Raw genomic sequence first — 59,911 nt, forward strand, 5'->3', positions numbered from 1 at the left:
GTTTCTTCCTTCAGGGAGCTGCCGGCTCCTCCTCCTCCAATCTGGTACCTGGGAGGGTGATGAACAAGAAGCCAGCTGGCCGAGGCCAGGCAACCCCTGGCCATGAGATGGTCCTGGTGACTCAGGCATGGTTCTCTCCCTGTGTGATGGGCTCCTCTGCCGAGCAGGGGGCAGCACAGGCAGGGGGAGCAGCGGGGACGCACAGTGGGGTGGTCGGGCTCTGCCGGGGTGTCTCGCTCCAGCAGGAACCCACTCGAAGCAAAGGATAAGCCGGGGTTGATGTCGAGGATGATGTTTTCCCACCAGCCAGCAGAGCAGCCCGCCTGGGAGTGCTGTCCCCCCGCGGCACGGCCCGGTCCGGCGAGCGGCTCTAGTAGGGTGCGAAGACGATGGGGCCCGGAGTGGTGCGGACGTGGGCTGGAGGCGTCCGGAAAAGAGCTGGTCCGAGGATGGGGGCTTGGAAGAGGGTGGTGGCAGCTGCTGGCCGCAGGGCGAGGGGACCGGGCATGGCGCAGACAGCGGCGGTGAGCGGGCTGGGCAGGAAGCGGGTCGCCAGGGTTTTGGTGAGGTGCTTCTGCAAAGCCAGCTTGGACTGCGGGAAAGGAAGGACGAGGGGACATGGTGAGGGGCATCTGGCTGCAGGGGAGCTCCAGTCCCTCTCCCGCAGCAGCCCACATCCCCCTCAGTAGATCCCTGACCCACAGCCCTGCTCTCTTGGCATGGCTGAACAAAGGGTTGTCCCAGCTGCAAACCTCCCGGGGGGTCCAGCCCCACCATACCACCCCTGGGCTCTACCCTGGCCTTCGCCCACTGGGATGTGCCCTGCTGTGGCTCTTTGCTCTGCTGCCCTGGGACATGTTTGCTGCCCAACATTGCTCAGCCATGTGTCTACAAACAAGTGCTCTGTTTTCCTGATCCCCACCAGCCCAGCCCAGCTCTCCTGTTCAGGAATCACACAACGGGTGGAAGATTCCCAAGTGCTGCAGCTGACAGTGCTGCAGCCAGAGGATGCACAGTTATTCCCCTGCTTCCCTTCCCACCAATAAAGACTCAGAACTCCTCTCACTGCTACAACCCACCCTCCCCAAGGAGAGCAGCTTGGATGGGATGGTAGGATTCAAAGGAATGAGGCTTTAAGAAAGGCAGCTCCCATGTCTCATTGCAGGAGATGGTCAATGTGGCAGGGGATGTTACAGAGAGCAAACCAGGTGGGTCTTTTGCAGGCAGACAGATACCTTGAGAATACTCACTGCAAGGGCAGCGTTCTTCTGCAGCTTGTTGTAGGGGCTGTACTTGGGCTTGGGTGGCTTCCCTGCCAGCCTGTCTTTGTGCCTCCGGCTGCTCATGTGCTGCGAGAGGAAAACAGCCAGATTACCAAGAGCCAGGACAGCCAGGACAGACCCACAGCACCATGTGGCTTGGGTCCACAGGGCATGCCCAGCAGCTTCTCACAGGGGACCATCAGGTGCCCACCCCCAGGCCCCCAGTGCCCGTGCAGAGGAGTCTGCACAGCTCCACCCCATGGAGCATCCCCAGGGAAAGGAAAACAGCACCGTCCCCATCCCAGGGATCATCACCTGTTTGAGCTGGGTCTCCGAGTTCACGTAGATCTCGCACACCTGGCAGTGGAACGCTTTGTTCTGGATGTTGATGCTGCCCTTGTTACCGATCCGCTTGGACTTGTGGCCTGCCCGGGAGAGGAGCTTCCCTCGGCCTCGCCGCAGCTGGGTGCCGTGACCTTCCAGCATCGACTTGTGCTTGGCACCTGGGTGGCAGAGGGGACACTCAGCAAACACCAGCTGCCCCCCTGTGCATCCTCCTGTGCATCCCCCATCCCATGGGATCCTCGTCCCCCACCTCCCTGTGCTCAGCAGCAGAAAGTGAGTCCCAGCTCTGGCTGGGGATGCTGCAGGCTGCTCCCAAACCCTGCCAAGCTCTCGTGGCCAGCTGCACTTCACAGGCAGACCAGAAATGCTCGGCTTCTCGAAGACAAACCCCCCCCCTGCTCCCTCCATGTGCCAGACCTTCGGAGAAACTGCTATTTTAAGTGTGTGCTGGAGCCTGTCTCCTGTCCCTGGGCGCTGGCACAGTCTGCGGAGCCGGGCGCGTGCTGCCCGCTGTGCTGCAGCATCTGAGCTGCACCCAAGGTCAGACAGGATCCGGCTGCAGAGCCAGGAATAGCTTAGATGGGTGACAGGGGGCTGGAAGGAGGGACACGGATCCCTGGCACACCTGGGGACAGAGTGCCCTGTCCTGCCCCTGTCAGCGCCACGGTGGCAGCTTGGGGGGGGAGGCGAGTAATTTAAGCCCCTGCTAATTCATTCTATTTTTTAAGGCGTTAAGCAAGGAGCCCCAGTCCATGTGACAGGCACGGAGGAGCACAAGCTGCAAACATTTGTTTGTTTGTTTGTTTGTTCTTTCTCCCCAAATCAGCTCCTGAATTTGTAACTGGAGCTGACAAAAGCAAAAGGACACGTCTGCAGCTAAGCAGCAGCCATGTCCTGAGCCGACCCCTGTGCACGGCTGCTGCTGCTGCCCCAGTGGGCAGCTGAGGCTGGGGGAACTGGATCCCAGTTGTTCCTGAACTGAGGGGAGGGGTCCTTCCCTTTAAACCTGGGGTGTCCATCCTTCTGTAGCACCTCCCAGAGGAAGGGGTGCTGCAGCACCCACAGACCCACTGAGGATCCCCTGCACAAGGGCTGCCCTCTGCCACTATCTAGGGGGGTCCAGCCACCCCCTTTTGCCCCTCAGTCACTGCTGGACTCCAGAGCTCTTTACATTCCCAAGGGGCTCCCCAAAAGCCACCAAGACCCCAAAACACCGAGCTGCTTTTGGAAGGATTACTCCAGGTCTGAGAGAGGCACTGGTGCTGCTGTCAGCTTAACACCAAACTGCTGTGGAATATAAAGTAGCCTCCAGCCATTTGATTAAATGTATCTGAAAACGTCTTTAATTAAGAGAGATGAACAATAAGTGCATTTGACCTTGCTAAAATTCACTCCATGCACTGTGGCACAGGTAAAACACCACCACTTATCTTTGCAAGCCACCTTAACTAGTTTTAATTAAAGCAACATTCATTAATGCTCTCCATTTCCCTGCAAGGCTGTTTGGTGATGGGGCACAGGGGGGGCTTTGTGGGGAGCCTGGAGGGAGCTGCAAGGGGCCTGTACCCCCATCTCCCCTGCTGTCCTTACCGGTGTTGTGAGCCTCCAGCTGTGACAGGGAGTTGACAGTGACTTTGCAGGTGGGACAGTACAGGTGCTGTTTGCTCTTCTTCCCCTCCTTCTCGCTGTCAGGGGTGGAGCTGACGCTGCTGCCTGACTCAGCTGCCTGTGCCTCGGCTGCCGGTGTGGCCGAGGAGGTGACGCTGGTGGCATCCGAGGTGCCCTCGGAAAGCTCAGAAGCCGGTGGGGAGCCCAGGGGGGCGATGCTGCCCGGCAGCTCCACGGGTGACTCCTCAGTGCCAGGCGTCAGCCCCTGACTGCTGCCCTCACCCTCTGGCTCCTGCAGGCCATTGGCTTGAGCTGGCGGGAGGGAAAGGAGAAGGGGGAAAAGAGAAAGAAATGGGCAGAAAAGGAAAGCCCTCTATGCCTGAACAAGTTTCTTGGATTGCAGAGAGCACCCCCATCCTCCTAGAGACCACCTCAGGCACCATCTGCTCAGGCTCATCCCTGCTGAAGAGAGCTCTTCCCAAGCTCTCTCCTATTCCCACTCTCATCTGCAGCTCGTGGCAGCACAAAAGCCCAGGTGAGCTCCAGAGCTGCTGCATTTAGAGGGAACTGGGTCCCACCCACCCTGTCCCAGCACAGGGGATGTGTGAGCCCTCCTTGGGGCAGGGGACGCAGCCCCTCCTGCAGCCCCTCTCTCCCAGAGACATCAAATCCTGGGGTGAGCACCTGCTGCTTCTCCCAGGCAGCTGCAGGGACGTATGGAGCCAGGCTCTCCCCAGGATCCCAGGCTGGATTCCCACCTTCCCATTTTGCTGGGACCCCAGCAGAGCACAAAATCTCATTATTAGTGCTCTGCTGGGGTGTTTATGCGGCAGTAACCGCAGCCCTCCTGTGGTCGGCCAGGAGGGATGCTCAGACACAAGGCTGCTGCAGGTCAGGATTTCATTGGGCTCTTCAGGATGCCCCATCCTGGCCATGCTGTGAGCACAACACCACAGCACCCCAGGAACCAGCTGCATCGCTCACACCAGTACCACAGCTTCCAGCACCAGACCCCCCACACCCCTTGTCCCCGTACCTGTGCTGCTGGGCTCCCCGCTGCCCTCGGGGCTGGGGGTGAACTCAGCTGCACCATCCTGGCTGGTGGCCCCCACTGCTTTCTGCTTGTTCTTCATGGCCTCGATGGCTTTGAGCCTCCGTGCGTGCTTGTGGCCCTTGTAGTGAGCTTCTGCCTGGTTCTGGGGAGGGAGAGAAGGGGACAGCCACGTCGGTGCTGCTGCCGGACAGACGGACACCGGGAGGATGGGTGAAGGGGTCAGCCCTGGGGCTGCAGTTGTTCCAAAACGTTTCCAGTGCTGCCACCACCCCTGGTGACATTCACCCACCCACTGGGGCCACCTGGGGGGTGGCAGCTTCAGCGGGGTGCAGCACAAAGCTGCTTTTCTCCTCCTGCCTGGCTGCTCTGCACGCAAACCTCAGCCGAGGTATCACTCTGCTAAGACAGCACCACATGGCACAGCCAAGATAAGGACCCTGCTCTGATTAAATGCATCAAGTCACTTTTAAAAGAAGCTTTCAGGCAAAATCTGTGACTTCAGAACCACAGAGTGAATTTCTAGCTAGAAAAATGAAATAAAAAAGTACATTGGTGGGGAGGGCATGATGCCCATTGTAACCTCATGGGTGTCTAACATGCAATTTACATTCCTGGGCTCCTTTTCCCCCAATGAACACTGAATAATGAAGCAGGCGTTGATGGGTTCATGCCTGTGCTAAACTGATAAAAACATACACAAAAGAAAATCACCCAAACATTTGTGTCCTGCACAGTTGGGGACAATGCTGCATTGTCCCCAAAATGAACCGCAGTTCAGCAATTTACAGCGAGTAAATCCAATATGAATTAAGACACTGAACCACTGAGCAGCGTGCATTAATTCGCATGGCTGGTGCTTCCCGTGCTCCAGTAGGAGAAGCCCTTCCTTCCCCCGTGCCCCTCCCTATGGCATTCCCAGGGCTAGGAGCGGTGTCCAGGGGGTGCAGTGATGCTGGGTCTGTGGGAAAACAAAAGGTCCCTCCGAGTGCGGGGCCTCATTAGCAAACACAATAAACTCCCCCTGGATAGCAGGGATGGGCTGCAGCTTAAGTGGGTCACGGCTCTGCACAGAACACGCCTGGCGTGCGAGGGGCAGCTGGGCCAGCACGCAGACAGGACCATGGGGGACATGGGCAGGGAGAGTGGCACTGAGTGTCCTGGGGACGGAGGGACTGACTGTCCCAGCTCAGGGTTGCAGAGCTCTGAAGCCCAAGAGCTCTGATCATGGTGGCAGAGCAGCACCCAGCCATGAGCTCTGACCAGACAGCTTGGAGCCAGCCTGGCCAGGGCACAATGCCCAGGTGGGTACAGAGAGCAGCACCCAGGAGCCCCGTTTCATTTACGTAGAATAAAAAGCTGGGGGAAAAACCCAGGTGCCACCAGCATGATGGGCATCAGCCAGGGCCCCGTCCTGGGATGCTCCGGCTCAGCCGTGGCACTGTCCCTGTCCCCGCTTACCGCAGAGTTGAAGCGGAGGTGGCAGATGTTGCAGGAGATGAACTGCTTCTTCTTGAGCGGGGTGGGCATGCCAAAGGTGTGGCTGATCACTGCCTTCTGCACCGGGTCCATCTGGAAAGGAAAGGAAGGCAGAGGGCGGGTGGGTGCCAGGCTGGGAGGGCTGCCCTGAGCCCCTGCAGCTGAGGAGCCACGGAAAACGCTGGCAGAGCTTGTGCCTGGTGTGTGGGGCAGCAGAGCATCCCCAGCTGCCAAGGAGGGACCCGCACACTGTGCACCAGCACTGCCCACACTCATTGGTTTAAAACATCCCTGAAAGAAACAAACCTGAAGGGTTTGGCCTGGTTGGGGGACAAGGTCTGCAGACCTCATCCTCCCCATCCGTTTCCTGCTCCCCTGCCTGTGCCCCCATCCCCTCTCTCCCCACCACAGACACCAGCATCACAGATGGCAAATCATCTATCATCTGTCTGAGCTCCCGGCTGCTGCCCCCAGTGCCAGGGCAGCCTGAGCAGGAGCCAAAGAAGGGTGCAGAGGTGAACAAAACAAACAACCAGCCATTAATCCACCACGTGCTCATCATCAGGGAGCTGAAACATCCCTGTGCAAAGCCAATGGAGTGAGCAGAACCACGGGTGCCCAATGCATGCCCACCAGACACGGCTCAGGCCAGGCAGGGGGGGCTGTGTCTCCCTCCCCAAGGAGCTGTCGGGACAGGCAGATGCCTGGAGGTTGATGACAGCTCCTGGCGCTTTGGGCTCGGTGTCATTCCTCAGCCCTGGCAGCAAACTTGTTCGAAAAGCCATAATTGTTTTAAACAAAATGCATTTATTAAGGGAGGAAAACAATAATAACCTCTTTGTTTGAGCGTGGCTATAAACTAGAATGCAAGTATTGTTCCCCTACCCTGTGGCACAGGGAGATTATCTTATCTGAGTCCTGCTGTCAGTAGGGCCCTGGGCTTGCAGGCGATCGTATTTCTCTGCAAAGCTATTTCATTGCTGAGACAGGTGCATCAGTCTTCAAGGCACATGCCTGGACAACAGAGCCATTATCAAGACCCCAAATTCCTTTCCAGAAGTGAGCAGAATGGTAAAAGCAGGTGATTAATGAACTGCCTGTTCACTACGAAATTTTACTTACTTATCTGGCATATAAATGAAGAGGCATTTGGGGTTCAGAGGAGACCCGGAGGAAGCTACAGTTGGTGAAGATGCTGCTCCACCCTTGATGACAAACACTGCAACGTGCTACAGGCAGCATCCCTGACCTGCCAGCCTGAGGGCAAAAGAATGGCTGGCACATATTTTCAAGAAAAACATCTACTTTTTCCATACAAAGGCAAGAAAAACCTTCAAAGCAACTGCCAGCTCCCAGCCACCCCTGAGCCCCGTGCCTGGAGCAGGGGAGGGATGCAGAGGAATGGGAGATGCCTGCATAAGGATGCCAAAGGAGCCAAGGAGCATCCTGGCACCAACCTGAACCTGCCAGCAAAGCCAGTGATGCTGGGGCTGCAGCTGAACACCGACTCCAGGGTGGTGGCACTGTTGGCCCCAGCAAAGGGTCCCTTCTGCTTCCTGGGGCATGAGGTGATGGCATCAACTTGAGCCTTTACCAAGCTCCTTGCCCCACCCCACAAATCCCAGCCAAAGCCAGTGCCTGTCACTGTTCCCACTATCCCAAAACAAACATGAACACCGTGTCCTGATGAGCCATGAGGCACCCACCCAGCCCCGTGGGACCCCACCAGGCAAGCTTGGGGTGCCCAGCCCTAGCCAGTGCACAGAGCTTGGCTCCCACCCAGGAGTCCTCCTGCTTCTCTCCACACAACCACACCTCCAGCCTCTCCCTGCCACTGCAGACATGAAAAAGAACCCCCAGACCCCTCAAAGCATAGCAGAGGCTGTGCTGCAGCAGGACCTACCAGTGCCACAGCCAGGGGGGCTGAGGCTCTTCCAGGGGGGCTCCAGAAGCACCAACCTGACAGCAGAGGTAGGCTTTGTGCACCGTGTGCTTGGAGAATAAAGATCTTGGCTTTGTAGTCAATTCTTATTGACTCACATTACTTTATTTATCCCTGGATGTTCCTCCTGATATAAATAGCAATGCTGCTGAGGTCAGGAACGGGAACTCGCAGGGATGCAGCATCAGTTCTGATTGTGTCTCCTGCTGTGGTTTTGTGAGATGCTGCTGGGCCCTGGGGATTTGCAGCATCCCCAGAGCTGGAAAGGGCCTTTCGAGCATGAAACGCGCCTTCTGTGTTGCGTGAGGATTTTTTTTTCCCCCTGTTGTTGTTGCTGCTTTAACTGGCAGGAGAGCTCAGCTTGGAAAGGTTTCACTTGCTCCTGAGTAAAACATCTGTGGGGTTCATGAGAGCCCTGAGACCTGCTCAGAGCACAGAATGCTCTGCCCAGCAGTTGCAAACAGCTCCTGCTCCACTGGGCAGGGCCTGTTCTGCATCCCCAGGAAGCACAGGCAAACCCCCAGATCCTTTTTACAGTAGCCCAGAGCAAGACAACACCCTGAGAGATGCCCTCCCACCCTCCCAATGCCTCCCAAGTCTCAGCTGCTACCTGGAGGCTCTGACCTGGCTCTTCCCTGGGCAGAGAAAGCAGCCCCAGTCCAAGGGACAGAGGAGCGAGCACCCAGCCAAGACACAGCACGATGGGGTTCAGCAGCTCCAGCAAGTGCAAGAGATTAATTTTCCATGTTTTTTGGGGTGTTGTTTTTGGGGTTTTTTGTTTTTTTTAAAGCAACACAACTCTGGAGAGCATGTGCCAAGGCAGAACAAACAACAGGGTCTGGTTCCCGTTCACTACTGACTCACGAGTGACTAAAAAAAGGAGCCCAGACAGAGAGAAGCAACCTTAATGACATACAAAATATTCTCCTCTCCTGTGTTCCTGCTTGTTAGCACAGGGGAGAGACAGGCTAGAGCTGGGATTTCAAAAGAGCCTACAGGAGTTAGACAGCTGAATCCCAGTCAACAACAACCAGGATCCTGTGCTTAATTTCTGCAGCCAACTTTGAAGATCTCAGTGATAATTTGCACCTTCCCAGCACATTTAATCTCAAAACCACTTACAAAAGGTTGGCAAGCAGGTGGGGAGGGAGCTCAGGAAAATCTCATTTCCAGGTTCATAAGGGACACAAAACTAGGCATTTACCAAACCCCAAAGTGCCCTCCCTGCCTCTGCTGCTCTTTGCCCAGGCCAGTGTAGAGGTAGCACAGAACATCTCTAGAGGGCCATGTTTAATTGCACAACACAAGCTTTTGGTCCAGTGGTCCAAGATTGGGGACCTTGAGCCCAACTGAGCAGTGGGAGAAGTCTGGCATTGGCCAGGGCTCACCCAACCCCCAGGCCAGGCAACACCAGCACCTTCGTTGGCTCTTTATACACCTTCTCCTCTCCCTCTCCTTTTCTGTATTTACTTTTAAACTAATTAACTGCTCTCAAGAGTTACTTTATTACTATTGATTCCAGGAGCAAAATTAAATTGATCTTGATTAAAATGAACCAACTTTTTTATTCTGGTATAAAAGGGTGACAGCTGGGCAGAAACTGCTCCAAGCTAAGGGCAGGGTGGGTGCCGTGCACTTGAGGCCAGCAGCCAAAGACCCCAATCTTTAACCCAGAAATTACCTGGTAAGGGGTTGGGACAGTGCTGTGTAAGGACTGCTGCAGGGAAGAAGGGACCTGGCAGCTGATGCCCACCCACCCCCCAGGCACTCACCGTGTTGAAGTTGGGGAAGAGGTTGAGCGGTGAGGTCCCGTTGAGCCGGAAGGTCAGAAAGTGCTTGATGTCCAAGGGGGGGGGAAGGGGACGGCCAGGGATGGGCAACGATGCTAAGAGGGGACTGCTGTGTCCAGAGGGACCTGGGCAGGGAGAGAGCAGTGTTAGGGTTGGTGGCCCTGGCTAGCAGGGTGGGGATGTGGCACGCAGGGACATAGGAAGTGTTTGCTTTGAAAGGCATCAAAACACCCCCTGGGAAAACAGCCCCTTCCCCAGGCTTTCCTGTGGGTGCTGCCTCACACTGTTCCCTGCAAACAAACAGCAAGCTCTGGAGTGTGGTTTGAAAATATTAATGATTTTCTATTTAAAAGAAAGCCCCCCCTGGGAAGGGGGGAAGGCTGAGCAGGGTGGCTGTGCCTCTAGCCCTCTCCTCATCCCAGCCCATCACCCCTCTCCTCAGCCCGAGGGCAGCAGGAAAGCATCTGCACAGGTCTGAAATTAAGAGGGGATTTAAAAGAAACAAAAGAATAAATCAAATACAAAAAATAAGATAAGGTTTCAAGTGCTGTGAGCCAGAACAGTCCATTCACATCTCATTCAGCCTCACACCTCCAGCCCCTTCTTGCCAGCCTGGACCCTTGGCCTGGCACAAGGATGAGACAAATGTTCCTGGATTTATTTTTTATTTATTTATTTCTAGGTCCTTTTTCACCTCAAAGGCTGTCGTGGAGCCAGACTGCCCCAGCACAGCACCATCCTGAGCCTATGCTGGCAGAACCCAGGCTGGTGCAGGAGCTGAGATACAAATCTGAAATTCAAAGTTTGAAAGATTTGGAGAATTTGAGCAGCAAGCGCTCGCCCTGCAGGCAGCAATGACCTCTTTCTGGGAGAACGCACTCGGGCAGCACCGGCGCCGTCCCCGAGTCAGGCCTGACTCCAGGGAAAAATTACATTTTGCTTCATCAGGCGTGCATTGATCGAGTTAATTCCAGAGTCACCCAGGAGGGAAATCTGTGAAACTGCTTAAAAATAAATAAATAAAATTCTAGCAACGGCAACCGGGGGAGGGGGAGCAAAAGTAAGCAGAAATGGGTGAACGACGCATAATTAACCTTCTGAGGCGTGAAACACTGTTTCTGCATCAAATCACCGGAGACGGTGGGGCCAGCCCCCAGGGACACCCCCCCCCAGCCCACACACACAGCCATGACCCCCACAGAGCAGCAGCCTCTGGGGTCGGGTCGACGGCATCCCCGCCTGCCTTTGTCATCAGCTTCACACTGCCTGCACTGCCCTTCAGACACAAATTATATATATTTGAATTTCATTTACCACCGGGGATGGAGAGAGAGAGGATGGGCAACGCCTCTGCCCCCCATCATCTGTAATTTGTGAATTAGTCACGTTTTTGTCTGGCTCTGCAGCCAAGGTGTGAAATGGGTTCTTAGGAGAGAGCCCAGAAGCCACACCTGACACGGGACCTGCGGAGGGGCAGAACGTGTCCCCTCAGTTCTGCCACTCGGGCAGACAAGACACTGCAAGCAGGAGAGGGGCTGGAAGCCCCAAAGAGCTTTGACACCAATCCAGCACCCTTTGAGGAGCAGCCCTGTGCCTGGTGCTGAAGAGCCAGGTTGCAGGAGGGTGGCTTGCTGTCCCCTGGCCAGAGAGGACAAGGGACAGCAGCCACCAGGAAAAGGGCAGCATCAGCTTTGGTCTGTCTGAGCCTTGGCTGCTCACAAGAGCACAAGCACTGGGCAGGGAGAGGGCAGGCGAGCAGCACAGCCACAGCTTGGGTGAGAGCCAAGCTCCCTGGTGAGGATCAAGGTGCCCTGGCATGCTGGGGCACCCCACAGCATCCAAAAAGCACCCTCCAGAGCACCCTCCAGCACTCCCTGGGGCACTGGGCACCTACACGATGCTCTTGGGGCACCTTCCCAAGGACACTGGGCCACACTGCTACAGCTCCAGCAGTACCTTTGCCACAGGGCAGATTCCAGCAGCAGCTGTGGGCAGTATTTTTAGGTATTAATTAGCCACTCAATTAAAAGGCTTTGCTCTGGGGAGAGTGGCAGGGCCCTCAGGTCTGTATAGAATGTCACGACCTTACCCAAGGTGATGGGCACGGGGTTTCTCTCCGCTGAGTCAGAGCAGAGCAACTGTTGTGTTCTAACACTATGCAGGTGTGAACCTCCCAGAAACGCCTCTGAAAACTGCAGAGACAACTCTGAAGGTTTTCATACCAACACAAGAACCTGCCAAGGACCCATCTCGGCAGGCACCGGCTGCCTCGTGAGAGCATCTGGTGCTGAGTCTGCCCAGGACAGATGGAGCTGGAGCTGTTGATTCACACAGAAGCCGCAGGCTCCCTCCCTCCTTCCCCTTTGGAAGGTGTTCTCAACAAGTTTTGTTGGCGTCTCAAATTCCTTACCCGAGGCTTTCAAGCCTTTGTCTCGAACCAAGCACCAGGCTGATTCACTCCAGCTATTTCCAGGAGCCTCTGGAAATACGGGAGTGCTCCTGATGCCAGAGGAGCAACCCCCGATCACAGCGTTGGACCAAGGCAGCAGCAACAGAACAGACCCCATGATGCCCCAGGGTCCAGACTCCCCCAGTGCCTCCAGTTCAGCTGGAGCATCATCAGGAATGAGCAGATTGCCCAGCCCTGGGCTTCCAAAGCCACCACAGCCAGCAAACCCCACAGTGACCCAGAGCCACAGCTCTGCTGGCCCCAGAGACAGCGATGCTACAGCTGCCCCAGTGCTGCAGGTTTTGCTCACCAGCCCCAGCAGTGGATGATGCATCTTGTGAGCATCATCCCACTAAAACCTCCGGTTTCCAGTTTCTTACAGCCACAGCCACCACCTCCATGAGCACAGCTGGGCCAGCAGCCCAGGGCAGGACAAGAACACACTGAGAACCACACACCAAACCAGGGATGCCCACAGCGAGCTTGCCTGCACCCCAACACCCACCATCAACCCAGAGCCTCCACCTTACCATCAGCAAGAAGGACACAGGCCCTGGGCCAGTGGCAGTCACCTGCCACCAGCCCAAGGACAGAAATGTGTGACAGAGGATGGTCCTTCCATGGGGGTAGGGGGGAGCAGCCAGCCCGACTCCCCCACAGCCCTTCTGTGTTGCTCCAGCACAGGTCTCAGCTGGAGCCAACCACAAGGAACCAACCATCAGCATTAGGGATATCGGGGTCAAATCCTTGTGGACACAGACCCTGTGTCCACACAAACTTACCCAAACAGGATGGAGCGGAGCCGAATCCCATGGGAGGACCCAGCACTCAGGATCAAACCCCAGTGATGCTTCAGGCTGCTGCGCTGGCTTTACTGCAGGATAAAATCAGTCTGAAGGGTCTTCTCACCCCTCCTGACAGAACTGAAGGAAAAGTCCCTTGGAAGTTAAAACCAGAGAAACCCCGTGACACCCCAAGGTGCCACCACCTCCCACCACAGCCACTGCACTCACACACCCAATCCTGTTGGCAGCAGAGCTTGAGTCCCCCCAAGCTCCCAAGAGCTTCTCTCCCTTTAGGGCACAGGGAATGCTTAAAAGCAAAACCACCAGCTAAACAACTCTGGTTTGTCCTAAAAGCAAATGTTAAAGACTTTGGTTGCAAGATTGCAGAGAGCTCAGGGTGAAAAAGGAACATAGGCACATGATGGCATTTTGAAAAGACCAGGAATTCACTATTTAGTGGTTTTGGACCCCTGCTTATCATTTATTCTGTCAGTGCAAAAAAGTCCTTTTAGATATCTTTGGACTTTAAACTCTAGGAAAATTAAGATAGACCTTTTTAATATATATATTTATATATATTTTTATATATATACAGATACACATATATACACAATGATGCATTTAAAAGCTGCTATTTCCTTGGTGATTACAATATCATTCTATAGATCTCTTGCTCTTGAAATGATCAGGACTTGATGCCACCACTGTAATTGTTTTGCTCTGTGTGCAAGGAATACCAACAAGACACTGCTGGGCATTTCAGGGCTTGCCACGGAGCTAGCAAGATGTGCTGCCTTTTCTGTACTCCTTCTCAAGACTCCAGACCAAAAAAAAATCAGATATTTTTGCAGAGTACTGAGTAAAAGCTTCTGGGTATCAATGTGCAAAGGTGACATTTGAGCTCAAGAGAAGATTTGCCTTTGTCTCCCTAAAACCAAGGAAAGACAAACCATTGAAAAAAAAAACCTCACTGCCCCGGTGGTGACCAGTGATGGGGAAAAGTGGCAACGAGCTGGTGCTGCCTGCAGGCATCGGGTCCCTGCCCGCAGGGCTCTGCCTGCACCGACCAGCGCTCACTTCACCTGCGCCATGATGAAGCCCGAGTCCCTCATGCTCTCGTAGTACTCAACAGCCAAAGCAAAGTCAAACTCATTGATGGCTGGCCCATCGATGGCGATCTTCATGAGGTTGGAGAGCCCCTCGTCCTTCACATGGCGTGACCGGCCACGCTTCAGCAGCTCCCGGCCCCGACTGATCTTCTCAGCAAGGACGGAGCCCAGGGGCAAGGCCAGGGCGATGGCTGCGAGGACGGCGAAGTCTGGGAAGAGCTCGTGCATCTCAGAGTTGCTGTAGACCAGCTTGATGCAGAGGTCCTTGAAGGAGAGCTGGCTGAGGCTGAAGACAATCCTCTTGAAGAGGGGGAAATCGCTCAGGGCCCTCTCGCTCACCACCACCCGGGAATAAGCCTGCAGGAGGAAATTCAGCTCGCTGACCCCGTAGCTGCCAATGTCTTCTAGAGACTGGGGGTAGCATTTGGGGTTGAAGATGGCTGAGAAGGAGCTGATGGCCTCCAGGACGCTGCTTGGGAACCTGTCCAGCAGGTTGCCCCTCACGCTCTCCAGGTAGCTCTCTTTCAGGCACTCAAAGTGCTTCAGGTGGCCCTTGGAGCAGTTGGCCAGTTCAACGCCCTTGTAGTAGAAGCGGCTCTCACCCTCCCGGTCATCCCGCGGGTGCTCATTCATCTCATGGAGGAATTCCTGGAGGTTCTGGCCACTGGCACTCTTCTGGGCCTGCAGGGTGGTGGCTGTGGCAGAAACGATGGGCTTCAGGATGGAGAGGTCAAAGTCCTCGAGCTGGAAGAAGCGGATGAGTTTCTGGAAGATGGGGAGGACATCCAGAAGGATCTTGGTGAAGGCCACAAACTGGAACTTCTTGAGCTCTTCACAAAGGCCGTGGGCCACAGGCGACCGCTCCGCCTCGCTCTCCAGCAGCAGCACCAGCGTGGGCCATGAGGAATCGATGGCTTCCACAGCTGGGAAAATAGAAGTCCAGTGGATGGCTTTGGGGCTCCCGAGGTCTATCTTGCAGAGGTCCAGGACACTTTGCAGCTCCTGCAGGCCATTGCTTTCCCCCCTGAAGCTGGAGTAGAGCCTGTACACAGCATCCAACGTGGTCTCATATTCCTGGAGGTATTCAGTGCTGACAATGCTTTCAGCTGGCAGCAGGGAGCTCCCGTGGGACAGGCAGTGCATCTCCATCAGGAGCGGGCAGAGGGAGGTCAGGGCTGTCCCTACCCCGCTCAGCCGCTCAGCCACCATCGAGGCGCTGTCGGCGCTGAGCCAGGTGAGCTTCATGGTGGGGATGCCGAAGGAGCCCATCACCTCGCCCACCTTGCCTGCCACCGTGGAGGCCTCCCCAGCCGGCAGCTCGAAGCTCCCCAGGAAGGTGGTGGAGGTCTGCCCGCTGCAGGGGGACACGGTGGTGGTGAACATGGCCAGGCTGCGGCGCTCCAGGATGTCCACAGTCTCGTCCACCACCAGCCCCACAAATGGGGAGGCTTTTATCCTGTGCCTGTCCTCGTTGTGCAGGACTCTGGCGATCGCTGCCTGAGCCAGGGACAGGAGGTGCACGGGGTGGCAGGGAGGGAAAGAGAAACAGAAATGAACTTCAGAGCAGAGGGGAGATGCACAGCACCCAGTGCAGAGCCAGGGGTGAGGCTCCCACCCTGGAGCCCCCCAAAAACGGCGCAAGGTCCCGGGATGGAGTGAGCCCCTCACACCACCTGTACACATACACACAGGGGCTGGAAATCACGCTCTTTTCTCCCAAAATCCCATCTCCTCCCACTCCCAGCCTGTGGCCTCAGCACCAAGTGATGCTGAGGAGGTCTCAGGGGTCCCTGAGGTGGGGTGGGAGCCCCATCCCTGTCTCACCAGGGATCAGGCAAAGCACTGAAAACCTCTTGCCCCTGGTCAAACTTCATCAAACAATTCTGTGCCCCACAAGCCTGGCATGGCTCAGAGCAGCAGCAGAACTGCCTGGAACCTTTTCCTTCTTGGTCCATTTTCCCTGTTTCAGGCAAGTGCTCCAGTGTGGAGGAAAACTTGCTGGGTGTGTGCACACAGGGTGAGCAGCACCCCAGGCTGAGAAATCTAATTAGTGGATTTAATCTATCTTCAGTAAAAGAAGGGGGTTTTAGGGAATCTAAAAAGCATAGCATGCAGCCGAGACTCACTAAAATATTAATGTGATTTTCACAGGAATACAGCATTTGTAAAATTAAGAAAATCCTTTCTAAACTCTCTTGCTACTTGGTATTTCTCATCATTCAGTTTAGGGCAAAAGAGGAAAAAACCCACAGCGCTGCTGTGCTGACTGAAGTCCTGAGCTCCTGTGCTCCTGGTGCCTGGCAGAGGAAGCTCCCAGTCCCCCTGCATGTCTGGAAGCAGGGGCTGTCCTCCATGGAGCCCACTGCCTTCTCCTGGTTTATCAAATCAGAAGACAACAACAAAATGCCAGAAGATGTGGACAGAGGTCTGAAACTCCTGCTCCAACCCTGCTCTGCCTGCCTGCCTGCCAGGGACACCAGCTCCCTGCCCACTGCCGTGCCACCCAGCTCCTGCCCTTCCAGGCTCGTGCCACACCTGGTGGCACCATCTGTCCCTGAAGCAGCCACAGAGCCCAGCCCCAGATACACACCTGCATCTCCCTGATGCTGCTGGGCTGGTAGTACTCGCTGTGCTCTGAGGCCAGCAGCGCCTGGCACAGGTTGAACTTCTGGAAGTCGAGCAGGGAGGAGCACTTCTCATCCGGGATCTCCTCCTTCGCCATCCAGTAGACGGTGGTGAGGACGGCCACCTTCGCCGGGTTGACCTCCACCTTGATGACCGAGCGCAGCTCCCGGTGGCCGTGGCTCTCAAAGGACAACTGCTCCCGGTTCACCGCCAGCGCCTGTCGGTGAGCGCCGGAGGTGACATGGCGGAGCAGAGCGTGGCGCTGGAAGTTGTCCGTGCCCACGGTAAAGGCGTTCTCTGCTTTACCGTGCTTGTTCTTCACCAGCGCCTGCCGACACTCTATGCAAAACATGAGTTTCCTCTCATAGTCAAACTCCAGCCAGGTAAATTCTTCCTTCCAGTGCTCATTGAAATAGCGCTTACACTTTTTATTGGAATTGGAAGTTTCCCCAGCTGGCTTTTTCCCTGGAGGCACCATATTGCTGTGGCTGGGAAATCAAACACTACGGTTGAACTGAAACGTGCCTTGGAGGAGCAGCCTCTACATTTAATTTAGTAAGAAGGTCTATTACAACTCTCCTGGTCCGACTGGAGAGGAAAGAGACACAAGGGAAAGGGATTAGGGCCCTGCCAACCTCAGCCTATGCTCCTCATTTATCCTTGGTTGCTAAAGAAGAGCAGTGGTGGCACAAAGAGTGGTGTTGGCACAGCAGTGGCAGTGCTCAGGGCATGCAGGGCTGAGCTACAGCCCTGGAACCCTGTGGGGACCCCACCAAATGCTTCATGGGTGTCACCAGCAGCTCTTGGTGTCAGTGGTGGAACTGGCACACGCACGCACACACACACACAGAGCATCCTTGTAATCACAGGGACACCCAGGCATGCTTCCCAATAGACCAGACCTCTGTGCTGCTGCTGATGCCAGGGGGACATGGAACTAGCAAGGAAACCAACATCTGAGAATGAGCACTGAGCCCTCATGAGGAGCAGCTGATGGTGAGAGCCAGAAACCTGGAGCTGAACGAGGATGCCTTGGAGGCTACCTCAGGAGCACATGCCAGGGCTCTGCCTGCACATGTCTGTGTTTTCATTCCTCCCCTGCTTGTTCCTATCCCAGGAAAATGCCAAAGTCATGATGTCCCATGGCAGTGCAGCAATGCTCGGCACAGCCAGTGCCCCAGCCCAGCAACTCTGGGGGGGCTGAACCACCCACCCTGCTCCAGTCACTTGCTGAAGCCCAGAGCTGCAAAGCACTGCACACATTTATTTAAACCAGTAAGCAAAAGTTTTAAAGCATCCACTTAACTCCAACCCTGTACTTAAGCCCCAACTCAGTCTGACCCTCGCATTCTTCCACAAACTGAATTGAAAAACCAAACGGAGCCTAAATAAAGGTGGTAGGAGGAGAAGAAAGAAGGAGAAGGAGGAACCTGGTCCTACAACTTGCCATGGTGCAGCTGGGAGCACCCAGGGAATGATTACCTGGTTGGGAATCATTCTGGGAATGGGGGGGGTTCCTCCGTTCCCTCCCTGTCATTGACCCCATCTGCTTCCAAACCTGTCCCCTCTCTGTCCTTCAAAGTCTCTGGCTCCAGCAAAAAACACCATTGTAAAAAGCAGCAAATAGTCTTGGGGCACAGAAGCCTCAAGCACAGCTAGTGCTGGAGCAGAGACCTGGGTCCTGCCGGCACCAGGCACCTGGGAGAAGGGGAGTGACACTACTGTACCCCCACCACCTCGCTGCTCCCTCAGACAGGGCAGGAGCTCTGTCTGCAGGGAAGTTTGGCAGATGGGGGGTTCCCCTGGCAGAGGAGCAGCCAATGCTCTGTCCCTCACACTGGGTGCACCAGTCCTGGCTCCCATCACCTACAGTCCCCCCGGGTGAGGGTGAGCAGAACCCCAAAACCCAGCCCGGCATGTCCACCCCACACACCCACCCTCCCCCTACATACGTACCAGGTAAAGGCTGCCATGAGCTTTGGGCTGAGGGGGATGGCAGACTTCCCAGATTTTGCTTTTTGAGTAGGAAAAAAATAATAAATATAGATATACACATATTAAAAAAATCTCTAATTAAAAAACCAAACCCTGCCAAACAACGCAAAGCCATGGGAAAAAAAGGAAAAAGACAAGAAGAGTCCGGGAGGCAGGGAGAAGCCCCACAGCCCCGCATGGGGACGGGCGTCCCGGCAGCGCTGCCCCGGCTCCGAGCGCGGCGGCTGCGGGAACAAAGCCCGCGGCTCACGGGAGCGTGGGAGCAGCCATCTTGCTGCAAGGACTCTCTGGCTCTGCCCAGGCTCCGGCAGCCCACGGCGGCAGTGGCCACTAGCGGTGGCCAGGGATGGGGAAGGGTGCGAGGAGGTGGTGGCCGTGGGAGGGCCACCCGGGAAGTGGCCGCGGTGGCTGGGTGATGGGGTCTGTGCCCCACGCGTGCTGCTCCTCCCGGGATACCTTCCCGTAAGATGCAAAATAGGATGAAGGTGATGGGCAGCAGGACTGGCACCCATCTTCTCATAGCAAGTCCCACAGGGAGCACAGGGGCTCCACTCGTGCCCAAAAAACTTCCTTCAGCATTAAACACAGCTGCAATTTAGAGCCCGCTAACTTATTCTACAACCAGGATTTTGCACCAACTTTTCTTTCCCTCAAGAAAGATTCCCAAGGGCACTAAAATCCTAAAGAGAACCAGTGTGTCCTAGAGGAGCCCTCCATGGGACCCCTTCCCCAGCCCGGACACAGTGCCTGAGACCTGGAGGGTGCTCTTGTCCCCGATTCCACCTGCTCCCATGCAGAGTAAGGCCCCAACACCCCACACATCCCCCAGCTGTGAGCCTGGATTAGGGGCCTCATCGTACCTGTCTCCAAGTGAATTCCTCTCTTTAGGCTCCTCCACATGACCCGGGGCAAGAGGCTCTTCCTGCTCTCAGGACATTCCTGCCCAGCCACCCCATCCCAGAACTAATGTGAACAGGAGCTGGGTGAAACCAGAGATGGGCTCCAGGGGTGAAAATATGCACTATTTATTCTTGTGCTAATGCAAGTGAGAAAAGAGGACTTAGCCTTTTTTAATCAGTTTCTTAGGCTGCTACGAAGCCCCTGGTTGGCAGCATCCGGAGCAGGAGAGCAGCCCCTGGGGCTCACCCCATTTTCCAGATCCCCTGCACCAGCAGGACTGGGAATACCCTTGCTTCTTTGCCCTGGTTCCCAAAGGAAGCACCCGGCCTGATCCTGGTGGCTGCTCCAGTCCTGCACCTGTGGGAGAGGCACCCAAACAGAGCAGAGTGATGGAGAGAGACAAGGAGCCCAAAGGAAAGTCCTGGAAAACGAGCAGATTTGGCAAAAGTGTTCACTGCTCCTCCTGCTCTCCATTGTCACCAGCCCCAGGCACAAATGGAGTCGTTTGTAACGACCATGAGCCAGCCAGAAAAAATCTGCAGCAGAGAAACAACAAAAGGAGCAACAAGGACCAGGCAGGACATCAGATGCTGCCAGGCAAACCCATCACAGCATCGCAGCAGGGCTTGGGCTCCTCTCCAAGCGAGGTCAGAATAGCAGGGGACAGGACAGGTTGGTGGCTCCATGAGGCCATTTCTTTTCTCTATCAACTCCCATTTCTGTTGGAAGCTTCCAGCTTTAACACGGAGGGTTTGTAGGATGTCCCTGACCAGCACCCTGCCTTCATGTCCCTGAAGCATGGCAGACATCTTTCCTAAAGGGACTGAAGTTGAGATAATTCTGTGCACTCCCAATCAGCAGCAGCAGCCGCCTTGGTTTGATCTGATCGTTTCTATTTTCCTCCCCCATTACATGCCTCGAGTGCTCAGCGGGCAGGTGCCCCATCTGCACCAGCACATTTATCATCCATGTGGCACGAGGGTGGCTGCTGCTCCCTGAGCCACAGTTTCCACTTGAGCCCCAGGCCTTCATCAGCCCATCCAGGCCCCAGCACACAGCTCCAGATTGGGGACACCGAGGGGACAAACACAGGCACCCCCCAGCTGCAGCCCCTCGTCCCAGACTGGGTTTCCTCAAAGGTTTTCATTGCATCGATAAGAAGCTGAACAGAAGAGACTGCAACCCCAGCCCTGGTACCCCAGAAAATGTCAGATCCCAAAGATATTTATAAGATTTTGTTTTTCCTTCTCTGCATTAAGAGCCTTTAACCAGTCTCCTGATCCCTGGGGAATGACTCACACTTTTCCAGTGGGCAAGCAGAGCTGCCGGTGCTCCCAAAGCCTCCAGCCCCAGATCTCCCCAGGCCCCTGCAGCCCCCAGCCCCCTCTAACCACCTTCCTCCCTATCCATCATCTGGGAATGGGGTACGAAAGCCCCCGCATGCTGCCTGAGAAGGGCTGTGGAGTCCCCCCTATGCCCCAAGCCCCACCAGTGAGAGACCCAAAACCAAACTGGGGATGGGAGGCAGTGGGGGGTGTATGGGAGGGATGGACGGGGGCTGCTCCAGCCCCACTTCTCCCGCCGCAGCATCCCTCACCCCCGAAGGTGGTGACAGCTCCATTTAATCCCTGCCATGCTGGGCGGGGGAAGTCAGGCAGCAAGGAGCTGCTGGCTGGTGTAGGAGCGAGCCCATCCTTCTGCGAGGGAGACGGCGCTCTACACCCTGTCACCTCAGACAGATTAAAAATACTTCTGCAACCCCCCCGGGTCGGTTCCCTGCACTGGCAGATCTGGATGCTCCCCTGGGATCTGCTGCTTCGCAGCATTGCTCCAAAGAGGAGCGGGTGCCCTGGCTAGGAGATGGGGATTCCTGGGGAACCTCGTTATTTCCCTGCTGTGCACATCTCCAAAGTGCTCAGGGGTTGGTTCCTCATCTGCCAGAGCCCTTCCAGCATTGCTGTGGGCACAGGAGCCCAGGTCCTTGCAGAAGGGTCTGGGTGGGCAGTAGGTCATGGGTGGGCAGAGGAGGCCATGGCGTGATATGGGAGAAGGAAGACCCCAAGCAGCTGGCATGGGGACCAGGAGGATCAGGGAGATGCAGTCATGCTGCAGTTCAGACCCAGGTGCAGCAGCTGGGGGGGACCCCAGGGTGGGAGATATCCTTGTCTCTGCTTCTGTTCTTGCTCCTCTTTGCCCTTCCTGGCTGCTGCAACACAGAGAGCAAATGGGCCCCATCTCTGGTTGGCAATCTTTGGTTGGCAGAGCATTAGCCTGGAGCTGGGGTCATGGATGGGGGAGATGAGCACTGACCCCCCCCCTCTCCCCAGCCCAGACAAATAACCCTGGTTGTGGCCATGCCTGGGAGCATGCAGGGATGTCAGCTGAGTTTATTTCAAGGCTTGTTCCCTGCCAGCTCAAGTCACGCAGCAAAAGGTTGTGACAAGGCTGTGCAGAGGAAGGAGGCACGAGGCAGCATCCTGGAGGCTGGGGGAGCAGGGGGTCCCCATCGCCCACTTGTCTGATGTAGGGAGAGGGGTCTGGGTCCTTCTGAAACACAGAGAACTCAGGGGGGGAAGACCAGAGCCCCAGATTATTTTAGGGCATCATTTAAATCATAAAAATTACAGTGAGTCCAATTCATTATGGCCACAAAGCAAATGACAGAAAGGAGAAAAGACATTCAGATTGATGCTTTCTCACCATTCCAGTGAAATAACCAATTTGGAACAAATTAAGGGGCTCTCATCTCTACCAGCCTTTTGAATTGTCTCTAAGCACAAGAACGTTTTTCACCGTGCAGCAGTTTCTGCTGCAGTGAAAAGTAATTATTTCTGTTATGGAATCAGCTGAAGGCAGATGCCCCCCTCGTGCCCGGGGCCGGGCTGGCCCTTCCCTGGGGCACTGAGCCCCACTGATCAGAGCACAGGCCTGAGGGGACAGATGGGCTGCAGAGGATAAGTGACATGGCCAGGGCCATCCAGCAGGTCAGTAGCAAATCCAGGTTCTGGGATAGCCATGGAGAAGCCAAAACCACTCCCCATGACAGCATCCCAGTACCAGGGACTGCTGTCCTCAGTACCCTCCAGCAATGAAACCTCAGGGTTTGCTTGTGAGGGTTAAACAAGGAACCTCCCCTCTCACAAGGGTCCCACTGGCTCAGACATCAGAGATGCCAGTCCCAGAGAGCAGAGGGGACTTTTCAAACCCCAACCCTCCTCCCCCTAAGCTTCAAAAAGTCAAAGCCTTTGGCCTCCCCTGCCTGCTTTCTGCTCACAGCACTGTTTCCCAGGACCCTCAAGCACTGTGCTCGTTGTGCCTGCTCAGGCAGCAGCAGAAGCTCAGAACAGAGCTCCTTGCCTGGGGCCAGGCTGGCCAGCCCCTGGCTTGGGAAGCAAGCACACATCTGTCATTATTTTTTAATTAGATTTTTATTTCCTACTGCTAGTATTTCATTGTTATTTCCGCCACTCCCACTCAGGCCTTGCTAATATAATCACTCGGGAGCAGAGTGGGAACAGCCATCCCACTCCTGCCAGCATCCCGCTCAGAAAAGGCAAAAAAAGCAATGTGTGAAATACCCACCCCTGCAGTCCCTGACAGCTTCGGCCATCAGGTGGGTGCTGGAAGGGACCATCAAAGTGCCTGCAGCCTGCTGGGAGCATTCGCCCCTGCAGAATCTTCCAAAACATTCACATTTGCTGTAAATACCTGTTAGCAGCCCACCATTCCAGCAAGGTGGGGTAGCGTTAAAAACAACCTAAAAAAATATTGTGAATTATACCCCTGGCTTGATGCTAGAAAAGCAGTGATATTTTCTAGCCCACATCATACTGGAGGTCAAGATTAGATGACAGTTTGATCTAAAAATACTTGGAAGGGAAGGCTAAGGCTGTCGGAGAAGCTCAGAGCCCCCAGTCACAGTTGAAACCAGGGGACAGATGTTTTCCCCAGGACATTTCTCAGAGCAAGTCCCTTACAATAAAAGGAACCTGCTGCGTCTACAGGGAAATTCACCCAAAACATCCTCAGGGGAATCACAGTCCCTCCAGCTGACCAAGAAGCCCCAAAGCCAGGCCTGGTGTTTGGGTACAGAAACGTGCCCAGTCGGCTCCCTTCCCTAACCCCAGCAGCATGGCGAGGCCGGATGCCTCATTAAGAAGCCAATTAACAACACAAACTCACAGCAGCACCAGGACCGACCCGGCGCTGCCCACCTTGGGTTTAGGTTGTGGCGCAGGAGCTGTGCAGGGTGACCCCGTGTCCCCACGTTTTCGAGGAGGTGTTTCCCAGCCGGGGGTGCAGGATGGGGGGGGGGGAACAGCATAAACACCCTTCATCCACCACGTTCCTCTCCCCAGAGCACTGCGGCCCAGCACGGTGGGTTCAAAACTGAAGCTTTAGTGGCTTTACCGCACTTCCTACATATCTGAGACCACAAGGCTAACACCAAGCTTCGGGTTATTTTCTTATTTTCTTTTACCTGCTTTGCCTAACAAGTATTCCAGACAAATAGCCCAAGCAGCATTACGCTTTCCGGAGACGCTAGGAAAGGCAGAGAAGGTTGTGTTCCAAACCATTAGGAAAATTGCAGCGCGATGAGCGGGGCTGCAGAACCGGAACCACGGAGGAGCCCGGTGGGACGCGACAGCTCGGTAACCCCCCAGCCTGGCCGCTCTCCTACAGCCACAAGACACCCCCCAGGACAAGGAGCGCATGCAGACACAAACACACACGTTCACATATTTGTGCACGGTGCACACGTGTGTGCACACTCATGGAGAGACCCAGGGGGCTGCTCGCAGGGTCACCCCCGGACCCCAGCGCAGGCAGCAGCCGGGGCCACGCTCCCCCCAGCACCTCCTGAGAAACTAACGCCGGTAATAACAAACCCCCCGAAATTACCAGCATGTGGAACAGGGCCGCTCTCGGGGCTGCGTTTGGTGCCGCAGCTCCGCACCCCCCGCCCCACCAGCCCTACCCGTGCCCCCCCAAACCTTCCCCGCTTTCCCCAGCCTCATTTCACACCAAAAGCATCAAACATTCGCGCCGCGGGTGCAGCAAAGACACGAGTCAGAGTTGACCCCCAAAGAAACAGCAAGGGCAAAATTAAGCCGTGTCAGCGCGACCTGTTTCTTCCTCTTTTTGCAGCCCTGGGAAAAATCAATAAAATGCAGAGAACGAACCCGGAATCCCAGCTGGGAACGGGATGAGCGGGGTGGGCGCCAGAGGATCGGGCTGCGTGTGTGCCCGGGCTGGGGAGAGGACGTTTTTGGGGGGGTAGGGTTACAGGGCTGAGCTTGTTCGGATAAAGGTACAACTCTAAATGGGGCTTGGGGTAGGGTGACAATGGGAACAGTAACAACCTGATTTGCCTAGAAAGAGGAAGAGCTAATGAGGGCGCCTGAATGGGATGGGGAGCAGGACGGGGACCCCACCGGTGTCCCAAGATCGGTGCTCGAGGATGAGGCTGGTACCAGACCCTCGCTCCCGAGCCCGCACTCCTTAAGCACGATGTATTTCTCTTCTCTGGCAGTAAACAATCCACTTCAAATTTTCACTATTAAGAGTTAAGTCTGTGGTCAAAATTACAAAAGGAAGAACAGACACCCCCTTCCCATGACCTCAGCAGAGCTACCTAGACGAGCAGAAACAATTAGATGCATTTTTAAAAATTTCTTTCTTCAAATAACAACTCGTACCTTGATTTATTCCCATTTTCTCCAGCTCGAGTAACTCGGCAGAAGCCAGATGCTGGAAGGAGGTTGCGCTGGGTGGGCGCTGGCAAGGAGACCCCCGGGACAGCAGTGGGAACCATCCCCGTCCCTCGCCTCCCCGCTAACCCCCTCCCCTCACCTTCCGCTGAGCCCCCGAGCCCCGCACGCTGCCGAAGGCTCGGTATGACGGGGGAGTCCCCCCGCCCCGGGCACCCATCCCCGCAAACGGCTTCCAGCGGCGAACGCAACCGGGGGGCGCGGGGCAGAGCTGCCCACCCCGCCGGCTGCTCCGGCGAGGGAGGGAAAGTTGCGTTTCACCCACCTAGAAGCATTTTGGATCCTGCTGGCTCGGCTCGGCGCTGCTGGTGCCTCCCGCTTGCCCGGCTGCGGGGGGGGCGGGCAGGGGCGGGCAGAGGGGCAGGGCAGGGAGGGGCAGGCAGGGGCGGACTCCCCGCAAGGAGCTCCCGGGGGGTGTGAGCCCCTCGACCACGCGTCTGGCCCCTCCCCGGCGGTGGTTGAGGTGGGGGTCAGCAGCCGGGGGTTCGGGGCGGGGAATGAATGGAGAACAGCCCTGGGGAAATGGACGGGGGAAGGATGGTTGATGGAGCTTCTCCCTATGAGAAGTTCTGGGGTCCCTAATACAAGAAAGACACGGAGCTGTTGGGGGGAGTCCAGAGGAGGGGGCACCAGGATGAACAGAGGCTGGAACAGCTCTGCTTTGGAGACATGCTGCGAGGGTTGGGGTTGTTTATCCTGGAGAAGGCTGCGAGCAGACCTTAGAGCACCTTCCAGCACCTGAAGCGATTTAAATACTTCCCTCAAGTCAAACAATTCAGAATCGGGCAGGAGCCCCTCTCCTTCAGCCACCAGCAGAGCAAAAACCACAAGATGCCAAATTCCATCCCCTGGCGCTGCAGCAAGACCAGGCAATTTGGGGGTAAATTCTAGCATTTTGGTGCTCCGAAAAGCACCCAAAGCTGGCAGGGCTACCCTAACCTCTGCTGCCAGGCCAGGACGTCCCGCGGGTCCTTCTCCCAGTGCCCACCCGGGCTGGGCTGGCACCGGTGAAGCCCCCAGCAAGGCTTTTGCACCGGGGGGAGCTGCCGCGGTCGGTAACCGGGGCCGGTAATTTAGCCCCGGCAGTCGCTAATCTGGGATTGACAGCTGGGCCCGCGCCGCCTGTTCCCAGCCTCCCGGCAGGCTATTTAAACCCGATATTAATTTGTTTAATGTCACCAGCAGTTTGGTGTTACTGCAAGCCAGCGTCAAGCAGAGGTGTAAAAACCGGGGGGGATGACAACCCTCCGGGGGCTGTTCTCTTCCCCCCCCACCCCCAGGGCCAACCACACAAGGCACCTGCAAGTTTGGCTTGTCCCGACCTCCAGCCCCTCTGACAAGGACCGGACAGCCCTGAACCCCATCACTCCATCCACTCTCACCCCCAGCAGCCCCCTCTCCAAGTTCTGCACAGAAATTTCCTCAATAAATCATCTCCCTGCGCTGGGAGGGAAAGGCGGGAGAGGGGGGGGGCGGGAAGGGAGGGCAGGTTGTGATACGGGGAGGGGGCGGCCGCTAGGAACGGGGCTGTGGGGCGGTGTGTTTCATGTCCGAGCCTTTGAGACCGAGGGTAGCAGAAGCTAATTGCAGGTCCTGATTACAAGAGCCCTACAATTAACGTCTGCCGCCCGCCCCTGCTCCCCACAACATCCCGAATGGAGCTGCCACCCCTGAGCATCTTCATCGAAGCCTCCGCTGCCGAGGGCGCCCGGGGGCCGTGACAAGAGGCTTTAACGCCGTGGGAGGCACTAAAAAAACCACAATCAGAGAGCCAAGGGGCATCGTTGCATCAGATGCTGCACCCCCACACACATCCTCCCCCCTCCCTGGCGGTCACCGCTTTTCGGCATAAGCTCCGAGAGGAGATGAAACCAGAGGTTTATTTGCAAAGGGGAGAGTGAGCGTCTCGCCAGCCCCCAGCCCAAATCACGGGAGGGTCAACCCCCCACCAGGCCTTTGCCTCCTCCCCCGTCGCGGCCCCTGGCCTGCTCCGGCACGTCACCAACGGCACATGGAAAAGGGGGAACTCGGGTGGTCGGGAGGATGCTCGAGAAGCCACGGTGACCCGTCCGGCTCTGTTCGGGCACGGGCTGTCACTAACAACACCGATTCTCCAGCCTCTTTTGGAGGACAGACTCCAGTTACCACAAGTGTTCACTCTGAAACCGACTGAGGGCAGCGATAAAGTCCTCACTGGCTGAGAGACAGCCGAGACAGGCACTCCCTAACCTTGGGCTCCAAAAGCAGCATGGCAAATAGCGAGCAGAACTGGGCAGTGAACACGTCCACAGTGGGATAAAATAATAAATGCAGCAAGAACTGCCCCCCCCCCACTCCCTGCCCCTAGGTCTGCCGAGCCTTCCAGAGCCTTTCTGGCTGACTTTGTTCACCAAGGATTTAGGATATAATTTGGGGGTGAAAGATGCCAGATAGGATCAAGACCGGTACACCTGGAGGACGCGGATCGGTTTTCCTCTGCTGAGTAACTTGAGCCCCTCAGCCGCAGGAGGCTCAGGCGCGGGGGCTCATCCCCGCCGGGCCGGGAAGGCGGGTGCTGACCTTTCCTGCTCCCGGGTTTGCTCAGGATTAAGATAACATATTTTAAGGGCTGAATCCTGCCCCCGAGGGCTTCCCACACAAAGAGGACAGGGTTTGCAGCTCGCGTTCTCCTAACCCCGAGAAACAGGGACCCATTCTGCCCACTCTTCCCCATCGGATATCCATATTTTTAAACCAGTTTTTCCTAATTATTTCTGTTCTTAACTAATCTAAAAACCGCAAAGTAAACCGGGGGGTGGGAGGGTGAGGGAAGGTGAGGGAAGGAGAGGGAGGGCCTGGTGTTTAACCTTAATTTTCGCCACGAAGGGAAGGTCTGTTCTCACCGTGTTGCTAAGAACCACGATAACAGCCAAACTCCTTGTCTTTTCTTTTCTGTGCTACTTTAATCTTCCTCGTTTCGGGAGCAGAGAACAATATTGCCCTTTCATTAATCCCAGCTCCTGCACGAAGCCTCAGCTTTAAACCGTGATGGCAACTACTCCATTAAGGGCCTTTTTGTTGCAAGGCAAGGCATTAAAACATCATTTTCCCCTCGTTTAGTAAAAATTCACCAAAAAAGCTGCTTAAATGTGTGTTCTAAAAATTCTCACCCTTTAACAACGCACTAACTGCTGCCTGGGTGTCACCTCTGAGGACAGCCACTGTGTCCCCAGGTGAAACAGGGGCTGCTCCATCCTTTTCCACCCTCCAAGGGGAGCCCCATGGACAAGCCCAGGATCTGCCGCGGGCGGGGTTGCGGGTGATCCTCCCCCCATTAATCATCTTTCACCAGGAGATGTCTAATTACGAAGGCATCCAGGACAGGTCTGCAAATAGGGTGGAGAAACTGGATGACCTAAAAATATTTAATTATCTGGAGAAAGGGTGGAAATTACACCTGTAAATAGTTTCAGAGAGAGTGTAATATTTTCCATCTAATTTAGGAGGCCCTCCTGGAAGCAGGGCAGAGGATTTCACCTGCAGCCACACGAAGCAACCCTTCAACACCTGGATGAGCCCAGACCCCAAATCCGGGGCTTTGTTTGAACTCCTGATCTCGCCCCCGGGGCTGCTGCCTTCCTCCCTCACCTGAAAAGCATTTCCCATTTTCCATGAAGTTCCCTGGGGCCTCGTGCAGATTTTTTGGGGGGGTTGAGCCTCTACACTGGCTCAGCTGGGGGCAACCAGCTACCCAAAATCTTCTTGCTCCCTTAGCCGGGGGGTGATGGTGGATCCGATCCGTGCTCCTTTGGGGGGGTAGGGTGGTCCTCGGGACCTGCAGAGACCTGAGGACCCTGCAGGGCATCACGGGGACACACACACATGTGCTGCAGGGACTGAGCAAGCCCAGGCGCTCCTGCTGACACGGCGAGGGTAAAATAAATGAAACTATTACTCATAAATCTGTGGCTGCAGAAAATATCAGAGGTGAACTGGAGCAGCATTGTGTGCAAAGTTCCAAAAAGCAGCGACAACTCGGAGGCAAGGAAAGGAAGGAAACCTAATTTAGGGCGATGCAGCCAGGCACAGTTCAACTCCGACAGACGATAATAACCACCCCTTGCCCCCCCCCGGGGAGAGGGGGCTGCAGCTCTGGGTGGGGGTCTGCGGGGCAAAGACAACCGGTCCCTATGCTGATGCTAGCAAGGCCGTGCAGAAGCCAGTCACTCGTGTCCAACCCACTCGTCTTTTCCTCACTCTATCCTCAGCAGGATCAGCTGAGCATCCCGACTGCGACCCCCCCGCCCCTTGCTCCCCCCCAGGGCACAAACCCAACCCCGGGCTCCGGTCACCCCCGTTTCTCAATGGCCAGAACCCGGTTTTCTCCCTCCACCCAACCGCTCCGTGTCACCGAGGGGTTATGAAGAGGAGAGATCACTCGGGGAAGGATGGCAGAGAGCGTGACGAGAGGAGATCATCTCTTCATAGAAATTTTTATATTGCTTACGACTTACTGTCTGCGAACATAAAACAGTTTAACCAGCAGGCCCTAAATCACAGTGACAGCTTTACACTACCCACAAACCTCTGCTCGCGCTTATCCAGCTCAGTCCTGCCTTCCTCCCCGACTGCCTATTTCTTTTTTCTCTTTTTTTTTTTTTCCAAACTCACCACCACCTCCCCTTCACTGTGCCAGAGCAGCACACGCGTGTGCACAAACCTGCAGGGAAGCACAGAGCGGTTCTATCGAGACCCCGGACAAATCACTTCCCCAATGCTGTGCCTCGGTGCCCCCCATCCTTCACCCTTGGTGCCCTTTGGGACCCGCTCCACCCAGCACCCCCGGGGTGCTTCACCTTCCTCCTCTGCCGGAGTGGGACAGCCCCCGGCTCCGAGAACCACCCCACGGGGCCACTGATGTCCCGCGTGTGCTCACCTCTCCCTAGGGACGTTTAAGGACCAAGTGTACCTTTGTGCGAGGGACAGAGCAGCACCCGAGCCCTGGGGGGGGCACAGCCCAGCTCCCCCTTCCCCCCAGCAGGATGCCCCAGCACCTCAGGGCCCCTCGGGCATGGGGGTCGGCGGCCGCGAACGAGCTGAGACACGCTGGTGGTTAACTGCCGCTTTTACCCTTTCTTCTCTACTTAAAATAAGTCCCAGACTTTCCGCTTCCAAATTTGCTGAGCTGATGCGACATGGGAAACTGTGAAATATTCCACAGCTGCGTGTTCCCGTTTGCTCTTAATCCACTTCTAATGAAGATCACGTGTAGCGCGTCCCTGAGCTAAGTGGCCCTAAAATGCCATTGTTGCAACTTGAGAGCAAATGGAAGAAAATTCCAGCAAAATCCAAGATTTAAAGACAACCGGCTCACAAAACACAGTGCTTAAAAATAATAACGGGAGGCAATTTCCTCCTGATTTGGGGAAAAATCGCCAGCAGCATCCCTCCCCTGAGAAGCACTGGTGAAGGTCAGGGATGTTTCACACCTGGAGACGATCCAGGGGCTGGCACGGAGCCCAGCGCCAGGCTCCAGCATTTGCTGCAGCCGCTGCCCAGGTCTCCCCTTCAAAATGACCCCGTCCCTCCCTCCACACGACGTTTCCACCTTCACCCTCTGCCCTGGCACCTCTCGACCTCTCGGACACGGTTTCTCTGAGATCCCCCGCTCCTCTTTCCCTCAATACAGCAAGGAACCGCAGCTCTCTTCGCAGCCCGGGCACCCGGCTGCCAGCTCACCCCAAGATTATACCTGCTGGATGTTATCTGTGTTAACTTCTGCTTGCTCTGCTCTGCACTTGCACAAGTCAAGCCCAGCAGCCATTATTTTTTTATTTTTTTTTTTTAGCTGAGAGTTTCAATTTTAAGGCTCTTTTTAGAATCTGTGTGTCAGGAAATATAAAATCCCTGAAGCCTCTGGACAGAAGTGAGAGTGCAGAGGATGGGCAGTGCCCTGAGGGGGAGGCACCGCGTCAAGAAAATCTTTCTAGCACAAGTTAGTAGCTAATAAATTTATTTTTTATTTGAAGTTACCGACTCAATAAAACCAGGGATTAATTGTGATACAGTCATTAATCCACGATAAACCGAATAGATGGGCTTTTCAGAGGGAGAGGAAGTTAATGGGGTATTTTCGGAGGATTTAACTGGGAGCAGTTGTCCCCAGATTAATGGGATGGCACAAGGCTGCCGTGCCACGAGAGGGTTTGGCATCTCACGGCGCCTTTCGCACGCAGCCCACGGACCCTCCCGTCCCAACCCAAACCGGTACCAATACTTCATTTAATGGAACAGAGATTTTTCTGCCAATTCCTGTTGACGGGGGTGAATCTCTCCCCTTCCCCCCCCCCCCGGGGGGCTCTGTGCAGCACCCGACCCCACCAAGACCCTTGAGGGAGGAAGCCTGGGAATAAGCTGAGGGAAGGAAAACGTGCAGTTACACACTGCACTTCTTCAAGTGACACAAGATCCCAGGAAACATCTTTAAGACATGAAAAAAAGGAAAAAAAAAAACAACAACCCACTGAGATTCCGGGTTATTCAATTCTGATCTGAAACGCTATTTTTAATCATCTTTGCTCGCTGCAGAAGGGAGCAGCCGAGGCCAACCGAGCAGGAGGACTCCGTGTGCTTGTCCTTCACTAAATTTGCAAAAGCTTAAAAGATGAACCCCGTCGCTGCTCGGCCAAGAGGTCACCGATCAACACCGTATCTGTCACTGCTGGACATTAAAGACCCTTTAACCTTCAGGGTGGGCGCCGAGGTGCTGCTCTGGAGCTGAGGAGAGCCCGATGCTGCACCCATGTTCCGGGAGGTTCGGGCTCAGCTCCCGGCCCAGGCTGGTCACCGGGCCCCTTGCCACCTCGCCCTTCGAGGGGGTCCAGCCCCGGCCCAGCCAGCAACGCGTCCGCTGCACCCCAATTAGTTCCCGATTCGAAGATAATACTGCATTTTTGGCTATTACTTAATCAATACATTGGATGTTACTGCAGACAAAGAGCCACTGAGCATCTCTCAGTTTATTAAAGGCAATTACAGGATTCCGTGCGTAACATGAAACTGGGGGAAAAAAGGAAAAAAAAGAAAAAAAGAAAAAAGAAAAAAGAGGGAAAAAAAAAAAAAAAAAAAAAAAAAAGAGAGAGAGAGAGAGAGAGAGAGAGATCGGCCCTTATTTTGTTGGTAATTAACAGCTGCTCCGTCAGCGGAGAGCAGCGGAGCTGGGGGGAAGAGGCAGGAGGCAGCACAGGGAGCAGGATCTTGGAGCAGAATAACTCCCCCCGGCCCCTCCCGAGGCAGAACAGGATCCCAGGGCGTTCCCATATCCCCTCCCGGGCGCCCAGACCCAGCGATGCTGAAGCTGTCACAGCGATTTCTCTGCTCATCTCAAACCTTCCTGCTCTGCAAACGCGCACGGACAGAGGCTGCAGCGGATAATTGGGGAAACGGGGACCGTCCCCTTTGCGAGAAGCCGCTGCTCCACAGCGGGTGGGGACAGCACCGGGCAGCCCCGAGAGGGTCCGGGCACTGGGGCAAGTGGAGCTGAGGAAGAGCTCAGGATACGCTTGGCACCGGGACACAGCTGGCTCGGGGCTGTTGTCCCAACTCTGCCCTCCCGGTCTTGGCTTTGGGTGGGAGCCTACCTGCCCCCAGCTCCGGCAAAGGTTGTTCGAGGGTGGCTCAGGACTCACACAGACATTCCCGGCAGAAGAGCCACCTGGGCAGGGTTTCCTTGTCCCCACCGCTCCGGCCCAGGGCGGTTCGACCCCCTGCAAGCCCGGATCTGCCCGAGGGCGAGAGGGCTCCTGCTGCCCCCTCCGTGTCTGAGCGAGATGTGAGCTGACAGGGCCACCGCACGCCTGCTCCGGCAATTGGGGACCGCAAGCTGCTCTTCACATCCTGAGACTTTTTTGGGACACCGTCGGAAGAGCCTTTTTTTGGTAGCAGTGAACAAGGAAGCAAAAGGAGTAAAAACCCTGAGACGCTGGAGCTCAGCCCATCCCGCGATGGGCGCCCCCCAGGGTCACCCCGGGGGACAAAAGGAAGCAGCAAACGCAGGTCCCTTTTCCCCTGCCTTCACCCAACAGTTTGCAGCGTCGCTAAAAGCCATGCCTGCAGCCTCTGCTCCCCGGTTTGGGGCAGCACCGGCTTTTTCTGCCCGTGCAGCACCAGAAATGTGGGGTGGGGGGTCCTGCTCCCGGCTGCGGGAGCACGAGGATACCGGGAGCAAACTGAGCTCATTTGGGCACCCTTGAAAAATCACAGGCAGTAATTAAATCACTCTTGACCCAGTTGGATTCGAACTGGCATCTGCAAGAGGAAAACATCTTTCATCCGTGGACAGCCCATATTAATTGCTGCTGCACTGCAATTCAATGTGAAACAACAGAAATCTATGATTTGCCTTGCAAGAAAACGCCTAACGAACAATAATTTGTTTTAAGTTGGAGGTCTTTCAGGCACAGAGCTAATAAATTGTAATGATACTGATTATCTCATCTGCTTGCCAGCCAAGTCACTCCCCAGCTTTGCTCTGTGAAATGAGAGTGGTTGCAGGCTCCGCAGGAACAACTGATGGGAGAAGCCAGAGGGGAAACAGGGTTTTGCTGTAGCTGTGGATGTCACTGTGAGAAAGAGGTTCCAGCTCAGAGGAACATGCCCTCTTTGTCCAACTCAATCAGTTCATGTAACCCAGTGTCTTCAGAAATCACCTCCCCACGCTTGGTGACCGGCGTGGAGGGGACACAGGCGTCGCGTCAGCTGGTTCCTGGCCCTAATCTGTCATTCACAGCCACGTGTTCCCCAAGCTCATGCCTCAGGAGGCTGAGAAAGGTTCCCTGTGACAAAGCTGGAAATTACATTTTTCCCCCAAAAGCCTGGGGAGAAGGTCAGCTGCAGCGAGAGCATCGTGCTGAGTGGGCAGCACTCCCCCAGCAGTGTGGGGACACTGGGACAAGGAGGCAAGGGGAACAGATGCCTCTGCCATTTCCTCACATAGGCAAATCACAGCCCTGCACAAGCAGAAGCCAAATTCAGCTTGAACGGCAGAGCAAACCCTGTGCCAGGCTGAGGGTGCAGCAAAGCCCTGAGGCCTGTGCCCACCTGCTAGAGCCTTGGATGCTGGCAGGGGCCAGGGTACAAAGCACACACTTGCATGCTCTGAGATTCTTTGACTCAGTAGGAAACGAACACATCCCTGGACAGCCTCCCGTGGAGCCACAACCAGGTCCAGGATAGAATCTGGAAGCTGCAGACTGGAATTTATGAGCCCTGTTCCCATTAAAATAGCAGGCGATATTTCCACCTGTCAGTAAGAATGATAAACAGACCAGCTCCTCTGCATGCCCCAGACGTGGCTCAAGCAAAACCACCACCAGGCAGGGCAGGATCTGGCATCCAGATGACCACTGCCATTCAAGGAATTTATGGCTCCAGTGCTGCCCTGTCTTTAGCAGGAGGAGGCATTTATACGGGCTGGGCTCTAGGACTCTGCCAAGGCCAGGGCACCGCAGCAGGTCCCTGGCACTGCCAGTCCTCTGGGTTTGCTGGGACGAGCATTCTCCTGACCCCAGGGAAGGAGGGCTGGTACTGAGTCAGCCACTCCCAGAGAGCAGGTAGCCAACAACACAGACATCAACATCCTCTGCACTCTCTGGATGTGCTCATTCCACCTGCATGGCTCATCTACAGAAGCCCAGGAAGATGCTCAAGAAGACACAGAGTTCCAGCAACTGCACTTGTATACAAACAGGACCCACAGGTGCCCAAACACCCAGTGCAGCACCGGGGGCTCTCAGGCCCCAAAACCACTTAAGGAACAGCAGGGACAGTGTGTGAGAAGCCCCCGGTGCTCAGGCAGACCAACAAGTGACAGATGCCAAGGACACAACACTGCATTCCTCAACATCCCGTGACTCCAGCACACTAAGCCCAGCGGAGCAGCTGTCCCAGACCAAGGGCAGCCTTGGGGCAACCTCGTCCTGGACAAATGGGCTCCTACCTTGGGCTGCTGGCATCTTCCCCTTGTTGAGCTGCTTGAGGCGCTTCTGGTGGGACTTGCCATTGTAGTGGATCTGTGCCTGTGCAGCTGAGTTGAGCTGGATGTTGCAGACCTCACAGAGTGTGAACGATTGGTGCTTCTTTTCCCGCTTCATGCGCTGCTCGGGTTGGCTGGGTGGGCAGCTGCCCACCTCCACCAGCCTCACCCCCGTCTCAGGGTGGTGGGATGGGCTCAGGGGTCGCTTCATGCCTGCGGGAGGAAGGACAGACCCGCTGTGAGGACAGGGGGACCAGCACAAGGGGCCAGGCAAGGCAAGAAACCCCAGTGCAGGTCCCACACATAAGGCTTGCTCAGACTGCCTGGATCTGGGGGCCTCTCTGAGCAAGAGCAGCAGCATTTGAATCTCTGCAAGGAGTTGCATTAGGTAAGAAGACATGAGCAGCAGCAGTCCCAAGAGGTTAGTTCTGGAGCAGGGAACAACCCACTTCTTCCAAGTTTCTAGCACCCCTTGTGTCAGTTAAATCTTTTCTGTTCACTCCTGGACAGCCCTGTAAATTGGCCCAAGCTGGGTGGTGACCAACATCTCCCTGCAGGCAAGACAGTCAGCAGGCAGGACCTGTGTACAGTTCTGTTTCCCATGGCCTGGCCTCACTGCAGCAGGAAGGGCCCTGGCACCCACACCTGGAGCCACCAGGACTGTCCTGCCTGTGCCAGGTTGGCTCCTCTACTGAACATGGGGCTCTATTGAGCTAACATGCATCAGACCCACATAGGGACACCTCAGGGAAGAGCTCTCCATGAAGGGGTTGGGGTCAGCTGGGAACATCCCTAGACTTGCAGACTCTCTGTCTCCACCACCCAGCTCCAGGGGAGTGACCCCAGACCAGGAGCTGGTGGACATCAAGAGCTGAGCCCTGGAGATGTGGGAAGGTCACCCAAGCCCTGTGATCCAGTTACCACCGCAGAGCAGGCAGCTGCTGCTTACAGATACACACAGACACATTGGACTGAGACCCCGAGGAGCCAGGAGCAGGACAGGGGCATCTGTGGTAGCCAGATAGGCCCTAAAAGTGCACTGCAGAGATGTTCCTGGCATTCTCGGGAAGGGCTGTGCAGGCACTGCCCCCCCCTGCCCATCTCCGTGCAGCACCATCCTGGTAAACCCCACCCAGCAGCCTCACCCTACTGGTCCTGATGATGGGAGCCCCTCACATCTCCTCAGACACCTCGAACTTCTCAGCCCCCCTACCCGTGCTGCTTCAGGAGGTGATGGGCTGAGCTCCCGTGGGCTCTTCTCCAGGACAAGTTCTGTAATTTCTCCCCAAGGAGCACCCATTGCACCTCGAGATCCCTAGGAAGCACCCCTGGATCCCCAGCAGAGAGATGGGGGAGCCGGGCGCCGCACAGCCAGAGGTTTTGCTGCAGAGCAGAGGAGCAGCAAACCTGAGGCACCGGTTCCTGGCGGGGGGACCGGGAGAGCTCCGGGCGCTGCAGCCCCGGACGCGGCCCCACGGGGGCGGACACGCTCCGTGCCGGGACCCGCCCGAGGGTCAACCGGGGTGGAGGTCGGGGGGGCCCCTTCAGTGGGGAAGCTCCAGAAAAGCCAAGCCTGGGGATTTTAGCATCACCCAGGAGCCACGCCCGTCTGGATCCTTCCAGCTCCCTAGAGGTGACAAGAAGCGTCTCCCTAAAACGCTGGATGTAGTGAAAGCAGCGGAAAGTTTTCCCTCCAGCCGCTGACTGAGCCGGAGGCAAAAGCCGGGACCTTGAAGGGTGGCCCAGGCTGCCCCGAGCCATCCCGGGGCCAGCCCCGGGGACCTTCCCACTCTGCGTCCTCCGCAGCACTCATCACCATCTCCTGAAGGAATTTCTGCCAGGGATGGAGCAGGACCTGCCCAATGTGCTCCAACATGAGCAGAGCATCAGGCAGAAGGTTGGACCAACCACCAGCCTAAATTATTGCACGATTAGCCAAAAATGTCAGCAAGAAGATCTTTCCACTCCTTCACCAGCTAGAATACTAAGCAGTATCACTAAGAGGAGGTTATATTAAAAATCAGTAAATCCACTTTTCAGCTAAAGGATTTAGGGGCTTGAACTCAGTTTATCTGGTCCCTGTTAACTCTGCACCCTCTCTGGAGACCTTGGGATTGTTCCCGAGGCTGCAGCTTCACATTTCAATAAAAATGAAAGAAAATACATGGCCCTTTTATTTGCAAACCCGAAAATGAAACAGCTGACATTTTTCTACTGAAACCTCCCAGCTTTGGCACACTTGGGGCTGGCAGAGCTGCAGGATGGAGCCAACTGCACCAGGAGTGAGGAGCTCAGCACCAGAGCTGCCCTGTCCAGCTGAACACGTCATTTGTGGTCACTCTTCAAAACTCACAGCAATTGATGCCCAAATTGCATTTGGATGGGCAAGAGGGTCCCATGGGACCCCGGGGAAAAGGCCTTTACCAGAATAACCATTAGCAGAGCAGCTGGAAAGCAGATCTGGGCGACGATCGGCATCAGGAATGTGAAACGGGCCTGAGGGAGGCAGCGGGACAGGCACTGGGGGGGAGGTCCCTGGGTGTCCTTGGCATCCTCCCCCTCCCGGGTATTTTTAATGCAATTACATCCTGGGACGCAGAGCTAAAATTGGAACATTATGTGGACAAAGTATCCCAAAAGTCTCCCCTTGTCTTAAAAAAAGGAACTGCTGTTGCTTTGATTAGCCTGGGGCTCCAAGCCCTGCTCCTGTTGCCCTGTTGGAAAGGTCTGTCTGAGCTGCACGCACGCTTGTCTCATTCACTTCATTACTGCTGCTCCTGCTGGGTTTCTCAGGTGTCAGGAGGGTGAGTTGTGTGACTCGTGGCTGGGACGGGTCACTACATCTCTGGGGATCCCTGCAGATCCCTGAACAGCAGCTACTTTTAGGCAGATTTCACCTTTTCAGCGAAACATTGAGGATCTTGGGGGGAGGGCCTGTTGCCTACTTTCACAGGAGGGAAACTGAGGAACAGTGAAGCGTGTCCAGCTGAGCATCAGCAAGGACATCTCCCCAGGCCTGGGATGACCCTTTGCTACCTGCACTTTCTGCTGCCCTTTGCTGGGAGCCACCAAGGACAGCACTGGCCTCACCATGGGCCAAGCAGGGCCAAAGGGTCCTGCTAGGTGCGAAAAGCTCCCTGACAGATGGCCAAATCTCTCTGAAATAAAAGAAGGTCAAAGAAGCTTGGGTGTCACCACCGTGGCGAATGCACCGTCAAAGCACTCATCCTCCCACCATGTGGCATCTCCAGGACATGCTGCCCACCCAGCAAGCCCCTGGCCCTGTTGGACACTGGTTTCTGAGCTGGGGGACACCCTGAAGACACACAATGCCAGCACAGGACTGCATCTCCCATCTCCAAGTCCAGGGGAGCTTTTCCCCTCTTGTTCTCACTGCTTTTATTGTTGACAGTCACTCAGAACAAGTTGATTCTGGGACTGCTGTTCCCTCATCCCTGTTAGTCCCCATGTCCCCATGGCCAGGCTGTTATCAGCACCACAGCTGCTGTTGGGCAGGCAGGGCTGCACAGCCAGATCATTATGTTAAGGTCAAGTTTATGACCTTGTACAGCAACCCATAACCTCAGGTCTCTCCCTCCCCTTTTTTTTTTTTTCTTTTTTTTTTTCTTTTTTTTTAAATAACACCATAAACATGCTGCAAAAGACTGTAAAACACTGACAAAATTTACAGAGAATTTAAAATCCAGTCATTAAATATCTGGAATGAGAAACACTCTGCTTTCTAGAGGGTGCACAGCAGCAGAACTCATCTGCTTTCCAGAGAGCATCCCTGGCTAGAAGGGAGGCAGCAGAACCAAGTAAAACCACATTTTTCAAGGAACTCAAGTGGAATCAAAACTGCTAAACTAGAGTTCTACCCCATTCAACAACGTGGTATCAGGGAAAACACCACCTGAACCTAAAGTTTGGATGAACTTGCTAAGATAGCAAGAAATCTAAAAGAAGAAAATCTGATTTGAGTTCACACGATTCCATAACACGGAATCCACTTTCCTTAGTGCATGAAACAGTAAATAAAGCAACAGAAGCAAAAGAATTCATAAGAAAGTCACCACCAACAGCTGTCACAAAACTCACTTAAACCCTTCAAGCAAAAACCTTACTTGCAGCGGCCTGGGTTGCATTTGACACAATCCCCAGAAAATGCCACAAACCCTTCCCCAGCCCAACTCTGATCTCTGCAGCTCATCACTGCCTCAGTTTGCACTTTCCTGCTGGAATCTGCTCTTGGAGCTGGCAGTGTCTGCCCATTAAAATCACCCTGAGCGCACAAATTACCCAACTTTTCTTCCGTGCTTGGGGGGGGAAATCACAGCAAAAGGGAATCTGGAGTCCTGGAGCAGCTTCCTGAGCCTCACACAGAGGCCAGCCAGGCATTTGCAATGGGTACCCCAGCTGTGTCCCCCCTCCAGAGCCCCAAATCCCCCAGCTGGCATGCGGGGCAACTTCACCATCTTGCCACAGCACAGACCTCTTGCCGCTGGCACAGTCCGTTTCCAAATCACCCATTTATTTATGCTCAGAGGCAGCACTCGGTGCTCACAGCCCAGCTCTTACCTGGTCTCTGGCACAGGGACCCCCCAGCCCGGCCCTCGGCAGCCTCGGGGTGGCTCCTGCCTGTGTGCCCGGCCCGCACTGCAACCCGCAGGGTGCCCGACACTTGTCTGCTATTTCAAGGAGCTCTTGAAACGCAGTTTGATCTCCGCTAAATCAGCTCTCATCAGCAGGCTCCGGGCTGAGCAGAGCTGGGTGCTGTTGTTCAGCAACTTCCCAAAAAGCCCCGAGCGTCACGGGGGGAGCGGGTGCCAGCTGGCAAGAGGCTGCGCTGGAGCTGCCCCCAGCCCGGAGGGGGCGAACGCACCTGACAGCGGCTCTGCCGGGCACAGAGGGGACAGGGGAGCTCCCCGGGCTGCCTCCAAGGTCGGGACCAGAAAATTCCCCGTGGTGGCTTCATTCAGAAGCACCGGCCTCTGGCAGAGGGGTGGGAAAGGGATCGCAAGCTCAGGGGTGCTCTGCCCCAGGGTGGGGGGGGGGGGGGTCAAGGTGACCCCTGCTACAACATCAAAAGATGCTCCAGTGTCCCCGGGGTAAGAACTGAGCACTGATGTCCCAGGGCACTGGCCATGCCTGCATCACATTCAGCACTTCATAAGAAGGCACCAAACCCTTGTGCCCCCTCAAGCCCCACCATCTGATGCATTCATGCTGGGACGAGGCATGTTTTAGGGTGCGTGCATAAACCACCCAGAGCAAGGAATAATGTGAGCCAGTCCCCCCAAGAGCTGAGAGCTGCATGGTGGGACCAAGGCACGCAGGGGGCTCAGCCCATCCTCAGACCATGCCCCAAACGCTGGCTCTCACCCTTGGATTCCCCACCCCCCAGTCCTGCTCCCAAGCACTGGTGGGGCAGCAGGACACCCGGGCACGCAGAGGGCACTGCACAGGCACACCGTGCTCCTGTCCTCTCGTTGGCACAGAGCTCATTAACACCGCAGGGCTGCGTGTCCCCTGAATCAGCACATCTCAGCCCTGCTCCCACCGCAACAACAACTTACAGGACAGCGAAAACCCGACCCGCAGGGGACGCGGCAGAGGGAACAACGCTACTCCCTGCAGAGGGGCACAGAACCTGCCCCAGGATCCCAAAGCTGGGCCGTGCCTCAGCTCACACCCAGGACCTCGCAGTCCCCCGGCTTCTAATGCCACGTTGGTAACAAGTTGATAAATTGGTATCAGCAGGGACGGAAAGGGCAGAGCAGGGTAACGAGAGAGCAACAGCGGTGGCAGAGCACGGGCTGGATCTTTTGGGGATGATAAATGAGCTGGGCCTGGCGAGCTCCCTGTCCTGGGCATGTCCCACAGCCGGGTCCCCTTCCACCCCGGGAGGGTGTGTGGGCTCCTGGCAGCCCCCGGCAGGGACCCACCTTCTCACACACCAGCAGAGCAAAAAGCAAAGAGAAGGCAGGCAGGGAGGGAGGGTCTGACACTTTGCACCTGTGGGTTCAGCTGTAAATGTTAGTGCAGTAAGGGACCAGCAGGAGAGGAAAAGTCGAGGCACCAGCAATTCATCACCCTGACCGACTGCTGTTCCTCCCCCAGCCCCTCCGTGTCCTGCCAGCTGAGGAGTGCTCAGCATAGGGCTGGCAGGATCCCACAATCCTTCAGGTTTCTTGTGATCAGCACAACGATGAGGGCAGAGCCACTTTCCGCAGCCCCACGGTGAGCTCAGCCTCCTCCTGCCCTTGGCACAGCCCCCGGCACCGAGCGATGCCAAAGCACAAGGAGGGCTCAGGGCTCCTGGAGGACACAGGTGAGCAGAGCACCAGGGCCCAGGGTGGAAGGGGTGAGGTGGGGACCCAAAGTGTTATGGCAGAAGAGGAATAAAGGCAGCTCAGCTGAGCTCTGGGGTGAAGGTGGGGATGTCACAGCGTCCGTGCCGGGCGGCGCCAGCCAAGGGATGGGGCAGGTGACAGCCCTGGCCCTTCACCTCTTAAAATAGACTCAAGGAGTGCAACCCGATGCAGTCACAGGGCAAGTCTTGGCCCAGCTGCTCCCCCCTGGCTCTTCCTAGCCACTACAAACAGGGGTGCTTTTTTTTTTTTTTCCCCCCAAATCCCTGTGAGATGGCAGCATCTCCTCCAGGCACAGGGCAGTGACACTGCATGTAGCACGGCTTTGCTGGTGCTGGACTTCCCCAACTGTTCTCTCCCTCCCATGCTGCTCGAGGCAAACTCTATCCTGGCCTTTGCTGAACTTGCTGCAACAATTTTCTCTTGGAAAATAAAATCCACAGAAACACTTCATGCTCAGGGAGGGATCTGAGCCCCAGCAGTGCCTTGTGCTCCTCTCACTTCTCCCTGAAGCTGCCACAAGCAAGATTCTGGAGAGGCTTTACCACATATGCAGGACTCAGAACAAGATTATCTCATAAAATATTAAAAGTCCCAATCCAGAGAGCCTGGCCAGCCCTGCTCTCCCTGCAGAGCCCAGCTGAATGTCCCTACAGCTGGGTTTCTGCTACAGCCATGTGAAGAGAGAAGGTAAAGATGGGCAGCCTGGTCAGGCTCTTAAATTTTGTTCCTAGGGACAAAAAGATGCTTCCAAGAGCCAAGCTGCCCTGGCAGGATGCAGCTGCAGCCCAGCACCCACCAGGCTCTGGTGCTGCCAGCCCTGCCCATTCTGTGCCCGAGGCAGCTCTCCCATAGCCACCCAGTGCAGTCCCAACCCCAGCACCCACTCTTGGGGTGAGCTGTCACCCCAAAGGCTGGGCCAGCAGAGGCCCTGAGCACCATGGTGCTGGTGGCTGTGTCCCCCCAGCCACGCCATGTCCCAGGAGAGCAGTGGTGAGGGACACCCAGCACAACAACAACTTACAGCAGAGAGCCAGGGTGTCAGCATGGACCCACAGCACAGACAAGCAGGGTCTTCCCTCTTGGCTCCCTTCACTCCCACATCCAGGTCAGGAGGTTTTCGGAGCAGAAATTGGCTTTCAAGTACATTTGCAGGTAGCTGGTGTTAAGGCAGGAGCCCTCCAGTTCAAGCTGGAGCTCTCGCAGGCTGCTGTATTACAGCCTAAATTAAACATTTCACACTGCTAAGCAAGTGACATTTGAAATCCAGTCATTGCAGGGGTATCAAATAAAGATATTTGCAATGGGATCTGTTCAAATCTATGTAGTGCTTTGGACAAGTCCATCAAAACAAGCACAGTGCTTTATTAAAATACGAGTTATCAAACACCCAATCTCCTGGGGGAGGCTCAGTAGCCCCTGCTGTGAGCTCAGCCATTCGGGGGCAGTAAATAAGCTGAGCCCTCCTGACCCTGCATAGTTCTGAAAGCTGTTTGTCCTGAAAAGTTAAGACTTTGCATTACTTCTGCCTTCTGATCTCAGAGCCTTCCCTGACCATATGTTGCACATATCTTAATCACCAGGACTGAAATACCACTCCCAAACTTTCCAGCTGATGAAAAAAGCCTGAAAAAGCATCTCTAGGTGAAAGGCAGATGACAGGTAAAAAGAATCCCAAATTTATTGTTTTCTTCGAATTTAGAGTGGGAGGAAGGAAAATGGGACGAGCCATGATTTTTTAATGTCTGCAGCTGGCAGTTCCCTATTTAATGTGACAGCATTCCTTTAAGAAAAATATGTTCATACACAGGAAAGAAAATAAATTGGCAAAGCAATTTGCTTTCAAGCCAGCCTGACAAGTCCCCACACAGACACTTTACTGTAGCCTTGGCTGAGCCCTGGTGGCCAGCACTCTGCTGGGCAGCGTCTGATCTGAGGGTTCAAGGGTGCTCATCTGGTTGACAAGCCCATCTGCTAGTACTGGGAGGAGTAATTTATCTCACAGATGGTATAAAGAAAGAGAGGAAGAAATAATTCACTTTGTGAGAGACAACAAGGAGACGCGTTGTCACGTTATCACGGTGACAACCCCATGATACGAACAGAGATGCTTGTTACAGTCTGAACCTGGCACCATCAAAAGGGTTTCTTCATTTGAGATGGGGGTGGGAGAGGTAAGGAAGAAAGGAAAAGGAGAGCAAAATCAAAGGCTGTGCTTACCATTTCTAAAGAAAGAAAGTTGGGAGAAAACCTTTGTGCAGAGCAATCAGTATCCAGGAGCTGAGGTGAGCACTGCATGGGCAAGTGGAGCATCAGCCATCCCAGTGGCCTCTGAGCCCTGCTCAGGGCAGCACAGAGGGGACACTGCTGTGCCAGTAGGGTCAGCAGGAGGAATGGGGCTGAGGGAGGCAAAACACCTTGGAGCCAGCTCAGGGGGATCCTGCAGACGAGGGGTCGCACCACACTCCAACCTCCTCCCCTGAGACCGGTGGCAGGACCAGGAGCTGCCACCAAGGGGTTCCCCAGGGGCAACAGGGACACAAGGGACCTGTCACAGAGTGATGAAGCAGCACTGGCCTCCAGGCTCAGCTCTCCCCTGGAAAAGCTGCAAAACCACTGGGCAGACAGTGCTGACAGGCAGGAAATCAAACAGGACACTAATTAATTGTCCGGGTCTTTCAGTGTCTCCTGGATATGCACTAATGAAGTTCTACATCACTCGCTGGCTAGAGAACAGAAAAAAGAGAAGAGTTTTAGAGCTCGGGTTTAATCAGCTCAGTGATAAGCGTGGCCCGGATCAGTCACCTCCTCTCCCCACGCTGCTTTTCTGTGGTTATCTGCAGCTCAGCAGCCTGTGGCTCCTGGGAGCTGGTGGGATTCACCCCCTCTGCCTGCAGCACCAGGAGGAAGGCACAGGAAGCCCCTGGCTGCAGCGTGAGCATCCTTTGCTGTAGCAGAGGTCGCCAGGGTCAGGAGGGAACCACATGCAGCCAATTAAACTGAGAAACCTTTGGTCCGAGAAGGGCAGAAGGCAGCAAGAGCTGGTTGCCAGCACAGGTGGTGGCTCTAATATTTATTTGGGCAGCACATTAATGCTATTTAATGAGCTCTAGTGGGTCAGCTTTCCTGTTTGGAAGGAATTCGTGAACAGACTCATGAAAAGTCGCTTGTCTCCCTGCTTTCCATGGACACAGGCTGGGTGTGCAGAGCCACAGTTGGGTCCCACCTTGGGCTGGGCGGGCACTGGAGGAGGCCCCAGTGATGGGACTGGGACTCACCCCCAGCACATGTTGAAGTTTTGCTTGTTTTCCTTCCCACTCTGCCCTGGGGCATCTTGGTGCCCACAGGAACCCAGAAACCTTGCTCAGCTCCATGCAAACACAGGGAGGAGCAGCATGGAAAACCCAGCTAGAGGAGAGGCTGGTTCTGCAGGGACATTCCCTTAGGAGCTGATGTTCCTCCAGCAGGGCCTGAGACACAGCCAGCAAATCCCAGGTGATAGGAAATGTGGTGGCAATGTGGCCCAGGCAGAGGGTCTGGCAGGTTGGACCCTGGGGGGCATGGCTGCCAGACAGCACAACCCATCCCTGCCAAGGGTTGGAGCATGTTCACGAGTGGGCATGGTGCCACCTCACAGATGGGTCTGGGGGAGGCAGCCAAGGCACAGTCCTATGGGCTGCCCCAGGGCCAGCATCCCAATGGGAACCCCCCTGAGCCAGAGCTCACTGCTGCCCTGGGGCTGCAGGTGGGACCGGAGGGCAGAATGTACTGCAGATAGGGAGCTCCAAAAGGGTCATCTCTCACCCCCAGCACCCGTGCCTGCACCCTGTGCCCACCTTGCTGTGTCCAGCACCCACCACAGCCCCCAGGCGTGGGGATGCCAGTGGAGGACGGGAAGGAGAGGCTCCTGGCAGCGGGCGAGCGGCAGAGGCGTTGCTGCTATGAAAACATGCGAGGGCTGTGTCTGAAAACATCTCCAGGAGCCAGCCACATAAATAGGCCCTTTATGGTGCTTCCCTGCTCTAAGACAGGCCCTTTCACAGCCACTGGCTCCGGCACGGCGGGGGGACTGGGCTAAAAGAGCTCTTCATGTGGGCGCGGGGGTGACCAGAGGCATCAGCAGCTGGGGTGGAGGTTGAGCAGAACCTCCTGGCCCAGCCTCCCCACACCAGCACCCACTGGGATGAGGGAAGAGCTGGCTTAGAGCAGGTTTTAGGGCAGCAGCAGTGGGGACAGCCAGGTGCAGCACCCATCAAGGCAGATTGGCACCGGAGATGCCACGCAGTGCCCAGGCAAGGGCATCACATACCTGCTCTGGGGCATCCCTAGAGGTGAGGCTGAGCTCCAGAACAGGACCCCCTGGTGCCTGTCCACAGCCCACCTCACACCTTCATGGACCTGGCTCAGCCCTTTGCAGGTCACACACTTGAGAAAGCAGCATGGCAAATCCTGGCTCTCCAACAGGATTTTCTGCTTGAAGGATGAGAGCCTCTGGCTGAGGCAATGGTTGGTTTGGTTCCCCTGGGTCCTAGCACCTAGGACCTGCCTTCACCATGGTCACCCGACCACAGTTCCCAGCACCAGCACCCCTCCCGAGCACGGGGTGCTCCCACTGCTCACCGAAAACAGCTCCTGTCCCCAAGCAGGAGCTGGGAGAAGGGCAGAGAGGGCAGGGACCAGGACGCAGTGACCCTGGGCTGTCACAGGACACGGGCAGCAGCTGCTCCGCCGCCTCCGCAGGGAGCGCACCTCGGCGCCACAGGACGCGGCACTAATTAATCAATGGTTTCATTAGGGAGGCGTCGTTAATTGAGCACCTCCGGTGGCCGTAGAGCCCCGTGACCCATCCGGTGTCAGAAGCTGCGTGTGCAGCAGCAGCAGCAGCACTTTACTTCTTTCAGCCGCATCTCTTTAATGCGATTACAATTCAGTTTGTGCCCCCTCAGCAGCCAACGTCCCCCCAGCGTGGGAAAGCTGGTGACTAAAGCAGTGGGTGAATGATTAGTGACTCAGCGGATAATTTTGCTCATCTCGTGGCTTTTTTTAGCACGGGGCGGACAGAGCTCCCACTGCAGAACCGGCACCACCACCGCTGCCACCCCCTGGGTGTCCCAGCACCTCGCTGCCCACCTGGGGCTGGGGAGCTTTTTGCAGGCATGGTTCTCCTCTGGAAAAAAAATAATAAAAAAAAGGCTTTGCCAGAACAAATCAGGCAAGGCTGCCGAGGGCTTTGGCTTTTTCTTAATTCTAACAGGTTTGGGGTTTTTGCTGTATGACCTGGGCAAAGGAAAGGGGAGCACTATGGCCCGGGCAAGGTTCATGCTGCACTGGAGCTGACCCAGCAGCAGCTTTTGTCAAGAGCAAAGCACTAAGCTCTTGTCTTGGTAGTAAGTGATGGATGGAAACACAAGGTGCCGGTTTGAATTAACAAGCTCTTTGAGCTGGAGTTCTGCCGTGAAACAAGCCAGAACAGAGTAAATTCTGCTGGAGAAAACCCCTTCCCGTGCCCTCGGCAGCAGCACAGGGGCATTGGCTCTGCCCCAGCTGTGCCAGCAGCCCAAGGACCACACAATGAGCCACATCCCAGAGGGCTGGAGACAGGTCACAAAGATGTCTCATGAATTTCCTCTCATCTTTACAGACAGGGCAGCTGCAGCACATCAGCCACCTGAGTGCTGAAGCTGGAGAGCCAGGGCCAGAGCTGGGTAGCTCCATGCCTGGTGGTGCCATCCCAGCTCCCAGCACTTCCAGCCCTCTGGTTGGTCAGTGCAGGAGCAGAGGTTGAGGTCCACATCCTTGACACCATCACTGACCCACACTGATCCGCCTCCATCCCAGCTCAGCCACCTCCAGGTCCTCTGTGCCACCTCCCCAGCACAGGGCCATTGGCAGGTGGTCCCTACACCAGTGACACCACTTCCAGGTGCTTCTGTCTCCCTGGGGAGGTGCTGATGGTCACCCAGCATCATCAAACACTCATGGAATGCACTGACACAGCCCCAGTGCAGCTCCCGAGGGGGCAGCTCAGCCATGGGGGGATAGAAGGGAAGGGGCACTGCCCCTCCCTGAAGTGCCTTTGCTTTCACTCTCTCCTTAATAATTTCCCAGCTGCTTCTCCATTTTAGCTGATAATGGGACTTCACTATCTATTGGGCTTGAGAGTCGCCTGCCTTGTTCAAGCTGAAGAAAATCAATTCCCCTCTCACTCAAGTCTTTCCAAGACAGATGAACTGAAGATCTCGCTTGCCTGAGCAAAATATTTATTCAGTCTGAGAACAGATTTGCTTTTGAACCTTCTATAAATACAGCTGAGGGCACCAATTTAATCCCTTACCAGAAGACCTAATTTTATTTGTTTTATGTTCTAAAAAAAATCCTCCTTTTTCCAATGCCTTGTCAGCAGGTGAAGGCACGCAGGAATTTTGACATCCCTGTGACAGGCAGAGCCCACCTCCTCCCTCAGCAGCCCCCTGCCCAGCACTGGTGGCCACCATCCCACATCACCCCCATCCACATGAGCCTCCCCAAACCAGCAGCCCTCACCTCTATCCACAGCCAGAAGAGGTTTTGTGCCTTATGTACTAATTAGTATTCAAACAGGCCAGCTTTTTATTAGCAATGCAGCTGACACTTGTCACAAGCCAGTGCCTGTCCCCATTGCTGTCCCCATGTGGAGGTGACATGCCATGCAGGGACCCTGTGCTGGGCCATGGCTTCACACTGGCCCTGATGACCTGGGCACAGGCAGCTGCCTGCACCCTGCCCTGCCTGCAACCCTGAGGGATCCCATGGGATCCTCATCCCATGGGATAAGCAGCTGGTCCCCCAGGCTGGGTCAGGCATTGCTGTGTCTCCACCACACGTGGCCTCTTGCCACGTCCCCTGCCATGGAAGGCTCCTCTGAAGGCCCCATGTGTCCTATGCCACAGCTGGCTTGTTAATTTGACACACTTATTAAATCACTATGATGTCTGTTTGCTAATTACCTCCCCTGGAAACCAGAGAGGACAGAAATTTGACATTGAGCTGTGGAAATCTGCAGCCCCATGGATGCTGCCAGGGGTGTGAGGGCAAGCTGAGGGCTGGAAAAGTTGGGTCTGCCAGAGCATCCACCTCCTGCCCCCCCCCCCTCCAAGCTCCACCACAGCTTTGGGACACGAGCAATGACCCCAGGAGCCCTGATGAACCCCTGGCACTCCATCTCTGGGGTGCCAGAGCTGCCCTTCCCACACCCTGTGCCCGCCTGGGCATGGATTAATCTGGGTGCACTTTAATCCTCTCAAGCCTTTCGTAACAGCACTCAAAAATAAGCCTGGAGAATTCCTAATACTTCTTGAAATTTTGGAGTTGGGATATTTATAGGCTCTGCTCTTGCGTGCAATGAGAGGGCTCTGCTGCCGGGGGGGACCCACTGCTGGCCCCCAGGGTCCCCCCCTGTCCTGCTCTGTGCCGCTCCCTGTCTCCAGCCAGCTCAGTAACAAGCTTCCCTTGTTTGGGATTTTTATTTTTTTTCCCCTAAAAACATTGCTGGGCTCCTCAGCAGCAAATCCATCCCCAGTGCACAGTTGGGCTCTGTGCTCTGAGGCCTCCAGCACTTCACATGAATTCAGACCAAGGTCAGGAGCATGCAGCCCCAGGAGGGCGAGGGGGGCAGATGACAAACAGTAATGGGACAAGTGACACTTCAAAAAATATTAAATAAATCCAGCCTGGAGGAGCCCGGCCAGCACTAAGACAGAATTGCTGGAAAAGTCCTGGAGAACCAATTCCTGTCCAGATGTGGGCTGGATCCTGGCAGGGGATGAGGTGCCTCACTGCAACTACACAGTGAAGTCAGCTCTGGCACTGAGCAGTGCTTGGGCCAGCCCAGCCCATCAGGGACAGGACATGGAACCCTCCAGGCCAGCCCTGACACCTCTCTCTGTCCCTCAGAGGGTTCTTGTTTTTTAAAACATTAATATTCAGCCAACATTCTTCTTTTTTGTATCTCTGTGACTTGCTGATTAAAGGAGGAGAGAGCTGCAGACTGTGCTGGTGCTGGATGAGGGAGCAGCACAAAACTGTCAGTTATTTCTCTACCAACATGGTGAAAATTCCTGCTGGAGATCTGTACCCACGAATTACCAAGGGGCTCCCCAAGAACTGCTGAACAGAGTTGTGCTGGGAAGCAGATACCAAAATTCTGGCAACTCTGGGTGCCAGAAGTTACTCATATCCACAAAAACCCACTGGGACCTGCTTGGTCAGGGCCACTCAGACACATCTGGGTGCAGAGAACTGGGGCTGCTCAATGTCCTTGTGCAGGGCAGAGCCAGGTCACTTGTCCTCTTCATCACCACTACAGCCACCTCCCCTTGGGAAGCAAAGGGCACACAGCCTGGTGTCCAGGATCCATCCTCCATCAGGATGAGGCCAGGACCTGTTCAGCTCCACCTCTCTTACTAAAGCAGCTGGCCAGGAGCTTGGGGACCAAGTAACCACTGGTGGACATTGACACCTCTGCCATGCTGACTCTGTCCAGGGCAGCAACACCACAGCACCTGCAAGGCCCAGGTCACTGATCCCACATCTCTCATGCTCCAGCACATAAGGAACAGGACCCAAAATAACCCCAAAAAGCTCTTGACCCTTTGCCACATGGCTATATAGAGATGTGACCTGCTGCTCTGCTTTCAAAGGCAGGAGAGATCTCAAAGGATGGTGAGAAGCAGCCTCTGATCCTACACTGACAACACCCACATCTAATGGCTCCTTCAAGCCCCCTCCAAGGGAGCAAGAGCCAGCACCAGCCACCAGAGCCAGATACGGGCACAGATCAGGACTTAACCTCGAAACGTTTCCCTTGCAACTTCCAAGAGATCTTTCTTATCAACTAATTAAAAAATTTCCATAATTAGGCCAAGGAAAATCACGACTCAGGAACGTTCCCATTTCAAAGCGGCACAAATCTGGTTTGCACCAAGAGCTCAGAGCCCCCACCACAGCTGGGCTCCCCCACCCCATCCGTGCTGGGGCTCAGCCCAGATTTGCACTGTCTGGGTCCTGCAGCCCCCCCTGATCTGCAGATCCCACAGGGAAGGGATTTAACCCCACACACACTCCCAAGCCCAGCCATCCCTCTGACAGGACCCTCCTGAATCCACCCCATTGCTGCAGATCAGCTGCTGGCTCCTGAAAACAGGCAGGTTCCCTTTTATGACTTAAAAAGCAAGTAAATTGTTGTGGTTCTAATAAAAAATGAGCACTTGTTCCCATGCAGCCGCAGACTGGATTTCCTTGAGAGCACAGATATCATTCTTGACAGGGGCTTCCTGACACATAAATTATGACACTATTTTGGAGGCAATCTCAACACATCAGACAAGGAAACAGCCTTTGTACATCACAATATTGTTTCTAAATTGACAAATAGACCCTCATGGGCTTCATTACTCTGCTCCGGGCGCACATTTTTGCATGTTTATTTTCCCTAGAAATGATTAAAGGGCTGCAGAACTGTGGGCTCTGGGTTTGGAAGCCCTGACTGAGCTGAGGAACAGGATGTGGAGCTCAGAGAAGGGCTCTCTGTTCCCATGAGGTTAAAGTCCAGAACACTTTAATGCCTTGTGCTTCCAGGACAGGTTTGCTTCCAGTCCTGGAAATTTAACAGTGTAAAGTAACTTGATTGGCATGTTCAGTACTCATTTGAGAGCACTGGCACAAAGGGTCTCATTTATTCTGTACTAGACATACACTGTGCACTTGTAGAAACACGTAGATCTCCACAGAAATGCCAGATCAAAGATGGAAGAGTCAGGAGAAGGCAGGCAGAAGAGAAGGATGGAAAGCAACCCCCATCCAGCAGGCAGCCCATGCCCAAGCAGGATGATATCTCCCAGCATAAAATCACCCTCAGGCTTTCCTGAGCAGCCCCCAACCCTCACCCACCACACCTGGGACACACATCCTGCAAGGTCCAGCCATGGGGACAAGGCCCTGAGGCCAGCGAGCCACCAACCCCAGCAAATATTTCTTGTTACCAGGACCTATTAAGCCAACCTGCTGATCCACCCATCCCAGAGTCTGCCTTGTTCCAAAGGAGCAGAACAGCCCTCGAGCAGCACCGGAGACGGAGCCAAGGGGTGGGAGCTTGAGGATGCTCGTGCAGGAGACACAGTGGGAAGTCACAGCTCAGCGTGACGTCACCAGCCTGATAACAGCAAAGCTCTGCACATCTGCACACAGAGAGACACATCCAGCATTTTGTCAGACTATTTTTTTTGCCTGCTGCACGTGGCAGGTGACAGAACAAGCACGCAGCCCCCCAGCACACATTTCCACCTGCTGGCCCTCAGCTCTGCATATGGCAGGAGAGTTTCTGGGCAGCAGAGTCACTCCAGCAGCTGCTGAGGGACCCCCGTGGTTCTTCCCATCCCCACTGAGCTGTGTCAGCCAAGTGACAGACATCACTCAGAGAAGCCAGCGCGGGGCTGGATGCTCCATTGGAAAACACCTGCAACCACTTTAAAAACTCAGGGATTGTGGATCTGTGCTGGCCACAGAAGCTCCTGGCCAGGCTGGCAGCAGGGACAGAGCCTCGTTTATTTGTGGCTGTCACACACAGCAGCCCTGCCCAGAGATGCTATTTCCAGGCGCCGTGCCCCACACACAGACAGTGGATGACACAAAACATCTCAGCTCCCCATCCAGACACCCTGGAGATTCGCAGAGATGAGGACGAGTTTTGAGCAGTGCTGAGCTGCACAAGGCCAGCTCCTGACTCCCATTTTCACTGGAAATTGCTGTCATACTCTACTTGGTGCAGCGGTGCTGCCAGCTTGCACAGTACCCACAAACACACCCAGGGCAGGCAGCTCAAGAAGCACAGTGCCAGCAGAGCTGGTGAATTAACCTAGAATCTCCTTTTACTCCTCAGGAGTGCAAAGCTGGGCCCTTACCTTCATTTACAACCCTCTCCTGTATTTAAGATGCACTTTTAAGCTTTGTTCTGAACATAATAAGCAGCCACGTGTGCCAAGGAGAGCAGGGAACTCAAATTCTGTGCAAGAAGTTGTTTTCCCACACGTACATTCAGCGTGATGGGCACAGCCCTGCTGCTGCTCTCTGCCAAGGGCAGGCACCGGCACATCCCTGCTCTCGGGACCCGTGGGGTTTGCTCTCCCACCCCGCTGCACAACTCATCAAAAGCCTAAGCGATAACTCAGTGCTGCTGTGAGGTACCAGCAGAGGATATTGGTAAAAGCTGAGGGCAGAGCGGATGGTCTTTGGGTGCTGCTTCTGTGCCCAGGTTAACTCCAGCTCGGAGCATTACTCTGCAGCCATGTGCTTGGGCAGCAGGACCAGGGCTGAGACACCCTGAACATGGGCGATCTCTGCCCAAATCGCTGACAGAAAGCGGTTTTGTAAGGCTCCTGTGAAAGTCCTTTTCTTCAAAAGCCGAGTACCTCTTGTGGAGGCAGCCAGGAAGCCTGTGCTCCTTTTCCAACACAAAATCCAGCCAGGGACGTGGGCAGCCCCAGGAGCCCTGCAGTAGAGATGTGGGACACACGGGGGGGGCACTGTGCACCCCGACATCCTGCCCAACACAGGGGGGAGCAGAAACACAGCCCCAGCACCCACCCACCCACCCAGGTAATGCCACACACCCCAGCTGGGTGCAAGCACCTTGGGAAATGCCACGCAGGCCAAGGCACTGCCGCAGACCTGTGGGGGTGACACACCAAGCACCCCAATGGCCAAGAGCCATTTACAAGGCCCCGGGACACCCCCACCACCCTCACGCACACCACTGCAGGTCCCGCGCGGAGTGGGAAACACAGCTCCAGGCAGGGGGAAGGGGCTTCACAAAGTTCCTCTGCAGAAGTTTCCCTCCTAACCCGACACCTCCCGAGGGGGCTCAGGGAGCCCCGGGGCGCTGCTGCCACCCTCGCCCTGCCGCACGGTGCTGCCGGGTTCCTCGTCTCCAGGCGCCGCAGACGGGTGCCGGGATGGAGCGGGGGGAGCGGAGCATCCCCCGGACACGCAGCCATCCCCCCCACCCGGCTCCGCCGAGCCTCCCCCGAGCATCCCCCACCTCCCCTCCGATAACTTTGCTACGGCCGCAACTCTCCCGGGCCCGCAGCTCAGCCGAGCGGGCACCGCGGAGCGGCAGGACCCGAACCCCCAATCCCCGCCCGCCCTACCTGCCCAGCCGCCCGGTTCCGACGCCGTCTGCAGCATCCTCCCGCCGGCTGCTCGCTCCCGGCTGGGCGAGCGCGCTCCCGGAGGAGGAGGAGGAGGAAGAAGAAGAAGAGGAGAAGGAGGAGGAGGAAAGGGGGGGAGGTGGAGAAGGAGGGACGGGGGGGGGGAGGTGGAGGAGGGATGAAGGCAGTGCGCGCGCCTCCGTGGTCCCCCCCACTCCGCGCCGTGTGCCCGTCCCGGTGCTGCAGCCCGCAGCGGGGCTCGGGGGGGCCGCCGAGCACCCCCTGGCCTGGGACGGGGTGCAGTGAGCTGAGGCGGGGAGACAGTGGCCCCGGGTACCCCCTGCCCAGGGGAGCGGGGTCTGGGGGTCAGTGAGGCGATTGGCCCATGGGGAGGGTGCCCCAGTTTGAGGGCACAGAGATGCCCAGTGCTAACAGCGACACGCGGGGGTGGGGGGTCAGGTCTCAGCCCTGCCCACCGAGTTCCCCTCTTCACTCCTGTTATCTGGGACGAGGGTCCCCAGGCCCGTAACCCCAAGAGCCCCTGGACTGCCCCAGAGCATGGCTGCAGAGAGCAGGTAGCTCGGTGGGATGAGGCCCCATACCCTGACCGGACACCCCCCTCCCATGGAGCTGGAGGAGCTCAGCTGCTCCCGGAGGATAAATCAGAGCCAGGCAGAGATGGGAAGAGGAGGCTGTAGGGAGGTGCTGTTGGCTCCTCAGTCATCTCAGCTGGAGCACAAGGCACCCGCCAGGCAAAGGCTCCTTTGCTGACTTACAGCTGACTTGTGCTAAGATCAACATTTTTTTTTTTAGTGCAAAAGCACGTGTTTTCCTATCCTTGCCGTTGTTATTAATATTTTAGCAGCTCCCAGAACCTTTAAGCAGGGCCACACAGTGTTGACACAGAAGAGCAGATATAAGGAAGACCTGGTCCCCTCCCCAAGGCATAAACTGTCTAGACACGTTATGTAATCACATTTTGCCCTCCTCCAGGACACCTCACAGAGGATCTCAGAACACTTTGCAAAATTCCTAATTAAGTTCTCCAGCCTGGCTGCAAGGTAGATGCTCTGCCCTCCCACCTCTGGCCAGGAGCATGAACTCCCCTGTGAGCAGACACTCAGAACTCACCTCTCCTGGAGCTCCCCCCTGATGCTGCTTTGCCTCCACTAAACGGTGGAATTGATGCCAAGGTGAAGAAGTCTGCTCAGGCCTGTGAGGTTGCTGGCAGAAGAAGGGGAGAGGGTTCTGGGGGCAAGTGCTCTGAGCTCATCAAGGACCACAGCTGTGTTATGCTTCTCTCTGGACCAGGACCCTTTCCTCACTCCCATCAGAGCTAAGGTTGGGGCCTGGGGATCAGCAGCATGGCACCACTGGGCCTTGGCTCTCATTATAAATTACTTTGGGTTTTAAGAATCCTTTTCCCAAAGCTTGGTGCATTTATTTGCTGTGCCGTCTGCATTTTACAATGTAGGGTGCTTTTTTTTTCTCCCTATAAATAATTACAGGCACTCTAATGGATCTCAAACCTTGCATTACCTTAGCTGTCAGGAGCTTGACGATTATGGTGTAGCATTCATCTCCAAGGAGCAGAGACAGGGCTGTAGCTCTTCCACAGACTTTTCATTCACATTAACCCTTACAGCCTTGTTCTGCCCCCATCCCACCCAGAGCAGAGTGGCTCAGGCCATGGCTCTCCAGGAAGCCACACTGGATACTGGGCTGCTGTGCTGAGCTGTGCCAAGCTGCTCCAGCAGCTGCTGTGGCCCTTCAGCAGCTGTTAAGCCCATAATTGCTCATTGAGTCATAATTTTTTTTTTTTTTTTTTTTTATGTGTGTATGTGAAAGCAGCCTTGTCAGGGAATTAAACTCTTTTCAAAAGCCCATAAAGATTTCATAAATGTTTCAGATCCAGATCAATGGGGGTTAGCATCCTTACAGCAGGGAGGAGGGGCAGGAGATGGGGACACAAGCAGCATGACATCCCACCAGCCATAAACAGGGACAGAAAAAACACCACGGGAAGCCCTGGTCCCACAGGGAGGAGTCTGGGGGCTGCCCCAGGGCAGGGATGCTGGATGGAGTTGGTGGCCATGCAGATAACCTGGAGCCCACCCTCTCATCCTACAGCACCTGGATGTAGGATGCCAGGTGTGATCCCCCCGGGGCTGCACAGCCACCAGCACCCCTAAAAACACCAGCAGCACCCCAACACCAGCACCCTCATCAAAATAAGAGATAACAGACAGACTCCCACCCCAGCACCTACAGCCCCACTCAGATTTGTCCCCCCCCAGTGCCGGGCACTGGAGCCTCACCCTTAGCTGAGAGACTTTTATTATTTTACGGCAGTTGTTCTTTCCCTCTCGTCATAACTTTTAATTAAAATCTACAAAAGGCAGATAACTACTCCCTCTGCATAATTGCAGGGAGTAAGTTTTATTGTATAGAGAAGCAGTTTTAATTTTTAATGGACTTATTTTTAAGGAAGAGCAACACTTTGAAGGAAGTTGTGAGCACTGGTAACATTATCAAAGGCAAGAAGAACAAAGATGGGTTTATTACGTGTTGCCTATAAAACTGTTATTTTAGGGAAGTTTTATGCTTCCTCCTAATGAGAGATGAATTGCACCAGCTTCGTTTTTGTTAGGAGGAAAATTAAAATGAAACTGATAAGAGGCCCAGCCTCTAGCTTCTGACTTACCTCCCAATTATAAATGAAAGCTCACAGGCATTCCAGAGATGGGATTTGATGTCTACATTAATTATAAATAAATTATCTACACTTAATGCTTAAATGAAATTCCAGATAAACCTTTATATTTAGAAGATCGTTGCATCAGTGCATAAATATTTATGCCAGGAGTCTGCATGAACTGCGGCTGCTTCGGAGTGACGTCGGAGTGGAGCCGGAGCGAGGAGCCCCACAGCACAGACCTAGATCTCCATCCCAACCCCCTGTCCCCGCCCCACCAGAGCCACCGGGTCCATGAACCCCCTCGGCAGCTCCTCGCCCTTTAAAAGGCTCCGCCCGGGGTTGGGCTCGGGGATTGCTTTGCCCTGCCCACCCCTTGCCTGTGCTGCAGGCAGGGAAACTGAGGCACAGACAGAAGCTGTGATTTGCTCGACACCAGAAGCCCGAAGGACGAAACTGTCTCCCTGTGGCCTTGTTTCACACCACAGACAATCCAGGATGCAGCAGCTTCCCAGGTGCTTGAATGCCTTGGTCTGATTCTTCTTGCCGCCTGCCCAGCCTCAGATACCAGCTCCCCACACCCAGTCTGTGCCAGTCCCCCCCAGCCCCAGCTCCCAGCATGTTTTATTAAGGCACCTTCGTGCTTGCTGATGCCACCATTTGTTCCCCAGCTGCTGGTGCCAGGTGGAGGTCTGCAAGAGCCCAGGAGCAGGGGCACAGGGACACTGCTGATGCCAGGTGACATAACTGGAAAATAAACCTCCTGCCTCACTGCTCCTCGGGACTGCAGGATTTCATCTCCTAGGTTCACTGTGCTGGAGGGGCTGGGTGCTGAGCATGGGAGGACTCCCCCAATCTCCCGTGGAAGATCCTCTCCTCCCTTTGCCCCTCCTGCAGCCGAGCTCTGCCAGACCCCAGCTCGCACATGGGCATGGGGCTGGGCTGAGCGCCTGGCAGGATCCCAGGAAGCCTGGAAAAATCTGTCCTAACCCTAGCCTCCAATTCAGCAGAGCACGGGGACCACACTGAGCACCTGGAGCAGGACAAAGCACCTGGAACAGGGCAGATACCCCGACCAGGACAGACCCTGCACGTGTGACCCATCAGCCAGCACTGGGCAGGTAGAGCCCAAATCTACAGCAGGGTCACCTTCGGTATGGCAGAGCTGCACAGTCCTCACTCTGCAAGGGGAGCAGTATCTCATTTCTTCCTCAATTAGCTCCTGATTATCAGTGTCCCAGGGCCCCTTTCCAGTCTCTGTTTAATGCACCATTAATAATTCATTTCTCAGATAGCAAGAACACAGCGCGAGGTTAGGGCTTTGTGACTAATAAGTACCAGAGCAACCCTCATCTCCAAGGGACAAATGAAGGGAAAAAAAAATAAAGAGAAAGAATCAAAGATAATATGTTTTGTGGCCTTTAATCAAACACTGAATAAAGGGTTTGATTAGTCAGGTGAAAAACACACAGGCACACTCCTCCTTGGTGGCTGCTGGGAACCCACACCTCGCCTGCACCATCCCACTGCCTTACCCGGGGGTGGAGAGGGAAACTGAGGCACCCTGGACATTCCCTTAGACACCTTGTACATCCCAGCCCCTCTTCTCTGTGGGATGCAGCAGCTGGGGACATCTCTGCAGTGGGTTGGGGCAATGGGCAGGTCAGGACCAGGCTTTTCCCAGCCAGCCAGGCAGATCTGAGGAGCAGGAGAGGGGCTGAGCCAGTGCTGGCTGTGGAGCTGCGAGGAACAGGCAGCACCTTGGCAGCTGCACATTCAGTGTGACGACTTCTGACAGATCCAATTATAAAGCCAAGTCTCAGCAGAATCTCAGCCCTGAGATTTAGTGCATGAAATTTTGTTTGGGAATTTTCTGATACTGCAGCTTTTGCAGCACATCCCTGCATCCCTAGGCTGTCCCGGCACCCCCTGAGCCTTCCCTAAGGTCTCACCTCACTCTGCTGCATCCCCTTCCTTCCCCATGTCCCACTGATACACAGCTCAGATGCAGAGTCACTTAAAATATGGCAAGAGAAGGAACACCCTAGCAGTGCTGAAGTAGGGGGTACCTGCAGCCTCAGCCCTGAGATCCCCTGGGCAGCCCAGGGACAGCGGGGCTGGGATCAGGCACCATGCCTGTAAAACACCTGAGCATCCAGTAGCTGAGGATTTGCCCAGACTTTTGCTGCACAGCCCTAGGACAGTATTTTTAGCCCAACCTCCTAGAAAAAGCAAGGTGTGCAGGAACAAAGCAGCATCTGCCTGGGCATCAGCACCTGCCCAGGACCCTTTGGCCAATTTTAGACAATTGATGTGGAGCTTCTGGGAAGAGAATTGTTTTCCTGCTGCTCCATCCTCTGCCCTGCCCAGCTGAGCCCAGACCAGCAGCAGAGAGGAAGGTGCTGGGGTATTGGGGGACCTTGGTGTAGCAGAAGCAGCACTGGCCCTGCAGCACCCTGGGCACGAATCTCCCTGTGCCACCAGCACGGCTGGCATTGTCCAGCCACATGCCAGGGAGTGTTTTTAGCCTAAGCAGAATAAAACTGCAGTGATTATATTTCCTGCCTCCCCATTTAGGGCGGGAGGGAAATTGTTTGATGCTAATCCCCTTGTTTAATCCACCCGCAACCTGACATGCGAAGAGTCGAGATTAACTCCTGGCAGCCGTGGGTTGTGGGGACACTGGAATGGAGCAAGATGAGGATGTCCCCATGTGCTTTGCTCCCAGCAGTGGAGCTGAAGAGACACAGAAGCAGTGTGGAGAAAGGGCTCTTGGTTTTCAGGATCGAGTTCTTCCATGATAAGCATTTTTTCACCAGGCTGGAATTTCCCCTGGTACAGAAAGGGAGGCTCCAGCTGTACCAAGAAAGGTCACCTCAGGGGCTGATGTCTCCCTGGGCTCTGGCAGAGACACCACGTGGCAGCCAAATTTTCAGATGTGCTCGGGAAAGACAATTCAGTTCTCAGTTCCCCTTGCCCACAGATGCCACGGGGCTCATTCTGCTGCAGCCCCAGCCCTCATCCCTGCAGGGCCAGTCTCAGGGGCAGGACAGAGCAGCCCCCAGGCCAGGACCCCAGGTCCAGCAGGGCATCACTTTGAGAAATGTGTCCACAACCCTGCTCCAGCCATGCTGCACCCTCCTTCCTGCAGCCCTTGTGCCTGCTTTTGAGTTTCAATTTGTGGGATTTTATCTTCCAGTTCTTGTTATTCCTCTCTCTCAGCTAAGCTAAAGAGCCCTTTAATACCTGGCAGTTTTCTCCCTGGGAAGGTACTTGCACACTGTAATCAAGTCACATCTCAGGCTACTTTTCGATAAGCTAAACAGATTGAGCTCTAAGTCTCTGCTAAACACCCAGCCTCAGGAAAGGGCCAATCTGAGGCACTGCCAGAGTGAAGCCAGGTTTTTTTTTCAGCTGGTGCATTGAAAGGTGAATTGTCACTTTCTGATGCACTGATGATAAATGAAGTGGGCTGTATAAAAATAAATTGTTGCATTGCCCTTGCTCTGGAGAGGTCTGTGAACACACAAGGCTGCCGGA

At 55.3% G+C, this 59,911-nt stretch overlaps 3 protein-coding genes across 7 annotated transcripts; all 3 read right to left on the bottom strand.

Annotated features, from left to right (window-relative positions):
• Nucleotides 1-207: 207 nt before the first annotated feature.
• ZNF385C (zinc finger protein 385C) lies at nucleotides 208-12,044 on the bottom strand. Its single transcript, XM_030465727.1, has 8 exons — nucleotides 11,888-12,044; nucleotides 9,460-9,602; nucleotides 5,728-5,838; nucleotides 4,252-4,411; nucleotides 3,198-3,527; nucleotides 1,667-1,765; nucleotides 1,236-1,444; nucleotides 208-592 (listed from the first exon to the last, which is right to left on the bottom strand). The coding sequence occupies exons 1-8, from the start codon at nucleotides 12,042-12,044 to the stop codon at nucleotides 371-373; spliced, it is 1,431 nt and encodes a 476-aa protein (XP_030321587.1). The 3' UTR covers nucleotides 208-370.
• Nucleotides 12,045-13,274: 1,230 nt separating this feature from the next.
• Nucleotides 13,275-25,450, bottom strand: C27H17orf113 (chromosome 27 C17orf113 homolog). Of its 5 annotated transcripts, none has more exons than XM_030465975.1 (3): nucleotides 18,402-18,717; nucleotides 16,411-17,033; nucleotides 13,275-15,317 (listed from the first exon to the last, which is right to left on the bottom strand). In XM_030465975.1, exons 2-3 carry the CDS (start codon nucleotides 16,921-16,923, stop codon nucleotides 13,785-13,787), a joined length of 2,046 nt encoding a protein of 681 aa, XP_030321835.1. In that variant the 5' UTR covers nucleotides 16,924-17,033; nucleotides 18,402-18,717; the 3' UTR covers nucleotides 13,275-13,784. The 5 variants fall into 5 exon arrangements, with proteins under 5 accessions (XP_030321835.1, XP_030321836.1, XP_030321837.1 ...); XM_030465976.1 differs by lacking the exon at nucleotides 18,402-18,717 and adding an exon at nucleotides 25,377-25,450 and having other exon boundaries at nucleotides 13,356-15,317; XM_030465977.1 differs by lacking the exon at nucleotides 18,402-18,717 and adding an exon at nucleotides 25,377-25,444 and having other exon boundaries at nucleotides 13,356-15,317; nucleotides 16,411-16,784.
• A 3,387-nt stretch (nucleotides 25,451-28,837) lies between these two features.
• LOC115599735 (zinc finger protein 385B-like) lies at nucleotides 28,838-39,733 on the bottom strand. The gene is made up of 5 exons (XM_030465729.1): nucleotides 39,702-39,733; nucleotides 35,088-35,336; nucleotides 32,066-32,149; nucleotides 29,605-29,607; nucleotides 28,838-28,944 (listed from the first exon to the last, which is right to left on the bottom strand). Exons 2-5 carry the CDS (start codon nucleotides 35,332-35,334, stop codon nucleotides 28,838-28,840), a joined length of 441 nt encoding a protein of 146 aa, XP_030321589.1. The 5' UTR covers nucleotides 35,335-35,336; nucleotides 39,702-39,733.
• Between the last annotated feature and the right edge of the window lie 20,178 nt (nucleotides 39,734-59,911).

The sequence above is a fragment of the Calypte anna genome, chromosome 27 (assembly GCF_003957555.1).
Source record: "Calypte anna isolate BGI_N300 chromosome 27, bCalAnn1_v1.p, whole genome shotgun sequence".
In the NCBI taxonomy this organism is placed as follows: Eukaryota; Metazoa; Chordata; class Aves; order Apodiformes; family Trochilidae; genus Calypte; species Calypte anna.

Coding starts and splice junctions, on each gene's coding strand:
- ZNF385C (XM_030465727.1), bottom strand. CDS start 12,044: ATGGGGTCTGTTCTGTTGCTGCTGCCTTGGTCCAACGCTGTGATCGGG. Junction 5,839..9,459: donor TCTTCCCCAACTTCAACACG/GTGAGTGCCTGG, acceptor TTTCCTTTCCAG/ATGGACCCGGTGCAGAAGGC. Junction 1,766..3,197: donor GCTGGAGGCTCACAACACCG/GTAAGGACAGCA, acceptor TCTGCCACCCAG/GTGCCAAGCACAAGTCGATG.
- C27H17orf113 (XM_030465974.1), bottom strand. Junction 15,318..16,410: donor GCAGCATCAGGGAGATGCAG/GTGTGTATCTGG, acceptor TCCCTGGCTCAG/GCAGCGATCGCCAGAGTCCT.
- LOC115599735 (XM_030465729.1), bottom strand. CDS start 35,334: ATGAAGCGACCCCTGAGCCCATCCCACCACCCTGAGACGGGGGTGAGG. Junction 32,150..35,087: donor GAAGATGCCAGCAGCCCAAG/GTAGGAGCCCAT, acceptor TTTTTCCCCCAG/TTTCATGTTACGCACGGAAT.